The 60,948-nt window shown below is 32.5% G+C and overlaps 3 protein-coding genes and 1 long non-coding RNA gene across 4 annotated transcripts in view; 1 reads left to right on the forward strand and 3 right to left on the reverse strand.

The window, feature by feature from the left end:
* LOC128174344 (multiple epidermal growth factor-like domains protein 10) overlaps positions 1-1,404 on the reverse strand; it is a gene marked incomplete at its 5' end in the record, with an annotated part of 55,082 nt that extends 53,678 nt beyond the window's left edge. Inside the window, 2 exons of the mRNA XM_052839913.1 lie at positions 664-888; positions 1,332-1,404. Of these exons, the coding sequence (XP_052695873.1) occupies positions 664-888; positions 1,332-1,404 (298 nt within the window). The remainder of the gene's footprint in view (positions 1-663; positions 889-1,331) is intronic.
* Positions 1,405-17,624: 16,220 nt separating this feature from the next.
* On the reverse strand, positions 17,625-25,035 carry LOC128172506 (uncharacterized). The gene is made up of 11 exons (XR_008242272.1): positions 24,652-25,035; positions 22,760-22,848; positions 22,537-22,596; positions 21,576-21,674; positions 20,626-20,766; positions 20,360-20,466; positions 19,996-20,136; positions 18,697-18,830; positions 18,325-18,465; positions 18,059-18,165; positions 17,625-17,835 (listed from the first exon to the last, which is right to left on the reverse strand). It is a non-coding gene; the product is annotated as an uncharacterized LOC128172506 (long non-coding RNA).
* A 3,107-nt stretch (positions 25,036-28,142) lies between these two features.
* LOC128174345 (scavenger receptor class F member 2-like) lies at positions 28,143-56,400 on the reverse strand. Its single transcript, XM_052839914.1, has 8 exons — positions 56,388-56,400; positions 55,567-55,785; positions 38,256-38,516; positions 36,173-36,307; positions 32,955-33,092; positions 28,680-28,817; positions 28,454-28,585; positions 28,143-28,150 (listed from the first exon to the last, which is right to left on the reverse strand). The coding sequence occupies exons 1-8, from the start codon at positions 56,398-56,400 to the stop codon at positions 28,143-28,145; spliced, it is 1,044 nt and encodes a 347-aa protein (XP_052695874.1).
* On the forward strand, positions 40,964-43,701 carry LOC128172401 (uncharacterized). Its single transcript, XM_052838200.1, has 6 exons — positions 40,964-41,230; positions 41,647-41,872; positions 42,191-42,418; positions 42,710-43,037; positions 43,249-43,415; positions 43,577-43,701. Exons 1-6 carry the CDS (start codon positions 40,979-40,981, stop codon positions 43,648-43,650), a joined length of 1,275 nt encoding a protein of 424 aa, XP_052694160.1. The 5' UTR covers positions 40,964-40,978; the 3' UTR covers positions 43,651-43,701.
* Positions 56,401-60,948: the final 4,548 nt, after the last annotated feature.

The raw sequence follows: 60,948 nt of genomic DNA on the forward strand, positions 1-60,948 counted from the left end.
TTTTGTTTTCAAAATGTTGAACTTTCCGGATTTAGAAATATTTTCCACCCGACTGAAATTGATATTTTTTGTTACCGTAAATGCCGATACAGGGTAAGGGAGATTCCGAGGTATGTATGTCTTGTATAATTTCAATGAAATGACCAGTTAAAGAATTCAGTTGTAACCTAGCACGGGAATCACGGATATCCATTTTTAGTGTTTATGATGTGCAATAGAGACTGACAAATTGAATCAAAATTAATGTTTATACATGTACATGCATATGAACTCGTCGAATTAAAAGACTCCTGGCATATCATTTCATTTTAAGATAAAAACAATCATATATTTATTCTAATATAGTAAATTTAGCAAACTCTTGATTCCATTTTCTAACTTTCTCTTTAAATGTTATTTTAATTTAAAAGTTATTCATGGATTTGGTCTTTTGTTTCATTTAACATTCATGTTCATTACAGCCATTGACACAGTTTAATTTTGTTCAGTTTCAATTGCATTAAAATCAACATTTTCTTGGTATTGCATCTCCGAAACTAACAAGGAAAATCATAAAAAGGTTTATTATTCTGAGAAAACAGAATTGTTAACATGTAAATAAAACGCGTAAAATTATGCGTTATGGCAGTTTATACCAGAGATACTTAATAACTGTGACTATACCAGAGTTTTCCGTCCTGAAGTAGATAGTAATGTGATGGATACTGTTGATGCTGGTCAGGTTCACCCACCAGGTGGCGGTTGTTGATAACGCTGATACAGCACATTGACCACCGTTCCACTTCAGGTCAGATTTACGTCCGTCCACAGCGTTATTTGCTTCATATCTGTCGTCACCTGGTATGTATGGGTACTGCTGGTATGCTGGTTTGTTCAGGGCAACGTTAACTGTAAGCAAACACACACCCAACACATACATTACACATATATTATCAGATATGGTATAAATAACATTTAGATGTTGATAATAAGTCTTGATCTGTGGCAAATATACTGTTTCATTTATGTATTGGTCTATTTTTTTTTTTTATAAAATGCAATTCATTAAAAGAGAAAAACAGAAAAGCATACACAGCCTAAATACACTAAAAAATAGTTTAACATAAATAAAATTTATTTTGTTTTCACAGTATGCATGTATCTATATTGAGTGTTACACATGGAAATGCATGTACATGTAATAAGGTTATAAAATATATTATTGATAAGCAGTATAGGTAGATACCCGTCTTGATTAGAATGTTATACGTTAATACAAATATTGAAATTTATGAAAACTATTATTTAATACCATTGCAAAGTAAGATGACCTCTTGTGCATGTAATCTTACCATAAGCCTTTGAAATCGCCAAATGTCCCATGTAAAAAATCACAAATAACATAATCATAAGCAAACGTATAGAATGAAGTCAAAATTCAACTACGACGTACAACAACTGACCGGGATTCCTATTCCATAGTCACTTTTATATAGGAAATAATTACAGGAAACAAATGTTTAGTACTAAACCAATGAAGCCGAAACAGGACAATGTCATAATTAAAAAAATGCACATGTACATAATTTTAAAAAAAAAAGTACTATGACAAACCCACTAATGGTACCCCCGCCAGAAAAGTAGTATAACTCAAATACATCTCTTTTAAAGGTAAATGTTTCACCATTTTTTTCTAATAGTGACCAAAGCTTTAGATCAGAACATATTTACTCGTCACAACCAGTCTTTGTGTTAACAGCCTCTAATTATTTTCCAGGTTAAGATATGGCTCGGACAGGAATAATGCATTTTCTTAAGCGGGACCTTGAACTTGAACACCTGAACATGGTTCACTTTCCTGAAACACCACCAGATCTTACTAATCGGTGTATGAAGAAAGAACGTTTGATATTTTTTTTTATGAGAAAGGTAAAGGCCCGAAACAAATTATTAAGGGTGTTGTTTACTCAGGGTTTGAGTTCTCAAATTCAGATTGTCATAAAGTTCAATGTAATGAGTAAAATTTGTTCTAAACAAAAAAAGTATTAATAAAATGAATTATTATTGACAAAACATTTGATATTTTCACTTCATTACGTAATTAGGCTCAACAAAAATAGACTTTTAGCCAAACAGAGGAAATTCGGACTAAATTTTGCAGATTCTGTTTTCCTCTAAAACATTTTTGGCAGTACTCTAATATTGAAAGTTAAGATTTTATATTTTAGTCTATAAAATTTTTCATATTTTCTGCTGGTTTTACCTCACTTATTCTTAAAAATAATTGTATGCCACGAATTGCGAAAATATTAAAAAATGCTTAAAAACGATAAAATACACCATATCTCAAAATTTTGATCATTGATCTCATATAAATTTTATGCCAACAGAATAAGCTCAATATAAGTAGTTCAATGCTATAAATGTTTTTGTATTATCATCATTCAATTTTTTTGTAAACTTAGATCAAAAAAGGGGTAGGAATTTGAAAACTGATAGAGGAAATTCGGACTGAAATATTTTTTCAAATTGTAGCTGAATTCTTAATATTTTGTACCTATTTAGTGCCACTGCCATTCATAAAATGTATTACACTTTTTAAAGTGCTTTATTATTTGAAATATATTTACAATTAAGAAAATTTCAATTGTAGTGTAAAATTTTATGGGATTTTTCTTGAATTTTCAAAAAATATTCAATGGCCATTTACTCAAAAAGTAGGTCATTGACCTACTTTTTTGAAAGTGAAAAATAACACTACAATCAAAGGTCTATAACATACAATAGATGGGGTTTCATTATCATCAGTAGAATTTTTTTTCATTCTGAGTAAACGTCATCCTTCAGTTTTTATTTCCAATGACCTTTAACTAGCAAAAATATTTGTGAGAACCAATGTTTTTTTTTTTTAATTTTGTCTCAGGGATGAACGGACTTCTAAGGTCCATGTAAGTATTACTTATTATGTAATAGCTCCACGGTATGGACTCAAGGTTGACACAAGATTCCCATATTTTTTTTCTAACTTCAGAAAATTTTATTAGATGCACTCAACAGAGCTATATATAAAGCAATGATGCTTGACAGTGTGTCATTTCACAAACAATTATTTGATTGGTTACTTCCGTAGAAATACTATTTGATCTGATAAAGAAGATCTTGAGGAGGAAATGTATTAAGGTAGCTCGCGGGTTTACAAGCTTGTGAGGTTCATGTAAGTATTACTTATTATGTAATAGTTCCACGGTATTGAACTAGATAACCATAATTTGCGGGTTTTTTTTCTAACAACATAATTCTTTTTAGATGCACTCAACATAGTTAAATTTAAAGCAACGATGCTTGACAGCGTGTCATTTCCCAAACAATCATGTGATTGGTTACTTACGCGGATATCATATTTGATCGGGTAATGCAGATATTGAGAAGAATATGTATTAGATTAAAAAAAGATACACATGTAACACAAATTAAATAGAGATAATCGCTGTGCATTACTGCAAATTATCTGATCTAATTATGACTTATTAATATCAACTTATTTCCATTAGAAATATTTTTTCACTAGCGTATTTTTTTTTAAATTGTCAAACATCCCAGACGTCTTAAATTATTTCTTAATTATGAAAACGTTATGGTAGAAAACATGGCATACCAGCTCTTCTGTTGTGCGACCGTTATTTACTATCGACAATCTATTTAGTTTACCTTACTTTTGCTTTATCAATATTGACATTCTGGACAAGATTCTCGTATCAATATCTTATGAATTATGGTTATTAATGATGACATCTTAGGGTTCTTTCTATTTCCATTTTCATGAATATGTTTCCTTAGAAAAGGAGAAATCTCGAATCGCTCACACCCAAAAGACCAACCCAGCTACTTTTGAGGCATGATTCTATCAAGACCACAGCTAAGATGGGCGTATAATCATGACAACGATCCGATGTAAGTAAACTCCTCGGAAGAAATTCTTTGCAGCTACAAAGCAATTATCAGTATCTGTTTTACTGCAGGAGCAAGGTGTTGTCCGGTGCAAGCCATGCGACATTTCTTAGTGTATGACGTGCAGTGGATCAGCCGTTGTTTTGATAAAAACCAAGAAGACCGTTATTAAGATAAACAAAAACAAACTTCGAAATGTAAATAAGTCTTCGTCAAAATGTGTTCATATACGATGAGAACATGCCTAAACTAATGCATATATCTTTTTCAATTGTAAAATCACGAAAATAATGAAGCTGTACCAAAAACACGCTAACACAGGGAAGTCGATTGAAAACAAGAAAATATATAAATACATGTAATATGATGTACCATTCTGTTACCGAACCGTTTTCACAATTCAGGATATATAATTTCAACACTGATATCGATGAATATTTAAACACAAAGGAATTAAAAAAACAAAAACAAATAAATGTGTTTTTTAAAAACAAAACATGCTGCTGGTACTAAACTAAACATATTGAAATAAAAGTATATATTTTTTTGAATATCTGAACGGATGAAAAATGAGTTTGCTAAGTCCTTTTTACTCATTCAATCCAATTAAAATTGATTTGATGAGCTAAATAAATAGAAAGACTAGCGATAAAGAAGGGTTTGTTGTCTTGTTTGAAAGAACATTTGGTTATGACATGGTATGTGGTCTAACACGTATACAATAACAAAAATGACAGTTGTATGTTAGTATGCAATTTTTATTTTGTGTTATAGATTTTGTTTACACAAGGGTGCAAAAAACGGAACGAAGAACTTACAACTGTTCAATATAACGCTTCTATAATTGTAGATCAATTACCTAGTGCTAAAGCTAGTGAATGTTTATTGAAAAAATTCCTCAAAAGTGTCCACGTCCATCAAGGTTTTCTTAATCATATTAAACGAGTTGAGGAGGTGACATATACAGACAGTTTACCTGCTGTTTAATCAAATTCAATGTATTCATGTATACATACATTGTTAGATAAGAACAAGTCATCCCGGATAAGTGAAATCTTACATCTATTTGAAATGCACGTTATACTTGAAAGATAACCATGGTATTACAGATGATACGGTATGTATTGCGGGATGTAGGAGTTAACGATTAGTTAAAAGAGAGGCTAACCATTTCAACTTGTATGAGGGAATCCTCTACATTTATGTGTATCAAGTCATAATTTCTGCATCCCGCGTAATTCTACGAGTTGTAAAAATGTTTTGAATCAAAAGTACAATTAATTGAAAACAGGTAATATTTTTTTTTGATAAAAAATATAGACTTAGTGTATATCAGACATTTTTTTTATGTAAAAGAGACGATAATTTGAGGACAACATTACTTTTACTAATATAAAAGTCATAAAACTGATTTAAAAACAACGAGAGTAAAGTGAACATGCTGAGTGTTTTTCTTTCTTATGTTCATGTACACGTACACTTATAGTTTACTAAACATAACCCAAATTTTAAAACGAATAAACATATTTGTAGCTCCACTCGTACCCGTACATGTTCAAAGTTTAACCTTTCCAATTTTGCTAATTAGATTCGACATTTTGTTCACTGACCTTTTAGGGTGGTAATTTATAAAGCGTAGCAACTGCATTTTATGAAATTAGTGATATGCACATAAATAAACTGATTATCTCTTTTGGGAAAATTAATTTAGCACTCTAAATAAAATAAATAAATAAAACAACAAAAACAACGAAATCCCACAAAAACAGAGTTACCTTGTGATTTCTAAGTTTAAAAATGTGTACATTAATATTTACAAATGATTACGTAAACGGTGTAAATAATGCAGTAAATCTTCAGGATAAGAAACATGTAGAGCAAACATGATACTAGACAGTGCACCTTAATTGCTCTTCTAATAATTACAGCCTATTTTTGTCATCATATTTACAAATGATTACGTAAATGGTGTAAATAATGCAGTCAATCTTTAGGATAATAAGTATGTTGAGTAAACAAGATACTAGACAGTGCACCTTAACTGCTATTGATTCTACTAATTACAACCTATTTTTGACATGCTCTATACTTTGTTCAAACCAGATTAGATTATTTTCAACTTGTCCGTTTTATGCTTACATAGTTTATCCATATAGACGTATAGTTGTGAACAAAATATGTTACTAGTTACCAATTGTTCAGCTTTGAAGTATTCATAACAATAGGTTGTGTGGAAAAAATGTTAGCTTTGACATATTGAGTTGAAATTGTAATAAACAATAAGTTGTGGAAATTAAGAAACGGGTTAATTGCAAAGTTCTGAAGGCGGCAATCCACATTTTAATGACTTTGTGATAGTTCAGGTTCGAGAGCCGATTGAAGAATGTCAGTATTGATTGTGTCCATTGTCCATCACATACTTTTGTGGCTAGTTGAATGTACACAGGACAGCAAAAGTAGTTCACACCAATACAAGAACATATGCCTTGCTTTTGATTAACACATTGTTGTCCCATAGTATCGTTTTTAGATATTAAACATAACCAAGATACATTAATAAACCCTAAAAAAAGGAAATATTGCATATGCAATTGCATCAATGACAATTTATTCGCCATGATTTTGACAAATTATAGTTTTATTGTGGATTCAGTGTGAAAGAAAAAGCACTCTGATATTATGCTTCAGGTTTTTTAAAATAAATGTCTCTGCTTATTGCATCAACGGTATTATTCATGTGAAGGGTTAATTTCTAATTAATACAAAAGTAGATACGTATATTATGCTTTTGTAAGTAATATACAGAGCACATGACGACAGCCACTTCCTTTGTAAACAAAACAATGGTTATCTCCGCCTCTAATGTCAATCACTTGTTTGAAATTAAACATTCCGAGCTGCTTCATAACTTTATAAGATGAATACTCTTTTAATATCTGTTTTTGTCTAGATCACGACCATCAAGGTCAAGATCTAGTAAATAAAAGGTGCCTACAAAATTATGAAATTTAAGATATAATTCTTTTTATGATAACTTTGTTTAATGTGGTGTATCGGGGCATACATTGTAGGCAAACACACTAAATAATCATGTTTTGCACTGTCACTTTCTATGAAACATAAGTAAATAAGTAAACTGTTTTGGGGGTTTGTACATTTTTGACTCATGAAATATACAGTCCCCAAGAACGGTATTAAACAGTCTAAAATGGTATCATTTTACATTGTGTAAATATAGGTATCGTAATTATTTTCCCGATGAATTAATAAAGAGAGTCAATTTTTCTTTCACTTTCTGCAAATTCAAAGTAATTTTACTTATGAATGGTACTTCTCACACCCAATGAATGGTGTTCTCCTAAATGTAACTAATACTCTATAACATATGAAAGCAAAATCAAGTTCAAAAATTGCTATATAAAAGACCAACTAAAAGCATTATGAAGAAGAATTCTGAGAGTATTGCATAAGCAATACACGTCCCCTATCGGTTTGTATTATTCTATGAAAGCTTCGAAGCAAACAATTATGTCAAACTATTTTAAACATGATGTTATGCTTTCATCAGAGATAAAATCAGAGGAAATTCAAACTATATAGTTGATATATAAATTAAATACAAAATGAGTTAAACAATATTCTTTATTTTATCTCCTGTAATTTTGCCAAGTTCATTAAGTATTCGCTGTTGAAAGTGCACTGTTATGCACAATATCATTTACTCCTTACCATCTTCTGTACCCCAATTCAAACCAAATAGTTAAACAGACCAACCCGATAACCAACCTGATTAAAATAATACCCCTCCCCCCCCCAAAAAAAAAAAAACCCGCCAATTAAATTTACAACACACTGCTTGACACTATTTTACGGAACGTTTATGTTAGAAATAATAAAGGGAATGGTACAATGCACGCACGATATTCTTACTTACTACATACTGGTCTCGTTTATTCAATACACGCCGTACCCTATTACAAACCCAAACATTTACAAAAATTGGAATATAAAAAAAAAAATTTCTTTAAAAAATGTCAACCAGACCCTACAGAAGTGTAAACATGATCTGGAGTTTAACATTTTGAACTGTTCAGCAAGTTTCGTACTATTCCTCAAACGCAAACAGAAAATAAGTGTGGAAAACTGAGGACAGACAGACAGGCAGACAGATTGACTGACGGATGCAGATGAAAGCTATTAATTTTACTCATACGTTTTGTAAATAAACTAAAATCCTGCACAATCTTTTTAAACAACGTGAAATGTTTTCCAAAAGCTATTTTTGAATTTTAACTTAAAAGTAATTATCTTGAAAGTAATTAAAAATTAACTTAAAAAAGAACAAAACCAAACCTGAAATTGCAAAAATGATTTTTAAAAATATCAGGCATTGTATCATGTTAATGTGCTGATTGTTAATATTTGCGCTTATGCTGAAAATCCTCTAGTTTTCTAGATATGCTTCAAAGTCCGATGGTCTGTACAAAAGACCGATCGTATCGCGTCGATGCAGACGTCAGAGGGCGGAGTAACACCGTCTGTGATGTCATGTCATAACGATGGGATGGTAACGTCGAATTAGCAATTCAAAATCAGCAATATAGGAGAGACAGGCTGTCCAGACGTTCCATTCATGATACATTGTGATAAAGTGAAGAAAAAGAGAATGACAAAAAATCCCTATGCATATTTATTTTTTGTTAAACGTATTGAGAAGAATTTATATTCGGTATTTTATCGGAAAGAGATCCAAATAATCCAATGCACAATATATGGCTATCCAGCATAATGTAATTAATGTTGACAACAAAAGTGCAGCAATAAAATGATATACATTTCAGTTAACTTTCGCCCTGTTGTTCTGGTTTCTGAATTAACTACAAGGCGTTATTAGATATTTATTTATAGCAAAATAAGATCATGTTTCAACCTATCATTAACTAATAAGATATATCAATATATGAAGATTGCCTTAAATCAAATTTTGCAGAAAGCTTATAATTAATTGTGTTGTACATTTTCTTCTGCTATATTTTTGTCCGTCGTTGATCGTTCTTCGTCTTTCGTAAACTTTTGAACATTTCAGCTTCCGCTCTGAAACTGCGGAACCAATTTCAACCATATTTAGCATATATTATCTGTGGGTGAAGGAAATAGAACAACGTTTTGAAATGCATGGCCCCTACCTCCCCCCTTTTGGGGCCCGAGGAGTGAGGCTATAACCACCAACATTAATGCAATATTAAAAACGTCTTTTATCCTGGACATCAAGCTGTCAACCTGCTGGCATGCTCGTAAAAAACATTGAACTTCCTACCAACTTGTGAAATTCATGTCTTCTTGGGTTCCGGCGATATTACGGGATCTAATAATTATATAGTGAAACTATCATGAAATCTTTTCCTCTGATCTTTGGTATTTAGCTCAAGATCTAAATACAAAATAGTGATGAGAAAGATTGCCTCATCCAAAATTGTGATTTTTTAGGTCAGGGGTTCTTGTGTCAGGGTTGAACTCCAATTAATATAAAGTGAAAATACACTATTGTATTTGGAAATCATCTCCTCTGCTCCTGAGTATTGACCAAATGATATATAAGTACATGGTTTTGATAAGAAAGAGTGCCTCGTCCAAAACTGCAAATTCTATAGCTCCCTGGTGAGGGGTTCTAGTGTTTGAGTGGGGCTCTAAATGAACGCAGTAATTCTTTGAAAATCTTCTCTAATCCAGTGTATTATTCCGATAAATCAAGTACAAAGTTATGACGATGGGGGTTTACTCTTCCCAAATAATGGATGTCATGGCCCCTGGGCCAGAGGTTATGGTACTAAATGACAAGACTCGGTAGGATAGTGTAATTGCGACATATGATTTTGTTTTGTACATAAGATTTATTCAATATGTAGGCTATGCTACAATTTTTAAATATATTTTTTTAAGAATTTAGAAAGTTCATTGGATTATACAATCGAGGAACTATAATGCGTCTGTACACTTCCGTCCTACTATCATTTACGCAAGTGCACCGTAGAGTGCCCATTTTGAAGGAAGACTTCAGAAAGAAACTGAAAGTATTCATTTTATTCATGTTAACGCTTTATCTAGATCAAGATCTTGCATCAGAAACGGTTGGTATAAGTTATAGCAACTTATACGATTTGAATTTACTTAATGTGGAGACATCATGGTATTTTTGTTTAATTTTTGCAAATATTGCATAAATGATACACACTCACCTTGATACCTCCTCCCAAAATTTCAAATTAGGAAGCTCTTATCTTATAGAAGAAATTAAATATTTATCAGAGATGTGCATAGTACCTGCTCCTTTTTTTGTTATTTATAAGTAGAATTCAAGGGAAAAAACATAAGTTGATTTGAATCATTTCTGTGCAAAACATTCCATATAGGGTACATTCTTTGTCTGAATACTAGTAACTCCTTTTTTTTTTTTAAATATCTGACTTTTATTTTGCTCATCAATTGTACATCATCGAAAATCTTTATGTAGAAGATGTATACACACACTCAGTTTTTGACACTGTTTTGTTTAATGCTTTTTGTTTACTTCTATTGCATTATTTTTCATTGTTAAATGTTCAACATGTATGTATGTCAAGCAGTGTGCTCTTTGGTCTTTGTCTGTGTATGAGTGTACAATAGGAGGGGGGGGGCATTAAGGTTTGTATTTTTTTTTTTTAAACAATTCCTTCTTCTTACCTCATACTGGTTTAGATAAGATAATAATAACAACACACTCCTTTTTTCCTGAAAGAAAAATTATCGCACATGAATTTGTGTTCTTGTGTGCTAACGCTGATATTGAAATCAAATAACTTTAAACGGTTAGAATGAGAATTTAAAACTTAATGGAATCATCCAAAAGAATCACATTTTAGTGTATTAAATGGGTTTTTTTTTACACGTAAGAAGAGATTCAGATGTGCATTTACTATTTAAACAAATCAGTAAATTTAAATTATAACACTGTTTAACATTTAACAGATATTGTCAGATTCAGGTACATTACTGTTTTGTGTCACAATATTGAAATTAGAAATTTGTAAATTGAGAGATATTGCTGTTTTGCTTGAATGCAAAAAATCATACGGAACTGTAATATTGTATTGTAATATTGCGGTCGCAAGAATTCCACCTTCTGACAAAGATAATTATCCGGTAAAACAATTATTTTGTTAAACCGTTCGTCGAAATAATTTTATATGTTAAACCTAGTTGAATTACATTCTAAAACTTAACGTATTTATGTTCAGAGATTTATCTTGCCTTCCCATAAAATCGTTTCTTTTTACGCTCATTTCATATTATTAGAAAATATCTTAAGATTAGGTCAGAATTTGTTTTTGTATTAATAACGTTAGTTAAACTGATTATATTTTTTTAGAATAAAAAATGGATAGCCTTATTAAAGAACAAGTAATAACCCGAAGAATATAATGTAGACAACTAATTTGAAACACCTTTTTATTTTAGTTGTTAAATCAAAAAAAAAATATGAAGCTGTACAAGGAACAAGCTAATACAGGGAAATTTATTAAAAAAAGATAAACAGACATTAATGAAAATAAAAACATGTACCATTTTGTAACAGTACTGTTTTACCACTAAAAATATTTATATTTAACATCGACTTAAATGAGGATTTAAATTGATTTGTACGAGGAGCACACTAACACAAGGAAGTAAAAAAAGTGAAAAGAAAGGTACATATTTATTTTCATAACAATGTAAACCAACATCTAGAACAAACGGAAATGGGTTGATTTAAGTGTCTTTTTGTAATATCTGAAAGGATGATCAATTTATTTACAATGCCCTTTTATTTTATAGAGTGTATCAATTTCTTTTCATCTTGTGTTATAAATCATATTATGGAAAAAATAGACAAAGGTTCTGGATAACGTGGAGAGACAGAGAGAGAGAGAGAGAGAGAGAGAGAGAGAGAGAGAGAGAGAGAGAGATAAATATGTTTTGTTCATTTTTATCGTTAAATTTCCTTTATGTATTCTAAATACCTGTTTTTAGCAGTACTCACTTCCTGCTTTCTGATTGCAGGTTCAACTTGTTATCTTTTTCTATTATATGTACATATTAACGGTAGCGTTATCACCCATTAACTTGTGTCTTTGTTAAAGTTTGTTCTTAATTTGTAAACAATACTCTATGTATTTAGGTAAGCGTTACATATAATACAGCCCTTTTGTGGTTATTTATCATTTCATTCCAATGTTATTTATCTAGCTAAGATGTAAAACCTAAAATGTCTGTGAATATATTAGCAGAAATAAACGCAATCTTTTAGTGTAACCATGTTAATAGTATTTGTGATAACACAGAGCATAAACATTTAGAATTCAAGAAATCCAAACTTAGTTGCCTTTTTAAAAATACTTGAAGGAAGTAGATGTTGATGCTTAATTTATTGATTACAACATACTAATTGAAGACTTCACATTCTTATCTAAGAAACCTTGCACAACAGTTTATAACACAGAAATCAATTATTCAAAGGACTAAGTGCGGTTTTATGCATTTTTTGCCCCCAAAATCAAATTTTTAGAGAGAGCTTTAAACATAAGGTGAAATATAGTTAAAATCATACTGGAAGTAAAGGTGTAAAAGGTTATCACCACAGTGACGTCATAATGTAGAAATGACGTCATGAAGATTGCATTATTTTGATAAAATGATGTTTTGTAGCAATTCATGCGCGGGGGTGTTAAGGAAGCATATGGCTGAAATATGCCTAAAAACAGCATACTTTCAGTTTAATACCGAAAAATAATTAATTCACGATAGAAACGGAATTAAACCCTATACACCTTTTATACGAGGGGTCTTTACACTAGACTTGCCGATTCCCGACACTCCAAGTGCAACCAAGGTCACGTGGCATCTAAATATAGATCGTGATTTTTCCTTAATGAAAAACGCACTAGAACAACACTAAGCCAAGGATTAAAATTTATTTTGAAACAAATATCCGATCTATATAACTTTGTGGACACTGAAAATTGCTGCTAGAGTCCACCCCATTAACATATATTTAAAATAATAAGATTTTTTTACTCAAACCTTCTCGAAGTTTGCAAGTTTCACCACTAAAACAGTAAATAATTTTTTACCCTTCGTTAACCTGGGACTCTAGCAGCACTTTTCTACTTACTTGGCATTTATTCTTTATATACATATGAAATGTATACTCTAAAAAGTCCAGCTTAGTGTTGTTCTAGAGCACTTTTTGATGGGTCGTCATATTGGAGAAAACGCGAACCGTTAAAATCCCAAATTAAAACACAGTGATGACCTGGATGACAACAAGGGGAGATCACTCTGCTATCACAATGCCTTACCAATTTTCATATACCTATTCTTTTATATTATAGATGAAGCAAGACATATATATGCTGGTAAATCCTCCTTATAAACATGCACCACAACTGTTGGAGCGCTGTTGGCCGACAAACACGAAGAAAGCAGAATGTACAGCTCTGGCCAGAGTTTTTTCCAGTGTATTCATTATTCAATGAATTTAAAATTTATCATAACTTTGCAAATTAAAATATTTTTGCCATGAAATACGTTTTTGTCTCGTCTTATCACCGTTCTCACGATAGAAGTATGTTGCAGAACACAATCCCACATAAAACACGATTTATACTTCATGATAATTACTATCGTTCACTCCTGTAGACGCTAAACAGACATGGAGCATCTACATTCAAGGTCAAAATGAAGAATCTCTAATTAATGATGTAAGTTACAATACAAAATTAAGCTGACAAAATGTAATGGAATAATTATCATTTTATAACGCATTTTAGCATGCATGTTGATATATTTCAATAATTATTGGAAGTATTTCTCAAATTATCATGCACACTTCTTTCAGGTCCTTGTGCATTAATGCAATTTTATTTAATATTTGTGTCAATACAAGTAATTAAGATTCAATTCTTCACGTGGTCTCACAGATACGCTGACAAAAGAGGCACAGTTTATTTAATTCTGTGCATATGGTAGATAAATCTCAAGTACAGAAGTAGCAATCATCTCCATATGATCCAAATAAATTTATAAACATGACTCAGGATTCTTAATCTGGATTTCCACAAAAATTAATTAATATATTTCGAACATCTCTGCACTGAAATCCCCCTCCCCGCTATATATATATGCTAAAAAAAAATTCAGAACAAACACACATATTTATTAATTTATAAATTAAAAAAAAACATTTATGTCAATATTTTGCTTATCTTGAACATTAGTGTTACCTCCTCCAATCCCCCCCACCCACCCACCCCCCCCCCCCCCCCCCGAAAATCACAAACAAATGCAATATCAAATTTATCTTGATTAAAGAAAAATTCAAGGGAGATAATTAATAAAAAATACTTCATAGTCATTTATTCAAAAAACAAAATAGAATCTGTATTTCAATCCAAAAATAGCAGCACATTCTTTGGACAGGAAGTCTCTCTCTTTATATCTAGAATTTAATGGAAAATATTGGAAGAACACAAACAAAAGTGAGGAAAGAAGGAAATTTCTAGATTTCTTCTCCTTGAAGAAGTGGTTTTTTTTGCCACATTCAGAAAAACGCAAACATCAGCTGCAAAACTGTACTCCCTGCCAATCCACATGTTTGAACGCGTCAATCATGCACAGTTCTTCATTTGATGCGAATAAAGATCTCATAGAGTCAGCACAAGAAATGGCAAGAATGGCAACAAGTACAACAAACTCATCAGAGCAAGCAACATCAAAAATCATCAGCACCATAGATTCAAATTTCTCAGACGAGTTTGGTTTGTCTTTAAAAGAAATTGTTAAGAAAAAGTATTTCTTAGAAGAAGAACAATCCCCTGCGCAAAAACAGAAAACTAAGCATTCGGTAACCAAAGAAACTAAAAAACAAATAACAAGTACTATGAAAGATCATGACCTACAACACTTTTTTGCAGGTGGGCAATCTTTTAAAAAACATGACAGAGAAAGATTAAAGGTAACACACATGTCAATCAAGGACTCCAAAACTATTCAGGAGAACAGAACCCAAAAAGAGAACATGGGAAAAATCAAGGTAAAGCCGCATCACGGTCGCTTTGAAAGTTACAACTTCGACAGAAAAGAGCTTTTAGATGACATCAGAAAGATCCCAGAAGGAAGCATTGTAAACTGGACGGAAAAGGCAAGGAAGTTCAACCTTACTATCAATGGCAAATTCCCATTGAATGGAGGTCAAGTAATTGCACAGTTTGCAAAAGAAAACGGCATTAAAATAAGCAAGTTTAACACAAACTTGCAGGTGCATGCAACAAACACAAAAGCTTTGAGAATAAGAAGAATCAAGAAGAAAATTACAACAAGAGTATCGGTGCCTACACCACGAACTAGTGAAAAGCTAAGGAAAGACATGAAACAGAAATTGGAAAGTGGAGAAATATACATAGGAGAAAAAGTAACACCCAAAATTTCCAAAACACACACCATCAACAAAGAAGGGTCACTTGAAGAAAAGAGAACAACAATCTATGGGAGAAAAATACCACTAGAGATAATATTTGATCACGAGACAAAACGTCAAGAAAATCTGCAGGTTCTTAGACAACATCCAGACACCTATTATGAAAATTTGCCAGAACATCAAGCAGAGACCCTCCTTCAACAATTAGGTGAAACATCATATGAAAGAAATGGAAACATCAAAGAAAAATTAAAAGAAGTGCAAAGAACACGACATGTGAAAATCTGGCATGACCACTCGGATCTACTGAACAGGTCATATGTAAGTTTCATGGTGTCTTTCTTATATGACCCTGCAGTATTCCTCACTGATGATGAATATGCCAATCTCCACCCAGGAAGAAAGACAGGCAGTATTCAAAGTATGGTGGAAAGACCCTGCTTGTACATCCTTGGGCAATCACCAAGTACAGATGCTGACCAGCTCTCTTACATAAATACACGTCTTAAGGATCTCACCAATTGCAAAACAACAGCAACCAGTCAGGGAATCTTGTTGAGAAACAAGATTCGTGTATTTAGTGGAGATGGCCCTGCTAGACAATTTGAGGCTGGTCAGCAGCGTGGTGGCAACTACACCTGTATTTGTGGAATTTATGCCAAAGACCACAATAACCTTGAATGCTGCCTAAGAAGAGAGCCAATATCCCTTGAGGATCGTAGGCTTTTGATGTCTGGAGGCATAATGTGGAGAAAATTTGAAAATGGCGTTATTAATCCATTTGCCAGCCTGACCAAAGACGAACTCATTGACGAATTAGAGGCAAGAAATGTTGACACCTACCTGCTGAAGAAACCAGAACTTCAAGAGCAACTAAACAACATATTGCATGGTATTCAGAGACCCCCAGCTCTAATGACAGATGACTTAAGCAAGTCAGCAAGCACTTTGGGGATCCCTGACTACGAAGTTCTTGGCTGTGAGCCTCTTCATGACATAACCAACATCGTTCAAAACATCATAACTGAACTACCGTATCATATTGAAAGCAAAGATGTGCAAAAAGAATTTGAAAATTTTTATATCAACACAATTTCAGAAAAAAATCAAATTAAAGGATCAGATGCGAGACTTTATGCTATAAAATTATCCAAATTTACAGCAAGCAAACTCATGGAAAACAAAGTTGAGGAAAACATTTTCAATTTAGTTGCCTCTCTAGTTGAAATCATCAAAATTTGCTACAGTCCCTACCATGCACGAACCAAACAAAGCATTCTTCGCCTTTATAACCAAACGTTCATCTTCGCTGTTCTATGCAAGATAGTTATTGGTACACCAAAGAAAATGACATCAAGGAAGTTCTATGGTGCCCACTTTCACAGTCTCACCACACATGCACCAGAAGTGTATCGAGTGTTTTGCCTGCGTTCAGTCATTCCTGAACAAGAAGAAAGAGGATTTGGAGATCTGCGGCGGATATCTGAGAACACTAACAACAGACAAGCAGAATATGTGATCGACAATGCTGTTATGAGGTTTAATGCCCAACAGAATGATGAACATAGAGAAGATGCATTTTCCATACAAGAATCAGTCATCAGTCATCAGGCAAAGTTATTACCACCATCAAAGAATACAATAATACCAAATGACTGGCTAAAAACTAAACCCTCACTTGTCCAAAGCCATCTAGAGAGAATTTCTGATTTTCTAGTTGACAAGCAATGGTGGACAGAGACGAAGAATGGTTTAGAGTTTCATGACACCCCTTCAGAAATTTCAGGGAGGCAGAAACCCATCAGCCATCATCGCTCAACAACTTTGAAAGAGGAACATCACAGAGTGCAAGATGTTTGGAGAGCAGTTGTTGAAAAGTTCCGGTCTGGTCACATTCAATTGCCATTAAAACGGTTGAAAGTCTTCAAAAAAGATGGCCGAATGGAATTTTGCTATCCCCCAACAGGTAATATTAACATCAATAAACAACTTTGTTCCAAAAGAAATAAATTCAATAGCTAAAGAATTTATACAAATTTAAACAGTGTTGAATAATTTACCCTTTTTAAACTGCAATAAGATTTAGTAAAAGTGAAAAATTGTCCCCTAATACAAGATAATATCCTTGGCATTTAAGTTCTGTAGCCTATTCATTTATTCCTTAAGAGCTTCATTTAAGCTTAACAGTTTCAACAAGTGTTCACTTTTTCATTTATTCAATGGAATAGAGATAACCAATGATTTTCAAATATCAAAAGAATCAATATCAATTATACCTTGTAATCATTATTGAAACATTGTTCTAGGATCCCCTGCTCAAAATGGAGCTGTTCGTGATTCTCCACCTCAAAATGGAACCGTTTCAACCCCGCCATTGTTGGTAGTAGACCAGGACAGACATCTTTCAAACATGGAACCTTCAAATGGTACTTATACAATGAAATATGATGATTAAAAAGTAAAACTATTCTGACATTAAGATTTTCACTGCTCAAATTACATCACTAAATTCATATAAAACTGATTGATATTCAAATAAATCTTTCTAATTCACTTTTTAAAATAGCAGGTTAATAACTATTAGAAAAACTTTTAAGAATGTATATTATAATATAAATGTTTAAAACTTCATTTATTTACTATTTCAGATGAGCATGCTATTCCTATGGATGTTCAAAACCACAATGCCTGCATGGCTGTAGAATCATCTGACAAAGAAAGCTCTTCCTCTTCTCATAGCATGAAATCTATAAATGGTATAAAAAAATTAAAGTTACAAAAATTACATTTAACAGTTTTAACAAGTATTCGTTTTTTTCATTTAATTTAGTCAGTAGAATACTTAGTCAATGGAATAGAGATAACCAATGATTTTCAAATATCAAAAGAATCAATATCAATTATACCTTGTAATCATTATTGAAACATTGTTCTAGGATCCCCTGCTCAAAATGGAGCTGTTCGTGATTCTCCACCTCAAAATGGAACCGTTTCAACCCCGCCATTGTTGGTAGTAGACCAGGACAGACATCTTTCAAACATGGAACCTTCAAATGGTACTTATACAATGAAATATGATGATTAAAAAGTTAAACTTTTCTGACATTAAGATTTTCACTGCTCGAATTACATCACTAAAATTATATAAAACTAATTGATATTCAAATAAATCTGTCTAATACTCTAATTCCCTTTTAAAAATAGCAAGTTAATAACTGTTAGAAAAACTTTTAAAAAGGTATATTATAATTTAAATGTTAAATTCTTCATTTAATTACTATTTCAGATGAGCAGGATAGCCTTAAGGATATTCATAACCAAAATGCTTGCATGTCTGCAGATGTATGCATGGTTGCTACTCATGAAGAATTGTCAGACAAAGAAAGATTTTCCTTTACCCACAGCATGAAATCTATAAATGGTATAAAAAAAACTAGATACGACCTTGTTACGAGTAGGTCTTCCGTCCAATTTTTTTTTTTTCATTAATTTAAATGACACCATGAAATATCGATACATTATCAAAATAAACCCCCCCCCCCTCCCCGAAATTTTAAGATAATAAATAAAAATCCCTAATTACGTCAAACATGGGCCTGACGATGACTTCTTCAAACAGATAGTGTAGCGATCAACAACTTTGATTCTATAATGCATAACAAAATATTTATGATCGTTTTGAAATTATTTGTGATAGTCTTAATGAGTTTCTTGGTCTCTAAATAAAAGGGGCCAGCCCGCTTTTCTTGATTTTGTGGGATAAAACTTTTCATTCTCTACTACAGTGAGAGCATGCATTAAATATACTATACAATTGAACAAAACAAAAAAAGTGAAATATTTAACAAAGAACTTATTACTCACAATTATTGCTAGATAATGCCAAAAGCGCAGATGGAGCAAGTTTTGATAGATCTACTCTTACAGGAGATGATCACCACAGACATGCTACTGAGAGGGAATCTACAAAAGGTATAATAAATATATGGAATGGTAATCAATTGCAGAACTGCTAATCATTTAATCACAATTTATTTTAATTTAAACAGTTATTCGTATCAAAAATACACAAATTTTTGACTTGTTAGGCCGCACCAATATAATTAACTTCTGGTTTGTCAACACCCAGTGAAAAAAGGTACGAGCAGGATAGCGATTATTAATAAAATTATTATTTTTTATAGCCAAAAGTTTTTGGCAGTACATATATCAATTTGTGCGAACAATTATACTTTTTCTTCTTGTTTCTGATTCATAAATAAAAACTATTTTAAAATACAGAAAATAGAGAGGAAATAGAACATAAAACAGCGCAGAATTTCCTGGATGCGAGAAATTAATAATGATATTATTTGTAGAGTTTAACTTAAATGCAGGGAAAATATTAAAATCAAAATGCATAAAAAATGTTGTTTTAGCTGTCCTTATAATCAACATCTATTGACTAATTTTCCTCAAAGAGCTTAGCCATGGGGTCTTAAGGTGCCTCACTACACCTTGAAATATTCTCTCAAATCAGCAGAAAATTACTCGATTATTATTATTTCAAATATCAAAAGAATCAATATCAATTATACCTTGTAATCATTATTGAAACATTGTTCTAGGATCCCCTGCTCAAAATGGAGCTGTTCGTGATTCTCCACCTCAAAATGGAACCGTTTCAACCCCGCCATTGTTGGTAGTAGACCAGGACAGACATCTTTCAAACATGGAACCTTCAAATGGTACTTATACAATGAAATATGATGATTAAAAAGTAAAACTATTCTGACATTAAGATTTTCACTGCTCAAATTACATCACTAAATTCATATAAAACTGATTGATATTCAAATAAATCTTTCTAATTCACTTTTTAAAATAGCAGGTTAATAACTATTAGAAAAACTTTTAAGAATGTATATTATAATATAAATGTTTAAAACTTCATTTATTTACTATTTCAGATGAGCATGCTATTCCTATGGATGTTCAAAACCACAATGCCTGCATGGCTGTAGAATCATCTGACAAAGAAAGCTCTTCCTCTTCTCATAGCATGAAATCTATAGATGGTATAAAAAAATTAAAGTTACAAAAATTACATTTAACAGTTTTAACAAGTATTCGTTTTTTTCATTTAATTTAGTCAGTAGAATACTTAGTCAATGGAATAGAGATAACCAATGATTTTAAAATATCAAAAGAATCAATATCAATTATACCTTGTAATCATTATTGAAACATTGTTCTAGGATCCCCTGCTCAAAATGGAGCTGTTCGTGATTCTCCACCTCAAAATGAAACCGTTTCAACCCCGCCATTGTTGGTAGTAGACCAGGACAGACATCTTTCAAACATGGAACCTTCAAATGGTACTTATACAATGAAATATGATGATTAAAAAGTAAAACTATTCTGACATTAAGATTTTCACTGCTCAAATTACATCACTAAAATTATATAAAACTAATTGATATTCAAATAAATCTGTCTAATACTCTAATTCCCTTTTAAAAATAGCAAGTTAATAACTGTTAGAAAAACTTTTAAAAAGGTATATTATAATTTAAATGTTAAATTCTTCATTTAATTACTATTTCAGATGAGCCGGATAGCCTTAAGGATATTCATAACCAAAATGCTTGCATGTCTGCAGATGTATGCATGGTTGCTACTCATGAAGAATTGTCAGACAAAGAAAGATTTTCCTTTACCCACAGCATGAAATCTATAAATGGTATAAAAAAACTAGATACGACCTTGTTACGAGTAGGTCTTCCGTCCAATTTCTTTTTCATTAATTTAAATGACACCATGAAATATCGATACAATATCAAAATAAACACCCCCCTCCCCGAAATTTTAAGATAATAAATAAAAATCCCTAATTACGTCAAACATGGGCCTGACGATGACTTCTTCAAACAGATAGTGTAGCGATCAACAACTTTGATTCTATAATGCATAACAAAATATTTATGATCGTTTTGAAATTATTTGTGATAGTCTTAATGAGTTTCTTTGTCTCTAAATAAAAGGGGCCAGCCCGCTTTTCTTGATTTTGTGGGATAAAACTTTTCATTCTCTACTACAGTGAGAGCATGCATTAAATATACTATACAATTGAACAAAACAAAAAAGTGAAATATTTAACAAAGAACTTATTACTCACAATTATTGCTAGATAATGCCAAAAGCGCAGATGGAGCAAGTTTTGATAGATCTACTCTTACAGGAGATGATCACCACAGACATGCTACTGAGAGGGAATCTACAAAAGGTATAATAAATATATGGAATGGTAATCAATTGCAGAACTGCTAATCATTTAATCACAATTTATTTTAATTTAAACAGTTATTCGTATCAAAAATACACAAATTTTTGACTTGTTAGGCCACACCAATATAATTAACTTCTGGTTTGTCAACACCCAGTGAAAAAAGGTACGAGCAGGATAGCGATTATTAATAAAATTATTATTTTTTATAGCCAAAAGTTTTTGGCAGTACATATATCAATTTGTGCGAACAATTATACTTTTTCTTCCTGTTTCTGATTTATAAATAAAAACTGTTTTAAAATACAGAAAATAGAGAGGAAATAGAACATAAAACAGCGCAGAATTTCCTGGATGCGAGAAATTAATAATGATATTATTTGTAGAGTTTAACTTAAATGCAGGAAAAATATTAAAATCAAAATGCATAAAAAATGTTGTTTTAGCTGTCCTTATAATTAACATCTATTGACTAATTTTCCTCAAAGAGCTTAGCCATGGGGTCTTAAGGTGCCTCACTACACCTTGAAATATTCTCTCAAATCAGCAGAAAATTACTCGATTATGATAGATAGCATGATGGATAAGAAGTATATGTGTCAAATAGGCTTAAAAATGTGCACTTTTAAATAAAAAAAGATATTTTTAAAAAAAATTTCATTCAGTAAACATGAACAAAAGCCCCAGGCGGATTCGAACTCATGACCTGCGGTTTACAAGCCTGATACTTTAACCACAAAGCTATTACGATATACATCTGAATCGACTGATATAAACAGTTTAACACAACATTCAAATCGCAATCTTGTGACGTAGTGTCTTACAAAGTATAAGCCTCGGTGTAATGAAGTACCTTAACAGTCTCCAATTTAACTTTGAATTTCAACAGGGCCTTCTGCGTTGCACTGTGTTGCTAAAGTAAAGAGAAAATTTTTCATAAAAGACAAAATATAAAATTTGTTTTGGATTGTGTTAAAATATACATTATTTTTACATTATGCAACTAACAATTACTGATATACTGAAAATCGGTAAACCAGTTAGAGATTGCCAGACAGGCAAACAATGCTTCATACCTAACACCTTATCAATTCTTTTGACAGGAGACAATCCATCTCAAAAAGAAAGACCACAAAGTTCAGTTGGATTTGGGAATTTCACCACCCTGAAAGGTAAATTGCAATTTTAAAAATCATCACAGTTGTGAAAAAAAAATTAATGTAACATTTGAGTTATTTGTTTAATACATTTCCATGTTCCATGGACAATTTCATGTAGGCTAGAAATTCACATATTTAAGTAATTTAAGATCTTCAGGTTTGTACGCTGAACTTTCCCAGGTGTGTGGAGGACCCTTAACATGCATTGCTTAATAATATGAGTGGGGTTTTTTTCTTTTGCATAGATTCCTCAGGTAGAAAAAGAAATCATGGCACCAAATCAACGGATTATGGTAAGCCTTAAATTAAAATCAACAAATAATCAAATTGATGGAGATAAATGGAACAATATTTTTTGGCCAATCATAACTTGTCTAACAAGCTTCATAAGAAACATTATTATTAATTATTATGACCATTTTCTATGTTATCAGAATACCTACCCGCAAAGAAATGCAGAAAAAAATTATTCAACACTTCTCAAGAATCCCATCATTCCCATGGTTTGTAAATCTTATCACTTGCATCATTTTAAATTCTTAGTTATAAATACAAGCTTTTTATTTAATATCATTTTGCTTTCTACTTTAGCATCAAAGTACAAGACAGAAGACCTTGTTGAAATTTTGCTGGGACCAACGAAAGAAGTTAAAGATTATCAAAAATATAAACGTTTAAAAAACAATGACAAATCCTTTTACAATTGCTATGAAATTGCTCTAGCCAAAATACAAACAAGGATTATGAAACGACACCGAGAATTGAAAGAAAATCCCAGCAGCAATAATAGTCAACTAATTGAAAATGCCGAACTTCTTTTAGACCACTTCTTTTAGACCACTGGGGTGTCTACTACAGCTAGGCAATCAATTTGATATGCCGGGAGACAAATTATTCATGAAATGATGTATTTCTTAATTTGTTATTTCTATTCATCATGTTCATGTAGAATTACATTTTGTATATTTGATATGCAAGAAAATTATCAGCATGTTTAAGTTTTATCAATTTTACTTATAAAATTTATCTATAACTATTTGTTATGCTAAAAAAAATGTCAGGGGTTTTCAAGTAAAATGACAACAATCGCAAATGAAATGAATAATTAATTCCAATTTTTAAGCAGAATGTTTATATTACTGTTGGGACTGACTAAAAAAGCATAAATTTTGTTATTCAGGCTTTTAAAATTTATTTGTCTATGACTGATGGAGTAAGGTGTATGTCGAACCCCAATATATACCAATTTGTGAGATTTGCATTACTTGTGACATTACGCATGTTTGAAGTTATGGCTGTGAATGCCTGTGATGTTACAATGTTTTTCGATGTGTCACAATATTTCAATGCATAAACATTTCAGATATATTAAATTATGATAATATTATTTTCATATAAAAATGTTGTTTTCAATCTTATAAAAAACACAGTTCGGCTATTAGATATAAAACACCATGCAGGTTTTAACAGAGTGTGACAGCCAACCCCTTCATCCATAATGGCTGTACACCAGTACATGTAATTCAAAAGTTACGTAAATACGTAAATATAAGCGGACGGCAGTTTGACACATGTATTCAAGTATAATATTGCACACGAATATGATCACACAATATTAAATTACTCAATTGATAGCATACATTTAAGTGCTGAATAAGATATAGTCACATAAAGACGAAATCAAAACGGAAAACAATTCACTGGACACGTGCTTCTACGCATATCACTTATTCTTGGCATTTACAATTCATCCGAGAGGTAATACTTATTGGTGTCACAAAAGTATCGTATAAGAGAAGATTACATACCATCACTAAGTTGCACAGAGGTGTTGGAGGCTGTATTTCGTTCTTTGTTTCCAGATAATTTCAACGCACCTGCCTGCCATTTTTCCACCGTTCAAGCTTTCGAAACACGCTGATTGTGAAGTGGGCATGCGCGAGAATCATACTGGGATTTAGGAAAATACGACTTATAGAGATGATGGCCAATTTCTAGCGTTGTAAACTTTTATAAATTAATTCGTCATACTAGAAAGCAAAACACTGCATGTTTTACATAGCTAATAAGACGTCTAAATGCATATTTCAATGAATATCCCATTTTCACAAAATGAACAGACTACAATGACTGTTCATTGTGACGTCACAGGGAATACTTTTGGCGGAATTTTTGACTAGCGATTTTCCATATGCTTCCTTAACACCCCCGCGTGGGTGTTTTCCGATGGTTTTTCGATTGGGAAACATCGAGCGCAGGCTTGCTCAAGTACCATTTTTGAGTATAATGTGTATAACTATCTGAATAAAAACGTATGTTAAACTCGCACTTGAGCAGACCTGCGCTCTATACTTCCGAATGCAAAATATAGAGCGAAAATAAGAATATTTTCATTTGTTTGCAAATTTGAGGGAATTGGGCCATTTAGGTGACGTCGTAGATACACAGCGAATGAGCAATGATGACTAAAATCAATTTTAAAATTATAGGCATCCTCTATACAATGATTTATGAATATTTTATTTTTATACGATGCTATTTAAAAATTGGTTGAAATCGGGGGCAGATATTTGACCATACCGCACATAGTCCTTTAATGATATTTCCTAACTTTTTTGTGTCATACCTGAACCTGAACTTAATTTATTTTACAACGATTGATAACCAAGTTCTACAACGTATATTAATATCTTTCGTTGGCACTTACGTAAGCGCAAGGGGGTCGTTTCATAGAAACAAGTCATCTTAGATCAATGATATCTTATAGCTTTTTGTAATGAACTTTCTCCTTTATAGACAACAGAGGTATAACCTTCCGTTCAGTGTGTATGTGGTTTTTTGGAGTGAACAAATACACAATTTCGCCAATCGAAAAACTGTTGATTGACCTTTTCTTAACTGATCATCACATTATCAAGTATTTATGCGTCATATCTTTAATAAGAAATTTGACTGCAGTATTCTATTATGCAAGATCCTTCACATGTACAGAAAACTTTCTTAATGTATCATTACCTTAGTAATGTTTGATAACAAATTTCCGTTCCAAAAAGTGTCGCCTTATGGTTTGTAGCTTCAAATAATTGAACACCAATATCATACACATAACCAGAGCAGGTCGTTCGGCATATTTATCTTCAGTGGTATATGCATAGCGCACACAATAATTAATTGTATACTTGTATGCTCTTGACTCTACTAGATACAACATGACAAGGTTGTTTTTAGTTTTATCTGTTCATGGTCATTTTATATTATGATTGAAGATTATATATTTCGCTATGATTTGTAAGATGTCATATATCATGACTTCAATACGTATTTAAGAACGTTGAGTGGATACTATTGCAATGATAGGAGACATTTGAGTATACTTTCAGCACACTTTGAATACAAATTTATTAATTGAGAATACACAAACAAAATTTAGCTGCATAAAGGAGACGCCAAGGAATAAGGAACAATATTCACATATTTCTGCCGGTGTTGTTTTATGATAGATGTATGTAATAATCGACACCGACTGACTCACAGTTATGCTAATAATTGGGAATATTTAGTGTTATATTTATTTTACAGTTATCTTCCTTTCAACTATACAACGATGTTTATTAATATTCTGGGAACATAAGCATAAACAAGGATACATATATTATGGTATTTTCCTTTTATTCAGGGAACTGTGATTTATTGGGTTTGTTTATATGCCTCTGTATCAACACAGTACATGTACGAACAAAAAGTGTTGTCAATATTTTGGATTTTTGTTCGGTGTATTTAGTCTTCCTTGGCTTCAATTTGTAAATTGTTTGCATCAGGCTGCTCCATTTACGCAGCCTCTTTGCAAAATAGCAAATACCTGTAAGACATAGAATACACGAGTTTAAATACTAACAAATACAGTCATATATACCTAAAAAGCATACATGTATCAAATTTAGCGATTAATACGTATCTCATGTAATATTATTTGCTCAGATAGATTCTACCTTTGTGTCAATATATAAAACAAATACTTGTGATTGTTGATCGCATACAAATTATCTCAAATACATGTCTGTCCACCTGTGATGCTCATTTCTCAAAGCACCGTTCACATACATATCATTCATTCAACACCTGGAATGCATGTTTGCAAATTTTAAAATTGTAGTCAAGTTTAAAAAAAATATTTAGAGTGTGTAAGCTTGATACATAGCTAATAATCGATTCTAATATGTATCAATAATATACATATATTAGTAAAAAAGTGTTAAGAAAAGTAAAAACGATCAATCTACTGTGGTATTAAGTGAGTACTTTTCATACTTTAATCTCTAAATATAAATTGTTTAATGAACTAGTTACATTTAGAATAAAAGAATATAAGAACAAACTCTCTAAAACATAGGAAAAGGTAATCGATATATTTAATTATATCAGTCGATTTCAAAACAATGTACAAAACATAATACATTCATATTGTTATAATTTATGCAACACATATTCTCAGTGCTTTACAATGCTTATATAAATGGTTTATACACGCACCATTTTTTTTCTTCAAATAAACATATGTTTTTGTCTCCTGCCGGAATATACAAAGACTAATATAATTTTAAAATAAAAGTATACTTACCGTACTTTCTGCTCCAAAATACCGTTAAGTTGTTGTCAAAAATGGTCTTGCGCTAAGTATTTTCTATTTGCAGTCATTTTGTTATACGAAAGATACAATATCAGATTGCAAATGTATTTTAAAATATTTCATAACTTAGTTAAACTAGATACGCTTACCAGCGATTGATAATAAAACCGGATTCAAATATTTGAATGTAAAATTCGTCACATGCAAAAAAAGTTTTAAAAAATTGACCTACCCTTTAAAAGCATATTCTATTGTAAGTTGATGTTCAAATTTAGACGAAAGCGTCACAATCCTAAGTCGATATCAGAACTTATGTCTCGACTTTGACTTTGCAGAAGCAGAATGATATCTGTATGTCCGTCCGTTCGTCCTTCAAACCATCCATCATTCAATTCATCTCGTTCTCTCTCTCTCTCTCTCTCTCTCTCTCTTTCTTTCTCGACTTTTGCAACCCTCCACAGATTGTTACATGTATATCCCTGTTCCAAAGGAAAGGTGGGTATATTATTTCATCATTGTGTGTGTCTGTCCGTCCGTCTGTCTGTACGTTACAAAAATTTATGTGGCATTTTTCTCAGCAACTATACATTGTAGGTGCTTGAAAGTTAAACGCACTCTTTGTTAAGGCATGTTGTGTGTATGTACTGGATTTATTTCTGTACTAATCAGACGTCAACTTCCTGTATAATGAAGACTTTATTTTTAGCCTTAATATTCAAGCAATCTATCGTTAAGGATTTTTCAGCAACTGTTCATCACAGATGCTAGAAATTTTGAATCACTTTTTGTTTAAGCATGCCATGTGTTTGGATCTTTATTGGTACCAATCGGACGTCAACTTCCAGTTGAATGATGTCCTTATTTATTTTTAACCTTAATTTTCAAAACAAATCTGTTAAAAAGCTGCAACGCTGTACTATAGGAGACTTGCTCTCGCTGCCACTTTAAACGATTTGCATAAAAAATAATTTTATGAACACTACCTTTATGACAGAAGTAACCTTCCCAGCCAGGCTTACATTCGGAGTCACATAAACCAGTGACATGATTACATCCGGCGCATGTGTCAAGGCATCTCTCAGAACAATCGTACCCAAAAAATCCATGTGAGCAAGCTTGTTTAATGAGAGAATGTTGATACATTTATCGTATTTAATTATTAATGCACGCATGTTTTCGTAAACAAGTGGCTGGTTATATAGTACTCACGTGTTTTACACAAACTCCCCCAATATCCAGCATCACATCCAGTTAAGCAAGTTCCATATACATGGTTACATGTCTTTACGTCACGACAATTCCCACACGTTTCATTGCATGCAACACCATAAAAGCCTTCAGAACACACTGAAAAAAACATATTATATATACATGTACGACTTTTTTATCGATACCTGTCTCATTGTTTTCAATTTTTCATAAGTAACCTATGTGGCTTCTATGTATAAAGATAAAAAAGATTGATTGAGAATGAGCTATTTTAGTAAATTTGAAAGTGAAAGAAATAAATGAAAAGTTATATAGGATATGCTATTATATAAGACATATTATAAAGCAAGAAAAACTAGATGCTGTATTTAGACCGGAATACTTGCACCGAGTGTTTGCCCTTTAACGACACTTTTTTGTACCAGTTTTAGTCAAAAAGATAGGAATATGCAATTTTTGATACGTTTTAAAAATTATAACTTTCATAAAGGATGAGATCCCATCGCATAATGTACATGAGCGGCCCTTTATGTTTACTTTCGGGGTTTACTTTGGGTTTACTCTGGGTCTGCTTTTTGAAAATGTGTGTCCTCTCGGGGTTGAATTTGAGTCCACTCGGGGTTTATTTAAGGTTTACTCGGGGTTTGCTTTTTGGGGTCCATTGTACGCAATGAAGTGTGAAGCAGACCCGTCTTTTATCTTACACTAATTAGTGTATCAGCCCTGATACACGTATTTTGGAGTAGGTGAGACAGCAACCGGAAGCTAGAGCTGTATCGCCCTAAGGGCTATTATTTCTCTGTCTTAGCCCGTCGTCAAGAGGGTGTATAGCCCTAAAACTTAAAATCGTAATTTCCCCATAATGTCGGAATATTCTTCTTTAATCCAACAAAAATCAAAAATAATCATTTTATTGGCACCAAACAGTGGTATGTATCTAAGTAAGGGTTGGGTAACCTACGCAACGGTTGTGTATTTAGAGTAATATCATGCTTTATTTAAAATCAATCAACGTTGAAATTATGGAAGATACAGAGAAAGATGAAACACAAGACTGCATCTTAGATTACCAAAGTTCAGAAGGTAAACATGAAGCGATTAAAGGAATGGACGCGTATAGACGTTCTTAAACAATCGCTTATAGTATGGAGTTTCATGAATTGAACCTGACAGGAAACTTACAAAATTCAAGTGAAGAAAAATGACTCATAACGAAGCTAATCAAGATGGACGTTTCCCTTTTGATCTTTTTGAATTATAGACGATAGTGCTTCATCTTAGAGTGTAATACATTAAATGACAACGATATGTCAACAAAGGCCGACAATTTCTCTGTGCAATACACATATAAAAGGAAACAAATCGAATGAGTTTTAAAAATCCGAGGAAAAAAAATAAATATGCTAAATGAATGGGTTCTTTTTGATAAAAGATGTTTTTATTTGGAATTTGAATTGGATTTTTAATAAAATATCATTGGTATTAAATATATGATATTAACAAAATCACACAGTTGTTTTGATTTCGTCCCTTGTAACATCCCTCGGATGGTACTGGTACCAACCGCTTGGGCTGATACTAGGGACCAAATCCAAACATCAGTGTGATATTCTATATCTATCTTACCATCTAACTGCCTGTGATCCCTGCCCCTCGTATATTCCTAATAAATGTCTAGCATAATCTTTCAGAGGTATACTTCTGTCTGTGTCTACACTGATACCTTTACTATTTAAATTCAGTGTCCACTTTGGGCGTACCCTAGGTTTTACTCCGGGTCCAATTTAGTAAAGCCGGATTTAACCCAGAGTAAATCCAAAAAGTAAACCTAGGGTTTAGTTTGGGTTTACTCTCTGTTAAGTTAGGTCTGGTCGGTAATGTAGTGGCTATATAATTCTTGCAAAACAAATTAATGTAGTATGGGGCATCTGTCAATATTAATGTAAGGTAAATCAAATCAACATTTAAAATACTTTCACAGATGTAGAATTTTCAAATTTTACAAAATTTTATCAACAAATTACCTTTTAAAATTTTCTGAAAAGGTAAACAATATAAAACTCCCAGTGGGATTCGAACTCAAGACTTATAGATTCGTAGTGCAACATCTAACGCACTGCGCTACGCTGCTAGGTAAAACTTATGGGAAAGGAACTAATAATCAAATTAAACTTGATTGTATTGTTTATTTTGATAAAAAGTACGTCACAATATGAAGGTTTCCCATACCACCTTAAATTATGCGCTCCTTCATCATAGGTTGCCAGCTTTAGATTTGCTTTTGTGTGCCAACATCATCGCGTGCGCAGATTTAGAGAAGGGCGGGAGTGATTGGTCGATAGCCCCCCCCCCCCCTTGTTCTCACTGAAAACATTATTTATATAGTAAAATAACCAAAGAGAAACCTAGGATTCTAATCCCCCCCCCCAAAAAAAATGTTTTTACTCTGAACCCCCCTTCCCCAACTCCTCAGATATAAATAAACATTAGAATATTTTGATAACAACGAAAGCCTGTACATTTTGTTGCAACAAAGAAGACTATAAACAGTGCACAATTAATGTTATAGTTGCGCAACGTTTCTGACTGCAGGGCCGGCAGTACAAAAGATATAATTTCTTATTTATGGTGGTTTAAGAAACATGTCGATATTTATGATGATAAAAATGCGTTATAGTCAACTTATTTCACCGTTTAGAATGTTAAAATATTACAATCTTTGGCCAAAAAAAAAATGTTTGGAAACCTAAGATCAAAATTCAGAAAAGCCTAAGCAGGATTCGAACTCTTTACTTACAGACAGGTAGTTAACGCTGTAACCAACTGCGAAACGCTGTTAGGTAACATATTTTGGGTGAAAATATTGTATTTATACTTTATTGTTTATTTCAATAGGAAGTACGTCACAAGATGCAGAGGTCCCATGCCACCTTAAAGCTGAATTTTTGGCTATACTAGGTTCATTACCTAAAAATATAGTACAAGGGGTTTTAGGTTTTTTCCGAAACAGATGAGCTCCACTTTTGTAACGACTAATTTGATTGGGTGATATTTATAAATATTTGCTCAGTAAAACGAGCGTTGAAGTTTAAACTGACTCACGGATGATGGAGAGAGGAACGACGCGTGGATTTCCGACGATGGGAAAAACACCAACGAAGACGAATCTACTATTATAAAAATGTAAGAATATTTGAATATTTCTAAAATATCTTCAAACCATCCAAATTCCCACTCTAAACCTTAAATGTTTTTGTTTCTTGAAATAAGACTATGTCAAAACAAATCTTGTGGCATAAGTAAGTCATGGCCTCTAGGGGTCACCCTGACCCCATCCCCCACCCCCATCCATCACCAAAATCAGAAATCACCAAATATCTTGAAAAGAATGCTTGTGATTCCCACACCTTAAACATGTATATGTTTTTCTTCTTGTGCATCTTAATGTATTAATTTAATCACAAAAGATAAAAGAATGACTAGGAATTGGGTTTTCTTGGTTAGGAACATCGTTTTGCAGATACTATTGGTCCTTAGAATCAAATTTATATTTTCTAAAACCCTTTTCTACATCAATAGGTGAGCCCCTATCATATCCCAATAGATGATGTGGCTATCAATGATATAAATCATAAGAGGAATTCTGGGATCTAGATTTATTTAGGAGTGTTAAACGTCAATTTTCTGGTATTATTTGATTTACCGGATGAAATTAACATTTCTAAAACCGTAATGCACATACATTTATATATAGGACAGCTTCTCTCAAATCCAAAAATAATTCTGATGTGGCTTATATTAATTAAATGATGAAAGTAATTCTGGGAACATTTTTTTTATTAAGGAGTGATACATGTTAACGTTCCTTCTCGACTACTAATTGACTCCCTGTAGCAAACTAAAATATGTCAATCTTATTGCATAGCTATAGGTTAGCCCCTGGCATATCCCAAGATATGATGGGGCTATTTATTAAATCATAAGAGGAGTTCTGGGAACTAGGTTTTTAAGGAGTGCTGTACGTCAATTATTTTCTACATGTATTATTTCACTCCCTGGATGAAAGTTAAATTTTCTAAATCTCTACAGGACGTCCCCTTTTATTTTTTAAGAGATGACTTGGCTACAGTACTTCAATTTTGTCAGGGAAACTAGCATATAAAAAAGCATGTAGTTCAAAACACACCCATGTTCATTCAGTCACTTAATTGTGTGAATCAAACCAGTATATATTGTGCAACCATTTCAGCCTGTACCTTATCATTGTATACTTACGAGATTTACACAAATCCCCTTTATAACCAGCAACACAACCCGTTAAGCACGTGCCATTGGTTATTGAACATTGATTTACATCTAGACAGTGTCCACATGATTCTTTACATCCAATACCAAAGGATCCTTTGTCACATTCTAAAACGATTAATGATACATAATGAATAGCACGTTATTTTTGGCATACTGATGTTTTTTTTAACTTATCTAAATCTAAATAATCTTAATTTATAATTTCATACAGGTTGTGCATAGATCTGAACATATGCAAGTACATACAGGTATAAATTAAAAGCAATACTTATATTTTCCTTGAGTAAAAGTGTAACTTAAATTTAACTAATTGGAATTTTCCAGGGCAAAATGATCTATGGACCCCTCAACTCCCATCTAAACTTCTAAACCGCAAATAATATCGGTATACATTTAAGAGACGACGTGTTCTTGTTTTCATGATTAAAACCCCTATCATAATCATTATCAACGCAAACTTGTCATGTAAGTTTGTAAAATACGGTAGCGTATACACCTTCAAAGCTAAACAGGAACACTTAATTATAATATTAATTATAAACAAAACTACAATTCATAAGCATGTCGTCGAGTGGTATAGTTTATTGAAATCAATCCAGAAAGTTGTTTAAACAAGAATTACCCAGTGTTTAAGATTAATAATATGTAGTGATGGTCATATGAGTACTATATACCTTAGATTGTCATGTCAGAGAGTCTTGTGTTTGCATTTTAAGCTTCATTTTGAAGTAAAACCCCTAATCTGAGACTCCTCCCACTGTTACCCCTCTTTTATTATTTGAGACAACATACACCATCGCTTGATAATAATTTGACTACATTTTTTTTATATTCTTTGTACCGAGTCCTTAGATTTTCACCAATTCATGAAGGTAAGTTTTCTATTCATTGATCTTCTGCAAAGGCAATTGTAGCAAACACACTGTCGCTTGGCGACATAACGCAGCGTAGAATTTACACAACCTGTATTCGTTTTCATTAAAACGCTTCATTTTTGGCGACCGATTTCTCTTTTGTAATAGAGATAAGTATAATAATGTTGTACAGAATTGGTATAAATGTACAAGACAGAAATTAGAATTTACATGGATAGGTAGAGGATAATTCAACACAAAATTAATCCTAACATTAAGAATCAAAAAGAATAAATATGACATTTGATAAGTTTGGATATAAAAACAATACAGTGGCATACATATGAAATTGTAATATAGAAAAAAAGGAAAGTAGAATGATAATAAATGCAAGATACATAGATTTATGGCGTCAATTGATTTTCATAAAAATTAAACAAATATGGTCTTCCTCTGAAATATTTGCAGAAGAGAGCCAATATTTCAAATGTCATCTGTGGTATGTGTAATTGAGGCTGCAGAGCCATAACCTTAATTTCCAATTGATGAGACAGCTACAAAACACAGGGACACCGCTTTGTAATATTAAGAAAGAAAAAGGCAATATATTAGGTTTTGTTTCTTACAACAAAGTGCAAACACACCACTTCCATGAACAAATTAACAAGGCTCATAACGGTTCGAAACTACGGAATAATGGTGCACGGAAAACTGCCTTTATCATATCGCAGAAATGTTTTTTTCTTCTAAAAGCAGATCTCTTTCTCAGATAAATATACACTAGCGTTCTAACATTATGAGAAAAACCATCCAAAGGACTCTGGGATAGTATATAGTTTTTTATACACTGTAAAACATTGCTTTTTTGAGGGTTTTTTTAAACTCGGTTAGTGTAATTGGACATTTTGAGTTCTGAAAGTTCAAACAAATACATTTTTAACATGTATGCCGCTATAATTCGTGTATGATACGTGTATGATACATCTTGTATGGTAGTGACTTTTGCATATCTTATAATAACTTCATAAAATACATCCCATACACTGAACAGGAAAGCTTATTATCATATATGTATACAAATTCTGCCATTGAATAAACATATCGGTATTAAACTTATTAATTGATACAGCAAAAGTCGTTCTCCGCTATAGCCGTATTTTGTTACATGCTAATACCAACTTTGCAAAACATTTTAAGCGGATTTATTCTAAAACAACCAGCTGACAATACCGCAAACTGTCTTAAGTTTTATAATCGATATCACCACAAGTTGCAAAAAAACCTTTTTAATACATAATATTTATATTATAAGAGAACTTGAATTTAATTATTTATGTGTAATAACATTTTTCAGCTGTAAAACAAAGAATTAAATTTGTATTTATTCCTTACGCTGCTTTATACTACAAAATGCAGCAAACACACATCTGGCAAGTAAAACTTGGAAACAATAGAAACAAAAATTAAGATTTTAACTCCAGAACAGTTTTTTTTTTATTTTGACAGTCCAATGACAAAAAATCATGGTAATGAAGAATGCCGAGGTACTGTAAACATGTATCAAATTACATGCAATTTACCAATGGAAAGTATGAACACTACTGAAAACTCACAATCTAATAATTTTAAATATATATCAGTTGGTTTATTTTTCCTTGTACATGTAAGACTCTGAGCACTCCTTTAACTACATACATTTATCATATCATTCATTAAATTTTTAATTTCATGTATCTTTAATGATATTTTCAGTGTACAATACTGCTTCAATAATGAAAAAAAAAATGAGTCAAAATTTCATTAACACGGCTTTACATTTATTTAGTTACAGTAGTAAATTCGTTATAGCGGTGTGCGTAATAAACTGCAATTTTCTTTGGGTTTATATTATGACTTTACTGTGATAAAAATAAGAATTCGCTATAGCCTTTCACTTTTTTTTTTAGCCTTTTTGTTGTATTCTACTATTGCTTAGAAACAAAGTTACCTAAATACACACTAACAGTTCTTTTTTAACATTCTTGAAACTTTTTAAAGTCAACACAGGAACTAATCAGCAAGGCAAACCGTTTCATTTGGAATCGAATGTTTCTAAAATAAAGGACTTCAATGTTTTTGATTTTATTTTAACTTGTATTATACATAATTAAAAAATCCAATGCACGTTTATACATACTTCAGGAAAAAAACCTGGTTAAGGATGAAAACTAATGTCCCCAAGTTTGATAAGCTATACCAATGCTTTTTAATTGTAGCTAATATGTAATGGAGCTAGATACATGCATGTATATGTATAATAAATAATGTTTGTCTATTGAAATCATTTCTTACCTGATTCACAGTGATGACCTTGGTACCCAGGTTTACATCCCTGGCAGGTACCCGTCTCTATGTGACAGTACTGACAGTTGACATCAGGACAAGGAATGGAACAGGTAGATCCGTAAAACCCTGTTTCCGGACATCCTGTACATTAAAGTTATTTATTACACAATTTGTGTTATAATCATTTTTAATATATTCTTAATAAATTAAGATGCAAGAGGCGTTCATTAACGTGACTGTGTATATTGGTATGTATGAATGTTCATAAAGACAAATTCCAATCCAACCAGAAACATATTGCAATATTGATACATTTATGACAAAACAGTTATATCCTTAACACCCTGTTGTTTGAAAACCTTTAAAGAAATGCTATATGATTTAAAACATATTTCTTGCAATGACCTTCAATTTTAATTGTGTACCATGCGTTTTATTTATATGAACAGGGAGAATTGAAGTTCATATTCAAATGTGAAAGGAAATTTTAGATGCATTTTAGGTGAATGTGTGACGTTCGAGAAAACAAGAGGGGGTCAATGGGTTTTAGTGTGATTGATTGTGATTGTTAAATTTACCCTGTAAAATATTTATTTATTAAATAATGTTTCCATTTATTGAAAATAATTAATGGATGAATAAAACTGTGCGTATTTATAAGTAGTATTTATAAGAAAACGCATGTGCATGATCAAGAGCATAATAAAAGTTCGAAAGTTCAACACTATGTATTTCATTAGATTAAAGCAATTGGAGATAATAAAAAATAAAATAAACGGTACGGTAAATATATGTATATATAAGACAACGGTTTGGATAGCTTTTTAACAATTAGCATTCATATGTAACTATACGTTTACATACTGATATATAAAGATAGAAAAAATAAGTTCTCACTGCATGTAATTTACATATTGTTTACTTATCTAGGTAAATGTATTCAAATAACAAAAAAAAATAATGTTCGGCCACTATTTACATTCCTTTTATATGTTATCCAAGAACAATATAATTAAACACGAGTCAAAAGTATACCACAGCAATGTTTTCATTTTTTTTCTGGCTAGCAAGTAGTGTTGCAAAATTAGAAACCGAAACAACCTGTTGATACAACTGTGATAAACCAGTACTAAACTTCATCATCATCAAATCTAAAAAGGGAGTACATGAAATCATGGAAGTTATGACACAGTGTACAAATGGAATGTCCATTCGTAAAAAATGATGATGCATTAATGGTAAAAAAAAATCAATGCATATCCAGTAAATGACTATTGTAACACTTTGACCTAACATCTTTGCTAGCCAAGGATTTTCGATCCCCTCCTTTGGCGAACTCATTAGGTTTATGGGGATCGAAGTGGACCAAAAAGCCCTTGGGTAGCAAAGATGCTGACCTTAAGGTCTTACATTTTAAAATATGGTAGATGTACTCTCATCTACCATGCATTTAACTTTGCCATTCAATTTTGTGCTGTTATATAATTATGCAATACAACAGAAGGTGTTTAGAGATATAATACACTAATAAAATCATCCAAACTACCACCTACGAACATATGAAGAGTTAACAACACCAAATAACAGATTTTAAAGGTATATACGATCTGTTCATTTATACTATCTCACAACTTTAACCCTGCTTTAACATACATGTACATGTAACATTCATGACCCTTACAGAAGGAGGATTTGCAATTCATTTACGTTGATGCTAAATGAAAAATGTTTCGAATGCAACAGTCCTGTCACTAAGTCATTTTTATATTGATAACATAGCAAAAGGTGTCTCTACAAGCCTAGCTTAAATAATTCACGTCGATATTAAAATTACTAGGCATAACATCATACCATTGTTTTCTTGAGGGGGAAAGGGCATTCCAAGGAAAAATAGACACTTTAACTGATTGAACAAGATTTGATAGTTTTATCGAAAGTGACAACACGTTGTTTACTGATTAAATCCACAGGGTATACACACTAGTTTATTGTTTTGTGTTTTGACAATAAAGGCAACAATGTGACCATATAAGAAAAATATTTAAAATATTTTTCAAAGGTTAATAAAATTATTTAAAAAAACACTAACCATACACCTCTACTTCACAGAGGTTAATCCTTACACGACTATAATAACCGTCAGGGTAGATAGCTCCTAGTAGTCTCTCGTTGTAGTATATGACATATTGTCCATGGACAGAACAGTTTGTTGTGAAGACAGAAGGTATTGTGTTTCTTGTGAAGTTGTCGTCCTTGAAACACAACGTTCCCTGTAATCTATCCGTGGTATTGGAGACATACACAGAGAATCCAAGTAAATACTTTGCTAGGATCGCCCGATACCTGTAATCTGTACAAAACGTTATCGATCCAGTGAAAAACAAGTTTATATGATTCTTTTTTACAATATCAACTAAAACATTGCTTAATATCAACTGCACTATAGGCGCAACATATTACACATTATCCATGCACCTATCGATTAAAATAGTTATATAGTTTAACGCACACTAAAGTGACTTACATGGAATATATAAGCAAGTTTCATATGTTTGCCGTTTAAAATAAAAACACCACCATCATTTATTATAATATAAGATAAAATGGTGGGGGCTAAACTCTGAGAATAATGTAAGAAAAAAAAATAGTTCCGTTTTATTAAACCATTTAAGAAATGAACTCAATGTCTACCCAAGTTATTCTCGTATAACCTGGGTTGGAGCAATTTACGCTTTGCGTAAATTGCTCCAACCCAGGTTATACGAGTATAACTTGGGTAGATATTGAGTTCATTCCTTATAATTTAATTTTCTGTAATTTGCTGTACAAATTGAGTCCGTTTTACTTTTAAAAATGATATTAATTTGTTCAAAATTCAAACGTAACGTCAAGCGGATTAGTACGTTTTTGACGTTGGTGCATTGTGACGTGTCTTGTGACATACAAATTTAACTTAATTTTTCTATCCAATCAAATGCCGCGTTACAACCAGAATTAAATTATTTCTATATAAAAACAGAATTATGATACCGTATTTTGAACATTTTAATTGGTATTTTACTAACAACATGAGTCGTATACCATTGTGAATTAAAAGTACTGGACACAGATTGAATACCAGGAGTAATATAAAATAGTCCGCAGCAATTGTATATGATTGTCGTTAGAACGAATTGTCAGGGGAAAAAATACATAATTAAAACTTCCTTGTTTAAAACTATATACATGCGCAGATCTAGAGGGGGGGTCGGGGGGGTCCCGACCCCCCCCCCCCCCCCTGGAAAATGAAAATTTATTAAATTTACATAGTAAAATTATCGCGAAAATATGCCTCGGACCCCCCCTGGCAAACACAATTATCCTTCGGACCCCCCCCCCCCCCCCCTGGAAAAATTTTCTGGATCCGCGCATGATATATTACATTTTAATGTCATAGCGATACGATCGTGCTAACAAACTGGAATTAATTCAGTGTCATATATTGCATGAGAGAGTACGTGGCGAAAATAGCGGTTAGAGTGCTCTTTAAAAGCCAAACAGGTTTATTTCAAACAGTAAAGAACAGGCAAAAAACAGATGAAAAGGCACCTAACGCCTTCTTGTGTAACAACATATCACTTGACACCCAATAAATATCTTAAGGTACACAAGTGAAGATAATATTATTGATCACTGTAGTGGGTAGATAACATGAAACATTTTTTAAGTTAATACTTTTAATATCTGACACTGGAAAAACTTTATATGATTTAGAGGCGCTATACATACGAAGGTTTCTTTATCGTGCTAGCACCTACTTTACATGTAACACAATATCTTATATTGAAAATCGTTGGTTTGTTTAAATAAACACCAGGATATTTGTGCCACAGAGTTCATTTTCAAGAACAACATATTATAACTAATTGACTTCGGAAAAAAAAATTATTTACAGAAGGTAACACTCAAATCTGACCATTCACGTGTCACTCTAAAACACGCCAAGACGTACAACGTGATTGTAAGAATAATCTCTTTAACGTGCGAGTACCCATTATTGCCGAGTACCCATTATTGCCGATCGAATAAAAACAAATAAAAATCCGCCAATTTGTTGTTGTTTCTTAATTATGACGTAAGATACGTAAATTACGTCATTTTACGTAGACGTTAGGTGTTTGGAAAACAGAAAAGAATCAACTATCCAAAGAAACTCACCGGTAGAAAGGTATGTATATGAAATCACGTCCATTTGTAAACGTGCGATAGCACATCCCTCTGAAAGTTTGACAAAATATCCACTTTGATGACAGGATCAATACTGTTATGGTCAGAATTCACTTGATATTTTCCGACTTGTAATGATACGAAACAAAATTATCCAAGCTAAAGCCTCTATATTAACAAAATTCACTATCAATACCAAGCGTCTGCTCGCAAGTAAAACGCCATGTTTTCTGCAACCGGAAGCGGATCAAAGATCTTCTAACACGCACCTGCAGTCAACTAAAAGGGGCATTACTCGTAAATAAACCTTGCAAGAGTCTCAAATAGTCCAATAATTTATACATGCGCGGATCTAGAGGATGGTCGGAAGTGGAAAATGAAAAATTATTAAATTTACATAGGTTAATTATCGCAAATATGCCATGGACCCCCCCCCCCCCCATTAGGTATTTTTTGATTTATGGAATTTTAACCCCCCCCCCCCCCCCCCCCACTTTCAATTCGCCCCTCAGGAAAAAAAATTCTGGATCCGCGCATGTTATTTTTTCTGATGTGTTTCAATGAAAAAGATTCGTTTATGGTTTTTGGCTTTTTTTATTTGTAAAGATGAGGAAAAGGAAATTATACAGTAAAATTTCCTTGGAAAATGCATTAGAAGACATGAGGAAGAACAAGTTGTCTGCGGAAAAAGCCTCAATAAAACATGGTGTACCAGTCCGTACCCTACGCTACAGATGTAAAGAAAAACTTAAAGGGTTCCCTAACCGGTGTCTTACTCACAACCAGGAAACGAGCTTGGTACAATATGTTAAATACTGTGCAGAAAGAGCCTTTCCTTTGACACGGAAAATGATAAAGGTACCCCCCCCCCCCCTTACACAAACACACACACAATAGCACCCTTTGTAAAGTTGTTTGTCCTTCTCAAACTATTAAATTTGTTAAAACTCTTGTTAAAATTTAGCAATTTCTTCTAGTGAAATTAAGAATGTTCTGAATACACTATGAGTTTACAAATAACTTATTACATATTATAAAATCTAATTTACCCCAAAAATGGTTGATATTTTTGTAGTGCTTTCTACAACATGTCAAGAAGGGCAAACATTTTTACATGGGTTAAAAATATTATAAAAGTTTTATAATTTACGAAAAAAAAGTATCAATGAATAACAACTTTTTGTTTACATCAAAATGATTTGCCAATCAACATAAATACCAAAAAAATCTTAAGAAGTCAAATTCACATCTATAATTATCTCATAATACAACAGGCTTTTGCACGAGAAATGATCATCAAGGAACAAAGTCAAGATAATGAATTAACAGTCAATGTTAATTATGGTCCATCCAATAAATGGTTCAGAGGGTTCATGAAGAGACACCCAGAATTAAGAATAAGGACGCCAGATTCAATCGACCGGGGTCGATATGGTATGGCCAACACAACAGTTATCAACAATCATTTCCAACTGCTGGAAAAATGCTTGAAAGATATGGGTTAGTATAAAGATAGAAATGCAATACAAGTGTTAGTTGCTAATGAATGGTAGTTAGCTCTCTGCTAACTAATCAAAGGATAACAAATATTAAAAAATCAAAAATCAATAAATTATGAAACACAATATATCAAAATTGTACTGCCTGTATGCTATTGAATGGAAAATTAAACTAAACAAAAGAAAAGAGAACAGTCTACATGCAGTAATAACACAATTAAAGAAAGTAAAAAATATATGTAAAATCAAAATTTCCCAATTGAATTAAATATTATGTACCACCAGAATGTACAAATGTTGTTAAAAAAAATTTTCTTAGCGATAATGGACAAACCTGATAGCATATACAATGTGGACGAGACTGGGTTTAGCAAAATGGACAAACGAGAGAAGGTTCTAACAGAGAGGTCAAGGAAACATACTTATGCAAGAAGTGTTTCATCAACCTGCCACATCACAGCAAATATCTGTGTATCAGCTGATGGACATGTACTTCCAACATTTCTCATTTTCGAAAACAGTTTCCCAAGTGGAAGTTACAGAGATGGTAAATTACAAACCATATACAGTCAGTTCAAGTATATAATATACATTTTAAAAAACTACAACATATTTGCCATGAATATATATTTAAAAAATCAATTCAAATAAACGAAACAAAATAAAAAACAAAAACATATTCAAATCATTTACAAATCAATTTATGTACAATTAACACATACAACTCACTTACATACCGGTATATAATTAATACATGTACTTTAATTAAAAATGATAAGAAGGACGCGGTGGATGGTAAATACATACACAAACAAAATTGAAATGTTTACATTGACAGGTGTTCCTAGAGATTGGTTGTTTGGTACCTCACCAAATGGCTACATGGACGGCGAACTGTTCTACAAATGGTTTGAATCAGTGTTCTTACCAAATGTTCATAAACGACCTGCCTTACTGGTCCTTGACAACCACGAGAGTCATCTCACTCTCAAACTACTACAGCGGGCAAAGTCAGAGAATGTGGAGCTGTACGGGTTACCTCCACACACAACACATGTAACCCAGCCTTTGGATGTGGCCCTTTTCAAACCCCTTAAATCCAAATTTTCTGACATTGCTGTCAATTTGGGGTATGCCAGGAAAGATCTGATGATTGGCAAGGCAAAGTAAGGCCATGTTCTTCATGACTACCTATATCAACAATATAATACCTCTGTAGTTAATTCAATTTCATAAAGCTCCATATAAACTATTTAATTAAAATAAATCATCAGTAACTTTCAATTCGCTGAGAATACAATATATTGCACCTACTGGTACATATTTGAATAACATATAGCACAGCATTCAATTACAATTTTCATTTCATTTAATTAGATTTGCACCAGTGTTGTCATCCGCCATTGATCAGTGCTTCAGTCCACACCATATCAAGGAGGCCTTCAGAAAGACTGGCATTTTCCCTTTTAATCCCAAGGTGATTGACCAGAACCAACTCGCCCCTGCTGAACCCAACCAGCATCTTCTAAAAGAAGTAACTCCTGGTAATTGAAAATCATAAATCAAAATGAAACATGTTTATACCACACTACACAAAAAGAGTCAAAAGACAGCTTAAATCATCAAATTACTTTTTCAACCAACAGTTTTCTATGAAGTAAGTTTAAATTGTTCATACCATTATTAATCTCTTTTCTTTTTAAAGACAATCCACCTGAAAAACAGGACATTCTTTGCCATGCCTGTGGTCATTTTATTGGGCAAAATCCTTTGGTTTAGCAGGGTCTGATTCCTGAAAACCTCTCAGAGATATTTCTCCCCATCTTTCTGCCAACTTCTGAAAAAAAAGGCGAATCATAACAACATCTAGAGTTTTAACGGGTAAATAATATTCAAAAAATACAAAAAGATGTGATAATTTTCATAAACCAAAGAAAGAAAGAAGGAGAAAGAGAGAGAGAGAGAGAGAGAGAGAGAGAGAGAGAGAGAGATCAAGTCTAAAATGATAAGTTAACAATTGTCTATTCAATATCTTATAAAATATATTCATTTTTTTAAAATTTTAACCATCAAATAATGAATGTTATCCTATCCACTTGTCATGTAATATAGGACATGAGATAATAAGTCAGCTAGAACAAAAAGAAGCAGATGAGGAGGAAAAGAAGAAGAAAAAGGAGGAAAGGAGGGAAATGGCTGAAAATAAGAGGAAAGAGGCTGAGAGGAAGAGGAAAGAGGCCGAGAGGAAGAGGGAAGAGGCTGAAAGGAAGAGAAAAGATGCTGAAAGGAAGAAGAAGACAATTAAGGAGAAGAAAGAAGAGAAAAGCGTAAAACAAAGCAGAAAAAGAAAATCAACGGTATTTAAGCCACTAACTAGTATTTGTTAAAACAATAAAAAATACCAGGGTTAATAAAATTGGCTGTCATATTAATAAGATTTGATTTCAATGCTTTACAATTTTTTCATACATTCCATTGTAGGAGGATGAGGAATACTTACCAGTCTTAGAGAGGCCTAAGCGAAGGACAATAAAACCAAAGGTAAATACCCAGAGTCTGTCAAACATCATTCTGCCTTCATTTAGTAAACAACTAACCTGTCAACTCACACCAAACCTACAAACATATACACATAGATTAATCAGTCTGATGATTGGTTAATGCAACAGTTCACGACAATGTCGCAAAAATTGGGTGTCTATCTCTGGGTATAACTTTAATCTACTAACCCGCAGGTCCGAAATTCGAATATAGCAGTAAAAGTAAATTTTTCATGCAATTTACAACTGATATCGTCTCTTTACTTGCCTCTGATAGTCTTAGCACCAGCACCGTAAACTGAAGTGGTTCAGTTTTGTTTCTATGTAAAAATGTATACTATCAATCGCAATGTAAATTTAACACACTTTATTTTTCGAGGTTGGTAGTGTGTTCTGGAGAAAGTCTGAGGCAAGTAAAGAGACAATACCAGTGGTAAATTGCATAAATCTGACTTGTAATACAAACTTTTCCAGACTGTGTGGAGGACCCATAATGGGGGTGGTGCCCTAACTGACTAGGGGGGAGGGGGGCAAAAAAAAAAATTTAAATAAAAAAAAATTACCATAATTCTAAATCATTACTTTTTAGAAGTTCGCTGACCAGCTTGTAGAAGATCCTGAAGTCACCTTTGATGAAACGCCAGACACTACATTGTGCTTCTTCTGCTCTAGTCACGAGGCCCCATCAACCAGCACATCAGATCGAGTTGTCGATGGCTGGTTTTCATGTGACATTTGCGACAATTGGTATCATTGTGTATGCCAAGGCTTTACAAATGATGAGGACTTTGTTGTCATTCCTCCAGTATGCCAGAGCTGCGCTCGTTGGGAGGAATAGCGTTTTCATGCCACCACGACCAACTCCACATGTTCGATAAAAACTCAGTGGGCATGCGATGTTTGCATCATTGAAAAAATTAATTCAAATTTTAATCTTATTTTGTTTCTGATTAAATATAATTTTTCTCAGAAACTTACATCGGTCTTATTTTGTCATTTTTCTCACATAATTTAGATAATATGTCGATTAATTAGTGAATAATGATGAAAAGATATAAGCGGCAATAATGGGTACTCGACTTCCTGTTTATCAAAGGTCATGGACATGGTTTATTTTTAGTCAGAAGTAAGTCGATATCGAATAGTTTGAAATAAAAAACACCATATAAGTTGTATGAATGAACATTGCAGAGATCTGCATAGAAAATTTTACATGAAAGTTAATATGAAGAGAATAATTTTTAAAAAATGTGTTTCGTTCGGCAATAATGGGTACTCGCACGTTACATACAGTAATTTTATCTGGTCGTCATGTTAGTCATGAATAGATGTTGGAGATTGTTTGTGTTAATCTGCATTTAGGGGGTTAAAGTATACTTATGTACAATCTGGAAAAAAGGTTAACACGAAGACTGTCGTTTGATTTCTATGTTGTCTATCTGCCATGATTCGATAAATTGCGGTTTTAGGTGAGAGATAAGTCTGTTTTGTTAAAACTTTGTGCGAACTGTTGTCGTATAATTTTGATAGCGTTGAACATTTTCGTTATAACACAATCTTTATTAATGAAAACTCCATGCCGTTCATACCGTTACTTTTTTTTTTACTTTAGGTCATGCGTTGATGTATTTTCATCAATGGAGGATTGACAAAATCGTCAATTGAGATTCAGAACATTAAGGTAAGGTTTTCGGCTTGCAGTATTTTACTAAAGCTACATATCATTATGCTCACTATGCTGTCTGTTATAAACTTCAAATGATTTTATCGGACGCGTTTTATAACTACAGAAGAACAAAGTGCATGATTTCAAACTGTCGTTTTAAGGAAATATGAATAAGTTCGTGAAAATTATGTACATTTTGTATGTGGCTATTACATGTACATGTATTAGTGTAAATTATATCTAAAATTTTCGAAAACAACGTCACTACCTTTGTCATGATTCGTTACTTTTATTTGCTAATAAACTATTCACAAGGAAAATGCAACAATAGGAAAAAAATGTGAATTATAGTATAACGAAAACAACTTTATCAGAACCTTTCAAAATCCACAGATTTCAGATAAAACCTATCTTAGGATATGTGTAACCTGGTGTTTTTAAATTATTATTTCAATCCACGTCACAATCAAAATCTGAAATACTCCACAGACATATTTGAATGGTTGGTTTAAAAGTCTTAAATGTTGTAAAAACTGTACAAATAATGTTTTCAATAAAAAAAACAAAAAAACACACACACATATTAAAACCTTTAAATAATGATCATCATTCGCACATGGCCGAGGAGATCCCGCGCAAGTGACATCTTCTACATTTACCTTATCACGCGTGCATGTTTGGTATTTTGTATGAACGCAACTATTTTTATTATGTTTTCAACTTTCATATTGGTTTAAGGTAAACAGATGAATTTATGTTACTCGTACAGTTGATTTAGCATTTTATACGACAGCGTACAAGGTAATTTAAAAATCAAATCAAATTATGATCAAAGGTCCATGTTACATGTTTGCAGTAGGTGCTGGCACGATAAAAGAATGCCCTAAATTGAGGCATTCGGTGATTATTTTAAAGAATATTCAATTGAGTTTTGAAACAAGTTTTGTTTAGATTCTATCGGTCACATATAAATAACTTCTGTAGTGTTTCTACATGGTCGTTAAATCATTTCATTGTGAAAACAATTCGGTGATTATTTTAAAGAATATTCAATTGAGTTTTGAAACAAGTTTTGTTTTTTTTCTACATGGTCGTTCGATCATTTCATTGTGGCTATAATAAATTGACCTGTTGAACACGCTTAACTTCTATTATATATAGTTATGAACAGAATTATATATATTATTATAAAAAGTTTTAAGTCAAAGGTAATTTGTTCTTTGGATTAGATGTTATGAAATACGACTACATTATGATATGCAGGCGGTCGCCATAGAAATCATCAAAGTATTGCAAGTGTGGACAGATTAGTTCACTTGACTTACAGACATAGTGACATACATGTATCTGCCTCCAAAAAATATATGCGCTTCTCAAAGTTACACTTCAGTGAGATGGACATTTGTTCTTGGGAATTTTCTTTATTGCTAATTATATGAAAATTGATTCTAATTCTATGAAAATTGATTTTTTTTTAAAAAGTGTTATTGAAGTTGTGTGGTATGAGGTTGTCATGCAACTTAATTTACTTACAAGGTTAGCTACAGCCAGTGGAATACTAATTTTAGGTCAACAATGAATACACAATCTATTAAAATACCAGAGAAATAGAGAAGGCAAATATTGCTTGTGACGTACGTAATTTTTTATATATATCTTTATGATAAAACAGAGAAAAACAAACAAAAAACCAACACAAAAAAAACAGGGAACTTACATCGAACTTACTTCATGTACATAAAATAAAAAAAACCGTAACACCTAAATGTTTCGCTTATTTTTATTGAAGTTTACCGGTTTTTTTTTTTCAAAATACATACGTAAACTTTCTCCGAGAGAATTACTTATGATCCGATAATGGAGAAAAACTGACTTAAAAAAAGGTATTTTGCATATTATTGCATCGTCGAGAGAAGTAATATTCATTTCTGTAAAAAAATGTCATTTAATTTTAAGTTGCATATAACGGTTTCTCTATATCAGATGTAAAATTTAGAAGCCCACTTATGCATAAATTCTCCCGATGTTCTGTCATAGCTGAATATTATTTTAAATGTTCAAGTCTACTCGTATTATCAAATAATATCAGCCCTGAACAAACTTTCAGAGATGCCATCAATTTTTGCTATTTACCAAATTTTGACAGCACGAAACAATTACAATCTTGCACATTGTCTTCAAAAAATAAGAAAGATTTAATTACAGAAGTTACGTGTTTTTTATGCAGGTTTTTGCGTGCATTTCCTTACATGAATCATAAATACATGTATATATAACAATCCTTGCTACCCTTAAAAATTTAACTCGCCATTAAACTTCTCATTGTTTAAACCCCCGTCACACTGGAGCTGCGTCCTAACGGCGATCCCGCTGCGTCATTGAATAATGTAAAACGCCAAGGTAAACGAACTAGAGTCTCCTACAGCGCCGTAACAATGCAACGGCATCTTCGTTCGCCGCGGTGGGATATCCTAGAACATTTTAGAACGCCGTGACAGCACATGTGCACGCAGGGCACGCTGTGGACGTGTGGTAAAAACTCCTAGCACGTCATGAGCACTCGGCGGATTCCCAGCGATAGCGCAGTCAATCGCCAAGTAGAACTCTGTGGAAACGTAGTTGGGAGCTCTGTAAGGACGCCTCAGTCGCCATCAGGATGCCGTGACATTTTCAATTGTAAATTTTCCTTGCGATCTACGAATTCCATGAATTCTACAACGCCGTGAACACGCCCTGGGAACGCAACTTGGTGTGACAGGGCTTTAAAGAGTTTTCAAAACAATTACACAAACTGTGTTCGACAAATAGTTTTCTTAAAACATTTTCTTCCTGTCTTTATACAGGCTTTCAATCACAACACGTTTTTATAACAAAAGCAGGAGTAAAATTTTAGTCATTAGTCATTATAATCGTTTGACACCAAATCATATAAATTTTCAACTCGCAGCAACAACGGAAGACCTACTCGTGGCTTTGCCACGAGCTCTGCTCTAGTTTAAATCATGATTCGTATCTATTAATTGCTAATTAACTATTTAAAAACGAAATGCAACAATAGTAATCATTTAGGACTACTATAATGTGAACGAAAACACCTTTATTAAAACCTTTCAAAGTCCATGGATTTCAGGAAAAAACTTATTTTAGTATATGTGAGGCGTAAAAATCGTCCAGGGGCAAGAGTCTAAACAATTTTAAAGAATCAGCAATATGTCAAAATCCTTGCATATAAGTAAAATCATATGTGATATCATTTCAGTTTTTGTGAATAGTTAAAATATTTTCCTTGTACAGTTGGAAACCAAGTGGGGGCCCACCCTACTTCTAAAAATTTTGATTTTATTGAATTGAAATCTACACTATCTGAAGCTGATTCCACAACAGTTACAGCTTTTCTAGGAAAATGTTTTTTAGAATAATATTTTTAAAAATTCCTATGCAAAAATTCGCACCCCCCCCCCCCTCCCACGCTGTGACCCAATCCTCACCCTCGGGGGTCATGATTTTCACAACTTTGAATCTACACTACCTGAGGATGCTTCAACTTAACTTTCTGCTTTTTAGCCAATTAGTTTTTAAGATGATTTTTTAGATTTCAAAGTGTTTAATCAATATATTCCTATGTAAAAATTCAACCTCCATTGTGGCCCCACCCTTCTCTCAGGGGTCATTATTTTCACAACTTTGAATCAACACTACCTGAGCATGCTTCCACACAAGTTTCAACTTTCCTGGCTGATTAGATATTTAGAAGAAGGTTTTCTAAAGACTGTTTTCTATATATTCCTATATAAAAATCCACCCCTCCCCCTATTATGACCCATCCTACCCCCGGGGCATGATTTTCACAAATTTGAATATACACTACCTAAGGATGCTTCTCATTTTTCAGCTTTCCCGGCTGATCATTTTTCAGCTTTCCTGGCTGATCTGTGTCTGAGAAGAAGATTTTTGGGAGTTGATTATAATCAACTCTCCTATGCAGTTACTCTGGCAAACCAAAAGTGAAACAGTGTTTGGACCTAAACATAAATCATCACCGCTGACAAGACGTAGAACTTGAAAATAATAGATAAATTCGGTGTACTGTTTGCTGTACCATTGTTTTTTCGAAAAGAAAAGTATCTACAAATACCTTGAAAATAGTCAGATTTTATATAGTACGAACAATTCAATGTTTGTTTTTTTTTTTGTAGTTGCATGTATTCCTACACAAGAGTTCAATATAGTTTCGTTCAACCAGACGCTCGGCTGTCTCCGTAAATCTCCGACAAACAGAGAGTCTCTCTTGGTAGTCGGAGATTAACGGAGACAGCCGAGCGTCTGGGTGAACGAGACTAGAGTTCAATATTGCTTGGATCCAGAGGTGTACAATTTATAGAAACATTTCGATTACTGATACACAGTTTGATGGAATTAATATTATCTTTAAATATTACAAAACATGATGGGGTTTTCTCGAAATTCTTGTCGGAAAAGTTCGAAAATTCATATTATAAAAAATATCATAACAGATCGTTGATTTTAAAATTGATAATAATCAATAAAATCAACCCCGACAGTACTTCAATTTCAGACTGTTCTCTATAATATTCCTATGTAAAATTTCAACCCCTCATTGTGGTCCCATCCTACTTTCGAGGGTAATAATTTTCAGAATTTTAAATTTACACTACCTGAAGATGCATCCACATAAGTTTCAGTTTTCCTGATTGATGGATTTTTGAGAAAAAGATCTATTAAAGATTAACTCTCTATACACTACTGAAATGAAAAAGAAACAAAAAAACTTTGAGACTATAAAAAAAAAACCCATGAGGAAACCCTGAATGGCAATGAGAAAACCTAGAGAGACCCTGAGGTCGGCACTGAGGGTACTGAGGAAACCCTGAGGTCGGCACTGAGGGTACAGAGGAAATCCTTAGGGACCCTGATGTTTGCACTGAGGTTACTGAGAAAACCCTGAGGGACCCCGAGGTTTGCACTTAAGGTACTGAGGAAACCCTGAGGTATGCACTGAATGTTCTAAGGAAGCCCTGAGAGACCCTAAGGTCGGCACTGAGGGCACCGAGGAAACCATTAGAGACACTGAGGTCACTTGTAGTAGAAAAACGATCTAAATCATTCGATTAAAATAAAATTATAAAAGCTAATTTAAAGAATTTTTATAATGAATATTTATATTTCCATTTAGTCGAAATTCTTTTTAGCAACTTTGAGATTAAGTAAGAATGTTCGGGTATGTCTGATTATATCAAGGTTTTATTTTTAAACAAACCGCTTCATTTTTTGTTAAAACTACAACAACGATTTTTATTTTCCTTAACAATAATCATGCATAAAAAATAATATCTAATTTAAATAATGACATTTTATTTTCAACTTGACATCTGATTGAAATAGAACTTCCACTGTATTGGGTTTTTTTTAAACGCTGCATATTACCTTCTACTAAAACTTCCGTTGTGTATATCAATTGTTAAACCTTTTGTTTGTCCAAGATCGGAAAAAAACACTGCAACTAACATAGAATATACAAGATACACGAGGGTTGTTCGGAAATTATTGAGACGACTTGAATATTTCCCTAACTTAGTGACGAATTTTGGTGCAAATTGGCATACAGATTATAAAGATACCCCAACAAGTAATTGAAAAAAGTAATATTTCAAAAATGTTAAATATTTTGTTTACAACGGTAGATAAACAAGTCAATGGTCGGGATACCCGCCGCATGCATGAAATCGGAGATTGAAAAACTTAAACATCTACTTTCTAAGTGTCCGTAGAATTACAGTTAACAAAGGTGCTTGAGGACAGGATCGACCCCCTCCCCCCCCCAATATATAGATTGATTGGTGAATAAACATAAACATACTTCGTTAATCTCTCGGAGTTATCTTTCTTGCGATAAACCCTCACTTCCGTTCGCTCAGGATGGATCGGTTCAAAAATTGTGATATGAGGTCACCCTTTTTACTCGTAGATGCAGTTTGATAGTACATTTCAACAAATATTCATCGGCAGTGCCTCTTGGCTGGCAGACTAAGTTAACAACCTTCTTGTATTATACATGTAGAGGGTCTTATTTTAAAAAAAAAAATGTTTGTTTTAGGTACTTTTGGACAATGAATGTATAAATTAGATTATGTCCTAAAAGGATAATTAAATAAAAAAAACAACGCCCGGGGGTCTATATACTGGGGAGGGGTTGGAAGGGGAAGGGGGAAGTCGATCCTGTCCTCAAGCACCTGTGCAGTTAATGATAAAAGAAATCAAATTAAATATGTTCATTCTGCTATTTTTTGCGACTAACTTTTAATCAAGTTTCACTGATGTTCGGGTTGAAATACGGATATGGTACATATGGTATATTTACCAGGCAATAGAAATCTGACACCGACTTTACATTGAATTTTGACGTGAAGGCGGCACAGCAAATATACATCAAATTGGTTGAAATTTCATAAGAAGACATTTTAATGCCTTGCAGTTGCTTAAAAAACTATACGATGACAAAGGATAAAGAGCTTCAATTTATCATATTTTTTCACTGATTGTTTAATTAGAATTAAGAAAAGGGACTAAATATCAAGTACTTTTTACACACGCACTGCTGTCAACACTTCAAAAATATGTACAAAATGACTGCAGGAGACTTTCACAGCAATCTATTACTAAATGTAGCATGCGGTATTATTGCCAGTGTTTAAAAATCGAGCATTTCAATATTTATTGATAATTGATTGTCTTGTTTCTGATTCGAAGTACATGATAAAAAAAAAAATACTGTGTATGATAGACGATGTACTGTGTCCTTTGTGTACAAGTACAAAATCCATTCTTTTGTTTGTCTGGGATCACGAAAAACCTCGGAACTAACAGCCAAGGCTCAGACTATACACGCGACAGAGTGACAGCTGTAAACCGCGGTGAATTGCACCGTAAAACAAATGAGTTTGGGTTGTTTTTGTTTAAATAAAAAGTGATTTCACCCGGGTCCTCTGCATGGAAATCAAATCATAGTAAAGTTTATGATTATTGAACAAGGACTACAATTATATAATTATTTAGGAAATTTGAACAGCGATCAAAGTCGGTTTATTTCATATTTTGCTCGGGCTTGTAAATGAAATTCTAATTGTAGTGTTCTGTTTCGTTTTCCTTACCAATGGAGAGAGAGAGAGAGAGAGAGAGAGAGAGAGAGAGAGAGAGTATGTACATGGATTTATATAACCTTACACCATTTTACTGTCTAAGCATTATAATACCCATCAGTCAAATATGTTCTGTTAGCTCGACTTAAATGATTAATTAAATGAATAAAAATGAACATGATTATTTATTTTAAAAACATTACATTTGACCTTTATTATGTTTTAGAAGAATACCTTAAATCTTAATGGCCTTATTAATTTTGTTTAAAAATGAATTACGTAAAACGTGGAGCCTCTCGCTTTTCACATGTTAAACCAATATACATGTACTATGTACATGTAATAAGTACAGACACGGTTAGCTTTTTAAAAAGCAAGAAACTCAACCAGCGGATTTTCAATTATAGGACTAAAGTGAAGTTTCCAGAATAACAAAAATATGTGGTTGCACATTTAGTTTGCACTCTTCCTGTTATTACTGTAAAAGATGATATGAAGATAAGCGAGACGCGGTGTACATATAATATATGACTGCACACCTACTTAATACTTAAAAAGTGTAACTTTTCAAACATAGCTCTCTGAATGTCATGGCCTCGTCGCAAACAACTACCAATATATTTCCTCTCCAATCTCACAAAGAGAGTCGGGAATTTATACGCGGACTGTGAGACTCAAGATTCCCTTGACAGTCTTCCAATACATCGATGCGCAGTTTGACCTAGAAACTGACCAGTTTCATAACTTCTGCAAAGTTTTTCTAACAAAAACTCTTTAATTACTTCCCAGATTTTTCTTTTACGCAAGCAAAATTAAAGCTTCACCCGAACCTTATTAGTCAGCCCGCGGACTGACTAAATATATACTTATCCTTTGTGTTTCTGTATTTTTCCTTTACAATTAATTAAAGATGCTGTATAAATGAAGTCTGATCCTATGCAACTGCTTGAGTAAAATCTATATTTATAACAAATAAATGAATTGTTAGTTATGTCTCTATTTATAATTACCACAATTGTTAAATAATTAAAGATCATAAAAACGTGTCGTATTAAGTGCCGACCTTAGGGTCTCTCGGGGTTTTCTCAGTACCCTCAGTGCCGACCTAAAGATCTCTCAGGGCTTCCTCAGTACCCTCAGTGCCGACCTCAGAGTTCCTCAGGACTTTTGTTCCTTAGTACCCTCAGTGCAAACCTGAGGGTCCCTCAGGGTTTCATCAGTACTCTCAGTGCCGACCTCAGGGTCTCTCAGGGTTTTTTCAGTGCCACTCAGGGTTTCGTCAGGGTTTTTTAATAGTCCCAGTTTTTTTTCCATTACAGTAGTAATATACCTATATAAAAAAAATCGATCCCCCATTGTGACCCAGCCTACCTCCGGGGGTCTTGATTTTCACAACTTTGAATCTTAACTGCCATAGGATGTTGTCAAATAAGTTATAGATTTCCTGGCTGTTTTGTGTCTGAGAAGACGATTTTTAAAGACTTTTCTGTATATATTCTTCAGTACAAATGCGACCCCAATTATGGCCAAACATTACCCAGAGGTGATGATTTTACAACTTTGAATCAACACTATCTGAGGATGCTTCCACATAAGTTTCAGCTGGCCAAATGGTACTTGAGAATAAGATTTCTTGAAATTTTGACGAAAATTTTCAATAATTTCAAATTAGATTCCCTTGTAGAAGGGCGTGGTCCTTTTTACAACTTTGAATTATCTACGCATTAAAGTGTTTTGTGTCAAAAATAGTTGTATTGGCCCAGTCGTTCTAGAGAAGATGTTGACAATGTGAAAAGTTTACAAACGGACAGACAGACATACGACAGACCAAAAGTGATCAGAAAAGCATACTTGCCCTTTCAGTTGAGGTGAGATAATAAATATATAAGGTAGTTAGTATTACGTCACTATGAAAATATGTGAGTAATCTCCCTGTAACCGCAAATCTTACCTCAAAAGAATCCTGGCATATCATTTTATTTTAAAACATAAACAATCGTATCTATAAAGTGAATTTAGCAAACTCTTGGTTTCATCATCTAACATTCTCTTAAACTGTAATTTTAATTTAAAATTATTCATGTATTTGGCTTTTGCTTCATTTATCATTCATGTTCATTACAGCCATTGGAACAGTTTAATTTTGTCAAGTTTCAATTACATTAAAATCAACATTTTTTTGGTATTGCATCTTCCAAACTAACAGGGGAAATCGATTAAAGATTTAGTATTCTGATAAAACAAAATTGTTAACATGTAAATAAAAAGCGTATAATTATGCGTGATGCCACAGAGACTATCATATCCATATACATAATGACTGTGACTATACCGTCATTGTTCGTCATGAAGTAAATAGTGATGTGATGGATACTGTGGATCCTAGTCAGGTTCACCCACCAGGTGGCGGTTTGTCTGCTATATGATGCAGCACATTGACCACTGTCCCAGCTCAGGTCAGATTTACGTCCGTCCACAGCGTTACTGGCGTCCAATGTGTCGTCATATGATTGGTACTGTTGGTATGCTGGTTTATTGAGGGCAACGTTAACTGTAAACAAACACAACAAACATATATACTGCACATATAATAGCATATCAACGCACACATCATACACATACATCACACATATATTATCAGATATGGTATAAATAACATTTATATTTTGATATGATTTCTCAAATAAATTGTTTTTTTTTATGTATTGGTCCCAATTGTAATTATATAAAATGCAATTCATTCAAAGATTAACAGAAAATCATACAAAGTCTTAATACACATAAACAACATTTTTTTTTTAAAATTCAATCTGACAGTTATATTGTTTAAACAGTGTACATAAATCCATTTTGAGTGTTACATGTAAATGTATGTACATGTAATAAGGTTATAAAAAATATAATCGACAAGCAGTATAGATAGATATCCGTCTTGATTAGAATACTATAGGTTTATAAAAGTATTGAAAGGACTATATATAAGGACTGTATATGATATGGGCCTAAAATGGCCCTCTAAAATGAACAAAATAATTTTACTGATTTTTTGTTGTGGTTTTCATCATACACATATAGATATATGTGATGGGTTTTTTTAAGGTTCATTTTGATTCAAATGCCCAAAATTTAAAAATATGAAATCGTAATGAAAACCTTTCCCCGCCATTTTTGCATTTTAGGCAAAAAACAGCTTGTTTTCAAGCAATTTCTCTTTTAGAAAACATAGAGCGTATGCTTGAACAAACAAAATATTTTAAACAGAGACGTATATACTTAAGGCTAACAAGTGACAAAAAAATCCTTGTTGAAGTTTGCGCTGTAATTTCCCATTCATAAAAAAGATAAGAAAAATGTCAAATTGGGACTGATTTTGATTGAATTATAGAAAAAGCGTCACTTTTGACGTCATATACTGCCAGTGCGTGTAATTAAATCAAATAAATAGGTGAAAAATATATTTTACATCAAATTTCTAAAATATAACATAACAATCTATTGTACCAGAAACACTTAAAAAATGTCGAGTTATGGAGTCCAAATTTAACTCATGTCATATATAGTTCTTTATGAAAACTTTTATTCAAAACTATTGCAAAGTTAGTTGACATCATTTGTATGTAATCTTACCATAAGCCTTTGAAATCGCCAAAAGTCTCATGTAAAAAATCACAAATAACATAGTTATAAGCAAACGCATAGAGTGAAGTTAAAAATCAACTACAATGTACAATAACTGACCGGGATTCCAATTACATAGACACTTTAATACAGGAAATAATTACAGGAAACAAATGTTTAGTACAATATCTATGGAGCCCATACATATCATCAGGATGAAATTCAGATATTTTTCAAATATCTTACCATAAATATAAATTTACTTTAAAAAATCTAATAAACCTATTTTAAACTTAAACTAGCTAATATATATTTTTTTAAATAAAAAATTGCGCATCAACATAATGCAAAAAAAAACCCGTCCTCTAAGAATTCTAGAAAAAAAATATATTGAACATATTCAACGTTGACTCAAAATACTTAACAGAACTTCAATCGATCAATCGATCAATCGATCGAGAGAGAGAGAGAGAGAGAGAGAGAGAGAGAGAGAGAGAGCTCTGAATTTTAATGAGTACGCTTTATAAGTAATCTAGACTAGACATATAGGTACCATTTGCAGTAGCCAGTTAAACATTCTGAACGAAAATTAAGCAGACAAATACTCTTCTTGTACACATTGCAATATGAGTTTTATTGTTTCTCAAATTGAATTATCTTTAAAAGATCCATATTTGGTCCAAATTAAATATCTGAATCGACTGATTTACATGTTCCTGATTTAAATATCGCATTTTTAAATTAATATATTGAGTACGTGGACTACTTTTCAGGTTTTCTTAGCTTTCACCTTATAAATGTATAATTGTTGCATAACTATTTCTCTTCTGTTTTTGCAACGTACATGTATACAAAGAATTTAAAGAGCTAAATCAGATCAGTATTTTGTTCATGAGAAAAATGCAAATGTTTGTTTAAAGTTTGCCTTATATAAGTTTGTTTTCTATGCATTCTGAAAACATATATCTTTGCGAAGTAAAGGATTTTGTTATTTAAGTAATCAGGGTTTGTCAAAATAATGTAAACGTATTGTTTCGACAAAATCAAATAAGAGTGCCTATAACAAAATTGACCCAATGCCATGAGATCAGTAACCAAACGCTCAATTTATTACTCTACAATAGACCTTAAGTTACAATGCAGTTTTTAACGACATAATACACTGTGAATACAATTTTAATACAGTATTTTTTAAAGTCTCTTAGATGAAACTGTAGCATTGAAATTAAGTAAACTAAAAGAATAATAACAGCTTAAATACTTGTCATGACCTTGTCAATATATTTCTCAGTAATCATATTTGACCTTTTAACATTGGGATATAGCTTTACATTCCATGATAATGTCGTCTGAACACTATTGATAAATATGTCAAAATTGTTGCTCTTTACTATAACAGAAACATACGATTTGCGTTCTTAAACAATTAAAGGCTAAAGTGCACATAGATAAAATGAAAAGCATTGAAACACAAGTTTCAAAATAACTAAAATATGTGGAACATGTATTTTGATTCTGCTCTGCCTTGTGTAAGCAAAACAGATAATTTGTCATTTTTTAAAACTAGAAATTAAAATTGATTATCAATAAAGTATATGCCAATGCTACCTGTATTTGAGAAATAATTACAAAGAAAAACCAAACTACCAGTGAATTTTCTTATTATTTATATGGTTGAACAGTTAATTAAGTTATTTTTAAAGCGCTGGAAGACAGACCTTTCTACCTAATGTATCCTACTGTACACTTATTTTCAAAAGAGAGAGATAAAACGAGAGAAAGAAAGATAAAGATAGACAGACAAACATATATACTTATATGACTGATTCTATTCTACTTCAAAATACGCCATATTGTTAATGTTTATCAATATTGTTTATTTCATTTCATTTTTGACAGGCATTTTATATTTAGATTTAAATATTATCTATGGTGTCATCAAGTTTGAAACTGTTTTAAACTGTTACGCCTTATATTTATTTCCAGAAGTTTCTTCTAAAATAGGTTTTTTTTTTATTCTAAATATTTTAAATAGGCTAATTAAAATCAAATATGCTCTTCCGATTACAATAATTGTTATTCTTTTACTGACAACGGTCTTGCAAGGTAGCCAGAACTGATATTGAATCAAATTGTTGTGTTGTAGATGTTCGAAGAGAGTATCGATGATTGCTGGGTTTCAAAGTAATAGTGATTATCAAACACTAGAAGTATTGTGACCAAGTTCAATTATTACCTCTGCTAGGAATATAATATAACTCAAGTATTTCTCTTATGAAAAGTAATGGGTGCACCATTGTTTCTTATACTATAGTGACCAAAGCTCAAGATCAGCACATATTTACACGTCACAATCAATCTTTGTGTTAACTGTTTCTAATCATTTTCCATGTAAGGATTTGGATTTGACAGGAATAACGTATTTTCTTAAAATTTTAAGTTGTTGGACCGACCGACCGACAGACAGACAGCAGCAAAGCAATATGCCCTCCCTTTTTCGAAGGGGGGCATAATAATCGCTCTCAAATATATTTGAGACAGCTTGAGTTTTACAATACCTTTGACCAAAAAAATAACAAATTGTATAGGAAACAAAAATTGAAACAGGCAGAGTTGACAGAATAGGTAAAATCACTGTAATTCCAGCTAAGTTAAGCATGTTAAGGCTGGGCTATGTTAAGGACGTCCAATAAGACTTAGCGATACATGTAAACTACGTCACATAAAATATTATCCTTTGAATAAGCTTGATATTCTTAACCAATATGTTTTTACACAAAGTACATGTAATACTATATAAATATACAAATTACATATCTTGCTACCACAGGAGCAAATGTTGAGTCTCATGGGAATACCTTGTCCGGTGATAATACTGAACGAAGATTAACAAAGCTTAATACGAGAAAAAATGCAAAGTGCAAGGGTTTAACATAAACATACACAATTATTTCTGTTTATATCTTGCAGAATGAATATTTAAAAAATTGAAAAGTGCCAGGAGCTTAAAATATTAAGATTCGTACAATTTTCAAATTCAACGTAAACAGTTCATGGTGATAAAAATGCAGGGAGTTCTTATAATTAACGTTTATTTACTTAAAATGCCAATCGATTTCTTACAGCTCCCAGCACGTAATTACATTGTGGTGATAATGGTAACACATTTAAAATTTCAGTTTGTTTAATTAGGTGTATGCCCTTGCACTACTGCGATTTATCTGATTCATGTCAGTGTCGGCGTCAGTTGCGCGATATCTAGACGCAACACTGACTACGATTTTAAGTTCCCTTTTTTAAAAAAAATCAGACGCTGCGAAGTTCATCAAATTACATGTATGTTTGAATATTGTTTCTGTCCACACCAGTTATCATTATCGAAATGATGAAATTTCGAAAATATTAATTCACCCGTTGCCATATCGTAACTGTGTTGATTTAGGGGAGGGTATCAGTCTCTAATATGAATTTGAAATTTACTACAATTATGTATAGCAATGATTTAAAGTGCTGTTAAATGAAAAAAACAAACACACTTCTAATAAATGATCAGGTTTTCTTGCAATTAATATTCATAAGCCAAAAAGATATCAACATTTATTAAAACCTTATTACATTTAATCAATTGACAATTTGCAAGAGATTGCACTTCTGTGACAACTTGTATTCAACTGTTTAACAAGACTACTGTTTTCAGATTTGCAATATTTTTTATTCATTATCTGGAATTTATGAAAATAAATCATTTTTCTTGCATACTTCTTTTCTCCGACATGGGTACCTGTATTGTGCGGAACGAAATTAAACGAAACTAAGGAAATCAAAACGAAACCAATGGAAAAGATATATATGACCTAAGTGCTTAACTTCCAGAAACATTGAATCAATTTATTTCAGTTTAAGGTAAGTTTTAAATTGCCGTCTTCCTTATATAAAAAAAGAAAATCTTGGATAGTATTATTTACTTATAATGTTAATTAAAAGATTCATAATCATCATCAGACTATCAAGTTTAGCAAGCGTCATAGATTATATACATATGCTTGTGTTGGAGTAAATATAAACAATCTAAAATGTAATTAAATAATTGAAATCC

The sequence above is a fragment of the Crassostrea angulata genome, chromosome 2, assembly GCF_025612915.1.
Source record: "Crassostrea angulata isolate pt1a10 chromosome 2, ASM2561291v2, whole genome shotgun sequence".
In the NCBI taxonomy this organism is placed as follows: domain Eukaryota; kingdom Metazoa; phylum Mollusca; class Bivalvia; order Ostreida; family Ostreidae; genus Magallana; species Magallana angulata.

Bases quoted from the DNA above. Each gene is read 5' to 3' on its own strand.
- LOC128172401 (XM_052838200.1), top strand. From the start codon at position 40,979: ATGAGGAAAAGGAAATTATACAGTAAAATTTCCTTGGAAAATGCATTA. The intron at 41,873-42,190 runs GTTAGTATAAAG...AAATTTTCTTAG, and splicing joins AAAATGCTTGAAAGATATGG to CGATAATGGACAAACCTGAT. The intron at 43,416-43,576 runs GTAATTGAAAAT...TTCTTTTTAAAG, and splicing joins TCTAAAAGAAGTAACTCCTG to ACAATCCACCTGAAAAACAG.
- LOC128174345 (XM_052839914.1), bottom strand. The intron at 38,517-55,566 runs GTATAGTCACAG...CGTTTTGTACAG, and splicing joins CTTCATGACGAACAATGACG to ATTACAGGTATCGGGCGATC. The intron at 28,818-32,954 runs GTAAGTATACAA...TGTTTTTTTCAG, and splicing joins AGGGGATTTGTGTAAATCTC to TGTGTTCTGAAGGCTTTTAT.